The following is a 72,089-nucleotide window of genomic DNA, read 5'->3' as shown; positions in this document are numbered from 1 at the left end:
CTGAGTAATTTGATTGTGGATCTTTCTATCCAAACCCTCAATAAGTTCAACCGTGGCAAAAAAAAATTTCAATAGCGTCGAGCCTTTGCATCACGTGTTCCAAGGTTAAGGTAGTTCCATTAACCATGAGCGGGGGTGAGCGTACCAAATTCATGATAGATTTGTAGGAGTCAACAGTATGGCTCCCCAAAAAGTTCCCACCTAGAATGGTATCAAGGATATACCTATTCCAAGGAGAAATTCCAACATAGAAACTGCGAAGAAGGATGGTAGTGGATTGCTTATGAGTAGATCTACTTTGAGCATTGCAAATCCTGTACCAAGCGTCCTTCAAATTTTCTTCCTCATTCTGCCTAAAATTGAGAACTTTATTTTCAGGGATATCGTTTGGAGTGGTGGGTCTAGCCATTGATGGACTATATCACACACAAATGGGCAGGAAGATAGAGTGAAATAGGCAAAAGAAAACGGCAAAGGAGAAGGGCAAATGAAAACGGAAAATGTGAAGTGGGGAGAGGAAAACGAGAGGCAACTGGCAAAAAAGTAAATGCAGAAGATGAGTTTGTGAGACCTACTTGGATAGATCTGTCCTTCCCCGACAACAGCACCAGAAATACTTCTGGTACTGCAACAAAAGACTTTCCAACTGCGCCAGAAACATATGCGGACAGGAGACTGTTCTTGTCTTGATTCTCCTCAGCAACGGCACCAGGAATCCTTCTGCTATGGCTACGCCTTAAGGGACTTCCCAGGCAAATATGCAAAGGATTTCCCCGTGGCATTGGTGCCTTGCATTGGTGTTCCCTCGAAGCGGAAAGGGTGATGTTATGCTTAATGCTTGTCACTAGGGCCCGAGTGCCATCATTTCAGATCTGAACCTATTACGTTTTCATCAATATATGTGTGTTCTTGATCCTATCTTGCAAGTTGTAGTCATCTACTACGTGTTATGACCCAGCAACCCCAGAGTGACAATAGCCGGAACCACTCCCGGAGATGACCATAGTATGAGGAGTTCATGTATTCACTATGTGCTAATTCTTTGTTCCGGTTCCCTATTAAAAGGATATCTTAATATCCCCTAGTTTCCATTAGGACCCCGCTGCCACGGGAGGGATGGACAATAGATGTCATGGAAGTTCTTTTCCATAAGCACGTATGACTATATACGAAATACAAGCCTACATTACATTGACGAACTAGAGCTAGCTACAAATCTCCCCATGTTATAACTGTTACATGATGAATGTCATCCGACATAATTATCCATCACTGATCCAATGCCTACAAGCTTTTCCTACTGGTCCTTGCTAAGTTACTTTACCGCTACTGCTGTCACTGCTGCTACTATTACCGCTACTGCTGTCACTACTGTTACTGTTACCGCTGCTACCGTTACTATCACGCTACTTTGCTACTGAAATTTGCTGTAGATACTAAATCTTTCAGGTGTAGTTGAATTGACAAGTCCACTACTAATACTTGAGAATAATATTTGGCCTCCCCTTGTGTCGAATCAACAAATTTGGGTTGAATACTCTACACTCGAAAATTGTTGCGATCCCCTATACTTGTGGGTTATCACCGACCTCAAGGTCAAAGAGGATCTTGCCATGAATAATGAAATCAGCACCGCACTGGAGATGTTCAACCTTGCAAGAAAATGCGCCAAGGCTGAAGAAGGACGCCTGGCGGTCCTCGGGACCCAAGCTGCGGACCCAGAAGAGAAGAAAGCCCAAGCCAAGGAGGTGAAGCACAAGGCCCCGGTGGTGCTCGCCACCGAGCCCGAGGTGAAGCATGTCCGAGGGGGAGAGCGCCCGTCCGTAGGGGGGCCGGCATGCATCTTCCATGGCACCAGTGCCCATGATACCTATGAGTGTCAAGAAGTCCGTCTGGTTCGTGCCGAACACTTCAACAGGCGCCACAGATGGTTCGACAGAAGCCCCGCGCACGGAGGAGGATGCAATGGGGGCCGCTGGGATGACCGAGAGCCGCGTCAGGGGTGGCATGAAAAACCTCAGGAGGACCCCGGCGTGGCCAGCCTTAAGAGGACCACTGGCGTGATAACCCTCAGGAGGGGCAACGACACGGTCAGCCTCGTGAGGCTCGCCCTCGGGAGGTCCGACTGCCCCCGTTGCCTTTGCCACCTAGGAGGAACGATGAAGACAGGCATGACGACGGGGCTAGTGAGTTCCAGGATGCCAGGGCGGTTCCCTCCATCCTGGGCGGCGCCCAGACCCCAGCCTTCAACCGCGCCTTCAAGAAGTTTCCCTTAGAGGTGAATGCCGCCCTCCCGAGGCCAGAAGCAATGCGCCCCCTCAACTGGTCCCATACCACCATCGCCATCGACCCAAGTGACTAGCTCAGGTGCTCGTTCATGGCCAGCAATCTCCCAGTGATGTGCACCCCGACCATCAGCAACGTCCTCGTCACCAAGACCCTCATTGACAGTGGAGTAGGGCTCAACATCCTCTGAGTCGAGACCTTACAGAAACTCCAGTTACTGTACGAACAGCTAATGCCAACCAAGCCCTTCTCAGGAGTAACAGAGGGGTCCACCGTGCCCATGGCAAGTGCATCTGCCCGTCACCTTCGGCGAGCGCAAGAACTACCACACTGAGATCATCGTTTTCTATGTCGCGCCCATTCAGCTGTCATACAACGCAATTCTCAGGTACGTGGCACTCGCCAAGTTCATGGCAGTAATCCACCATGCTTACAATGTCTTCAAGATGTCAGGGAGCGGCAGCGTCATCACCATCCCCTACGACAAGAAGGATGTCGTCTGTACACTGGAGTACGCCTACCGCGCGGTGGTGGCAGAACGCGAGGACGACGAAGAAGACGAGCTGCCTCGCGAGGCCCACGAAAGATGAAGAAGGAGCTCCTCTCCACGGAGCGCCTCGGGGCTTCGGGTTCCGTGCCGGGGGACAGGGCCATTCCCCCATCTCATAGGAAAGCACGCTCGGCACCCCCCTTGGGTCAGGGTTGGGGGCTCCCACCGGGGAGGTCCCTGGTTTGACCAGTGAGGCGGGGACGGTGTTCGAGCACATCCGGAGGACGCGCTCCTGAGCATGTCCACCCAGGTCCCGCGAATCCGTCATCAGAGTAATCCAAGAACTTCGAGAGGCCCAGGCCATGTGAGGCGGTGACTGCCCTGCATCACCAATCGCAGTCGCCGTCGTCGGCACGCTTGACCGACCTTGCATCTGCATCAACGTGACCGCAACCAACATTGTCGCGGGATGCAGTCCCTTCTAGCCTACGCTCGCTAGCTACCGGTGGGAGTACCCAGACGCCCATGCCTTCATGCCCTTCGGGCTAGGGAACGCGGCTGCCACCTACCAGAGGCTCCAGCGGGTCATGCTTGTACCCCGCTTGCTAGGGCGCCGCGAGGAAGAGGAGGAGATGCTCGGGCGAAGAGAAGGCCCCGAGCCTCAGGAAGCGGCGGACCCGTGAGGGTCGCGACTGTGGAGACAGGAGATCAAGCCACGACGGAGCCTTCGGTACTTCAGCGGCACGCCGCCAGGTGACTTTTTTGTTGGCTACTGTGAGGTAACTTTTTGGTTCACCCCATTTGAGGGCACCCCCGGGGCCATGCGGCCTCCCCGAGCTCAGGACACTCCTCCTGCTGCTACTTTTGTTTATGCATCGTTTGGTTGTTCAATTTCACCCGTTCAGAATCCTAACGTTCTGCCTTGCTTATATTGTCGGGTGGTCGGCTCCCCTCTTGGGGGCTCGGTCGAAGCTTGTCCATGCAGATAGGCAGCCTCGCTCCCAAAGAAGAAGAAGTCGGCAGGGTTTCCCAATGTCCCAAACAAAATCAACTCAATCCACCAATGACTCGGAGGTAGGGACACTCGCGAGGCCATAGCGTCCTCGCGACCTCCCATATACACCCCCACCGTGACACTCTCACGTAATAACGATCCGAGGCTGTATACGCCCAGGCCCCCCCGAGCACGCGGGCGGGGTCCATCCCACGCCTAGTGGAAGCCCTATGCTCCATGCTGGGAAGAAGCTCAGTCCACCAATGACTCGGGGGGTAGGGACACTCGTGAGGCCAAAGCGTCCTCGCGACCTCCCATATACACCTCCACCGTGACACTATCACGTAATAACGAGCCAAGGCTGTATACGCCCAGGGCCCCCCGAGGACGCGGAGGGGTCCACCCCATGCCTAATGGAAGACCTATGCTCCGCGCTGGGTAGAGATAGGGGCAATCAACATACTCCGCCAATGACTATGCCCTCAGCTGGCACCAATGCAGTCCGCCAATGACTGTGCCCACAGCTGGCACCAACACAGCCTGTCAGCGGCTCCACCCTCGGCCGGCAAGGAGATCAGCTCAGTCCACCCGTGACTTTGCCCACGCCCAGTACATGGGGCAAATAGCTAAAGGTACGGAGCCGCTCGCACATCAAGGGGGACACCTAAGCATCGCGACTCAGAAGCCTAGACTGCACCTTCCCCTTTGGGTCATCCTTGGTCGGTTCAAACGCCGGAAGGTACACGCGGGGCGGGCCCTGCCGATGTAGAGCCCAGTGCGCTCGACAAATCACTTCGAATCCCTTAGGAAGAACACTTGAGTCACTCTTACGTCCAAGGGGACTCCTAAGCATCGCGGCTCCTGTTGCCCCTTTCCCTTTTGAGCCACCCTTTCCGGTCGGTTCAACTACGGGATGGTATGCATGGGGCGGGCCCTGTCGACGCAGAGTGCTGAAGGAGTTTGAGAGTCTCAAATTGGAGTCACTCATACGTCAAAGGGGACCCCTGAGCATCGCGACTCAGGGGCCTAACTGCGCTCATAGCCCCATCCCTCTTTGGGCCGGCTTTGGTTTCCGATCGGTTCAATCGCGGTGAGGTACGTACATGGCAGGCCCTGCCGACACGGAGTGCTGAATATGTCCGATGTTTTGAAATCATCGCTGCGTTCTCCTCATGAGGGACCCTGCCGACGTAGAATAACACAGCAAACATGACAGGAACAAGGCGAGGAAAACATTCAAGAATTCAGTTATTACAGACCGTGACCAAGTTCATAAAAACGCAAATAAGTTTAACGCCTCCGCGAGGCACGATGTGCATTAAAGGAAAATAACAGGGCCAAGAAATCAGGAGGAGCCGCTGTCGGTGGCCCCCTCCGCAGGGGGCTGGTCTTCAACGTCAGAGGCTTTGTCTTCCCCATCATCAGCTCTAGCGGCACCTGAAGACGGAGGAGCTGCAACACGGGCGAACCTCCTCACCAACGCCTCCACAGGGCCCTTCACCGCCCCCGCTACGTGGTTGCGGGCCTCGGTAGGGACCGGCACGATCACGGAGCTTAGATCGAATCCGGGGTCACGAAGATGAAGGTGGATGAAGACGCGAGTCGCAGCCACGAAGAAGAGGTGGCGGCACTCGATGTCCAAGATCTTATCCACCTGCAGGACGACAATCTCTAGTGCCCCTACGAGCCCCTTCGCGAGCGCGACAAAGCCGTCCTACGGGGTGGCCAGAGGTTCATTGAACTCGTCCCGGTAGACGGAGCAGAGCAACGTGCGAAGGCTGAGCTCAACGTCAGGGAAGTAGGCCAGCTCCACCTCTTCACAGCATTTGATAGCCGCCTTGGCCTCCTTCAGTGCTTTCTCATGCAAGGCACGGGCTGCCTCGGCCTCCCTCTCGGCCTTCCCCATCTCTTCGGTGACATTTCTTAAGGCGGTGAAGGCCGCGTCCAAGATACCTTGGGTGAACATCGAGGTCTTCTGGACCACCTCCAGAAGAGCCTCCAGCGCAGGCGAGGGAGGTGCCGCCAGAGGGGCAGCGCCGTGAAGAACAGGGGGCCCCGAAGACTGCTCAGCGATCACGAGCAATGGCGCTTCAGGAGCCTGAGGGCCCTCGCGGGCCTGCCCCCAGGCAACAGCGTCCCCACGGTTGCCTCAAGATGCTTCGGGAGCTCGGGGGGCTTGACGACCAAGGCCAGGGAGACCGCCCCACGAGCCTCCCCTTCCCCACCTCCATATGGCGGTGCGCTGACGAGAGTAGGTGGGGCGTCGGGAGTTGCCTTTGGCTTGACGACCGTCTTCTTCCTCTTCTCCCCCAGCGAGACAACATCCCTGGACGACAAGTAAAGAGGGGGATCAACCAAGCGTGGACAATAGATGCGCAAGGCGTGCCCAGGCAAGTAGCTTACTCTTCAAAATCACGCCATCTCTTCTTCCTCTCCGCCCTGACGACATCAGAGGTGACAAGCCCCCCCACAGAGGGAGGCGAGCTCGGTGCCTTAGACCCCCTGCCGACAGAGGTGGGCTGCGCCGAGGATGGCTCAGCCCCGAGCTTCCGGGAAGCAAGCACGCACGCGGACCGCGTGGCACGGGGGGTCGATGCGGGCCCCCTGGAGGTCCTCGATAGGTGCGAGGAGGTCCCGGTCGGGGTATCACTGGTGGCATCATCATCCTCGAGCTTGCGTAGAAGGACAGTTTGCGACGGGAGAGGAACTCTCGCCACGCGGTCGTTCACTGTCTTCTCCGAGTCCCCTTCACGGGATGACACCTCCACCGGACCGGAGCCCTCAGCCGGGAGGATCCCCCGCTCCTTGAAGACAGGCATCGCAACGACCAGGTCGGCCCAGCCATCACGACAGAATAACGGATCCAGGGCCTCGGGAAGGTTGCCAGGGTAGCTGCCAGCAAGATCGCCACGACCTTACTAAGGTCCTCTGTGGGGATATTCCGGGACCGTAGCCGGAGCTCTACGTCGCCATCCCGGTACTCCCACACGGGCCTGGATTGTTCCTGGAGAGGCGCCATGCACTGCGCCAGGAACTCCTTCACTATCGTTCCCCCGGTCAGCCACATGCCGCTGATGTCGCGGGAAAAGCGCTTCAGCACGGGCACAGCCAAAGGGTGGGAGAGCTTCGCCGAGCTCCATGTGGAGATCTTCTCCAGCAACTCCTTCGGATTCTCCAGCCGAGGGTTGGCATCGTTGAGGCACATAAGGACCCAACGGTGCCTGAAGTTCTCCACCTTCTTCCCGGCCTTCAATAGCATGTTGCCGGTCTGGGCCGCCACAAAGCAGACACACGCCGACAAATGAGCGCTGTCGTGCACGCGAAAGCTGAAGAAGTGGCGGAGGAGGGCAACTGAAGGTTGCACGCCAACGAAAGCCTCACAGTAGAAAGCAAAGACCGACAGCAGCAAGATGGAGTTTGGCTGGAGATGAAGAGCTTGGATCCAATAGTGGTCCAAGAGAACGGTGAAGAACCGGGATAAATGCGGCACCAACCCAGCATAAATACTTTGAAGGAAGAAGGTTATACCGCCCGGGACACGGGCCGCTCCTCTACGGCGCTAGGCTAGATCACGGTTCACACACGCTCTTTGGACTCGGCCACGGTCCATGGAAGCACGGGGACGATATTTGTGTCCTTGTAGAGGGCAGAGTACAGGAGCAGAGAAGCCGCGGGCGAACCATGCCCCTGTGGTTTCTGCTAGCCGGCGGGCGCCATTGTGGAACTGGCAAGCAACTACGCGGCGCTGGATCTGGGAGGCACCGGTTGGAGTGAGAGACCAAAGAGGAAGGGCGAGTACGGAAGAAGGAAAGCAATAAGGCACCGAAGCTACAAGCTGGGCACCTAATAAGGGGGGCAGAGATAGAGGACACGAAGGACCCGACACCAGCCGCGTGACGCGCGCCGGCCAGGCCCATAGGCATTTGATGGCCCATGATACCTGATGCTGCCCTCCTAGGCTCCGCCCCGAAGCCAACCACAACAGTCCGCGTGCCTGGGGGCTACTGTCGGTGTTCTAGGAATGGGGGTAACCAGACCTGCCTACTTGTTGCCCACGGCGGGCCCAACTCATCGGAACAAACCAACGGGCTCGACACCATTCAGGGTAAGGCCCTCGTGAGGGGCCAAGCCTCACGAGGAGGAGCAGCGTCAAGACCCGGAGGGGCCTCCTCAGGACCCCTCCGGAGCGGCGGATATTCCAAGGCAAGGTCGGGCCTCAAGAGGCAAGGGTGACGCCATGAAAGGACAGACGAGCAGCAGATGGCAGGGCGGGGCAGTTTCCCCTTTGGTGCAAAGGAGGGGGAGCGTACAAGGGTTCCAAAGGCATGTTCCAAAGGTTTCCCTTCTGGTGCAACGAAGCCGCCGCTGCCCGCCAGTAGTGCAAACGTCATCCTCGGGCCTGTCCCTGCAGCGCGGAGAGTTACTTTGCAGGCGAAGACCACCTTTTGGCAGGGGAGCATGTTCCCCGGTTTCCCATCAAAATTGGCTGTTGTGGGATCCCTTCCCGTCGAAGCTACGAGGGAAGAGGACACGGGCCTCCTCTATAAATAGTGAGGGTAGAACACTTGGTAGCGAGAGTTCATTCGAACCGTAGGGTGATACACCTAGCCACTTGGCCTCCGCAGGCTCAAGAGCACTGTACCAATTTATCCAACACCTGCACGTGAGGCAATCCACCAAAAGCAGGAGTAGGGTTTTACACTTTGCAGCGGCCCAAACCTGGGTAAACTGTTGTGTTCTGCGCTACCCTCTCCATCGACTGAGTCCTTCGTTGTTTCCATCGAGTAGTGGGCTATAAGCAGGGAGAGATCTTCATACATGCCCCAATGTTCGAATCCTTAGGGTATTGCGGCGCCCGAAATTCGACAGGCGCATACCACAGGAAGTCAACGAGCAGGGGACAGTGGAGTGGACCGCGTGTCGCGGCACTACATCCCGAGGCGGCAACGCACGTGTCGGGGCGACGGGGGGAAGACCTCGGGGCGGCGAACAGGTCGGGGCGACAGCAGGAAGACCTTGGGTGGTAGCAAGAACCGCGCGTTGCAGCACTACATCCTGAAGGGGCGTTGTAGCGGTGGCTTGTGTGTCATGGGGAGCATGTCTCACGCCACTACAACCCAAAGGGGAGACATAGTGACAACATACTATTTGGTGCAGTCGTGGAGAGAACTAGGGGGCGGCGACAGTGCGGCCTAAAGGAAAACAATTTTTCAAAGTTTTGGATGAATTGTTTGAAATTGACTATTTTCGATTAGGATTAGAAAACATTTGAAGATTTAGATCAAATTTGAAACAAAATCCCTTGGGTAACACCTCTAAGACGAAAAAAGTTAATTATACTATACATTTTGCTTATGCCCTTCAAAAACGTGTCGGTTATAGGCATGCACTCTTATAGTGCCTCGTAACAGAGATTAAAAAAGCATATTGTTGGCTGGTAAGTATAACCCAATAGGCCGGAGTTGCGGTAATATAAAAATCGAAAAATTTGAAGCATATAGCTATATACTTTCGCAGCCAAAAGGTTCACTGACATGAGACGGTTCTGTAAGTTCATTTGGCTCATTGAACTTCAGCCACAAGTTACGCCACAAAATGGAAGAGACCTATTGATCTGACGGTGAAACATATTTTTCAAGCTACTACTATTATAGAGGAATCCTCGTCCCATACATACGTATTATGATCATTCCCCTATAGCCCAGCCCGTGCCATTATATTCAAAAACATATATTACTAGTAGAGATTTTGTTGGTCTCTTATTGCCCATCGAATTGTGCATGTATAATCCAAGTCATGCGGTTTTGCAACACATGCATGCAAGATACAATCGAACAATAAATACTTGTATTCACATGATTCTTCAAAAGGAAAATACTGATGGTCCTCCATGATGCATGGCCATGTCATAAGTAGGTCAATATAATTTTGTCAGGAATGACCCGGTGTATGCATTCCTCGTAACATTTACTTGTACCATGGAAAATAAATCTTTCTAGCCAATCACTTGTCACCAATATGTGGTTGTGGAAAAACAAGGAGGAATGGCTACCGTGTACCCAGATCCACATGTATGACTTACAACATGACATGCATATGCCCCTACCTTTTCATCAGGTTTGTAAGAAAAAAATGGGAAAAAAGAAAAATCCCAATTTTAGAAAACTGTGGAGAGTTCCTAAGTAGTACATTAAAAAAGAAGGACTGAGCTATGTTGCTAGAGCTAGTGGTTTTGGGAAGCCTCACTAGATGGATAAAGTCACTGAAAAAAATACAATATTTGATTTTGCAAAAGTAAAAAAAAACTTTTTAAAGGATCTTGAAAACTATCTTAGTAATTACTTACTTATTAAGTAGACGAGATTGAGATTAGGTGACCTGTATACATGGTGTCCGGGGCGTGGACGACGCCAAAGTAGATTCCTAGGATGGGGCTGATGTATTGTTGGCACCATCGTAACTTGGACTTGGATTTATTACATATCTTCACTCGCGATGTCGGCATGGCCATGGGCCTGACCGAGCTCAAGGAAACGGTGGCCAAGGCAACCGTAGGTTCCGAGTGTAGGTGTCAGGCCTTATTCTTCCGTGCAAACACCTTCTCACCTAGACCAGAAGGTGAAGTCCAGTGTTTTACCTTATGTACTCCAAGGATGGTCAAGCAACGTTAACACCCGACGACGGCCGTACGTTTACATGATAGATGGTGCGAAGGACAGACGAGGAGCCCTAAGGAGTCCTACACCTTAATTAGGAGCCCTGTCTTGTACAAGAGAGATGAGAGGCTAGGGGTGGATGACATAAAAATGTTGGTAATACATGATTTTCTTGAAGAGGAACAAACAAATAATCAACAAAGTTGTATCGATAATTTCACAATGATAAGACTAAGCGCGATTGCCCGTAGGGAATTATAGATGCCCAGTTTTTTTAATTTTTTGCCCACCGTTATTTTGGCTGGTTGGTTTTTCCAGCATATATTTCCTAGGAAAAAGTTCTAATTTATGTGGTTTCTAGGAATGCGCAAAAAACTTACATGATTTTTTAAGAAAACATGTGAATATCAAGGTTAGTGTTTTACATATAAATGACCATTTTCTAAAAAATGCGCAAGCACTTACACGGATGCTTCTCTAGAATATGCATGCCTAATTGTTCTTGAATGTGGACGGATTGTTTTCACACATCCTAAAGATCCCAATCCTTCTTGCATGCAGATAAAATAGGAGAATAGGCACTGTGCGCATTAAAAAGGAATATTTCCATACCAAGGAACTTTATTATGACATAACCAAATCAAATGAAAATCAAGTCGACAAGAGAAACTGAGTTGTTGGAACAAGCTTGTCGTCATAATACAAAAGATAGTACTTTAACAAAGAAACAAGAAAAGGGGATGCAACCACGACCATTTAAAAAAACAAAACATATATAGACACCAAAACAGCAACGACACCTATAGACAGAAGGGTGCACACTCACGGGGTCTCGGCTTTCTTGTTGAGGGCATTGGCACGTTCTAAGTACGTTTGAGCTTCATTCTTGAGGAGGACAGCCTTTTCGGGCGAGGTAGCAGCGGCCTCCTTCAGTTTATCGGTAGCCCACTTAACATATCCTACGTCTCCGGATTGATAGTTGCAAAAATGAATGCACTTTGGGCTGCAAAACCTCTAGTTCTCCCTTGCAGCGCTTGATACATTTGTCCCAACAGAACTCTTCGGCAATTGCCAATGGTGGAGATACCGCCGCTACCATCACGACCAGGAGGAGAACGACACCAATTGCGTTCCTAGTATTCACCGCCATTCTAGACCTTGAGATAACTTCCGCAGGGTATGACGGGTTTAGAAGGAGGTTGTTGATGAGGATATGATTGTTTATGAATGTTGTGCTAGCCATTGTCTGGTTAAATAGCATTCCTAGGAGAAGAAAGTGTCGCCATGACAGATACATGGACAACAGCACGTTGTAAGTGACATGCATGTCACTCTGTGTGCGCGGTACCCATTACCCCTTATTTTCACCCAAACACATATGGGTGCCAACTGATTGGCTAGAAAGTTTTATTTTCGATGGTACACGTAATTGTTACGAGGAATGCATAAACTGGGTCACTCCCGATAAAATTCTACTAATCTACTTTTGACATAGCAATGCGTCATTGAGGGCCGCCAATATTTTTCTGTTGAAAACTATTCGAATATAAGTAGTGACTGTTCGATGGTTACAAAACAACATGACCTAGGTTATGCATGCATAATCCCATCAGACTATAAAAGGATCACAAATTACCTGTTAGTAATCTATGTGTTTGAATAACATGACATGGGCTGGGTTGTAGGGGAATGATCGTAATATGTATGTACGAGAGGATGATTCCTCTCTAATATGAGTAGCTCAGAAAAAATCGTATCTCTCTCAGTTCAATTGGTCTCTTCTCTCGTGACGTAACTTGTGGCTGATGTATAGTAAGCCAAATGAATTCGCAACATCTTCTGATGTGAGTGAACTTTCTCGGCGCAAAAGAATATTATATTATATAAATGTAATCTTCAAGTGTTCCAGGTTTTTTAGTGACGCAACTCCTTCCTATGCGATTATTTTGACCAATGAACATATTGTTTCTAGGATGTCTATTATGCTGCTAGCGGTATAAGAGTGCATGCCTATACCCGACAATTTCTCTGGAGGGCATAAGCAAAATTTATCAAATGATTTACTTGTTTCCTCTTGTATCTCTAGACCTAGACGCGTAACCGTCTGAAATTATCACAGTATTCAAGTGTAATAAGTCTTCAGTTCACTCAGAACATAACGACTTCGGTGATGCTCAAACACACTAGCTCTACTGGTTTGTGTTTATCCTCGCAGGATCGTTTTCTCTCAGTGCCTTTGAGGTGGGTTGCTCCAAAAAGACAACAGACGTATCAAACTCTGAGCAGCCAGCAACTTATGGTGAAGGGGATGGGCTATTTATAGCCAACACACAACCCGACCTAATATGACTGAAATTGTTTAGAGTAGGAAACGAGAGACAAGACAAAATATGTAAAATGAATCATTGTTCTCATTGATGATTGATTACACATATAAATAGCCTCCGAAGGGGTGCGTCCGAAGGGACACAAGACAATCGTCCCGGTTAGGAAAAGTAGGGATTAATACACTACTGGAATCAGAGATTTTGCCATCTGCTGCTTCTTTGCCGTCTGTTGGCTAATGGCAAAGACCCTCTTTGCCATCACCTACCAAAAACCAGACGGCAAACAGCAGGCTAAAGGCAAAGATACTCTTTGCCATCGGTCTGCTCTTTGCCATGTGCCAGCTGAAGGTAAAGAGCATTCAGGCAAACGGCAAAGAGCACAAGGCGTCCCACCCCGCAACCACTCTCTCCCCCTAACGGCATCTTCCTTTGCCGTCTGCCTTTTACCTCTTTGCCGTCGGGGGTAGAAAGCAAAGAGGTAACATGCCCTAACGACCGTCGCGCCTACCCCCGCACCCCTCTCTCCCCTAACGGTCGTCGCCCCAACCCCCACGCTCACTCCTCTCTCTCCCCGACACCCACCACCGCCACCCCCGCGGCCACTGCCTTCGTTGCCCCTCCGCCCCCGGTGCCCCACCGCCCCCAACGTGCCCACCGCCCCCGTCGCACCATCGCACCACAACCCCCGTCGCGCGCGTCTCCCACCGCCCCAACACCCCATCGTCCCCGCCACCAACCGCCCGACGCCCTGCCGCCCACAACGCCCAGCCCCCCCCCCCCCCCCCGCTGGCAGGCCACCCCTATTTTTATTTTGTTTTTCCTATTTTTATTTATGTTAAATTAGTTAGGTTAGTTCTTTAGTTTATTAGGTTAGTTAGGTTAGCTGTTAATTACCTACTGTTAGTTAGGTTAGTTAGGTTAGTTGTTAATTACCTACTATTAGTTAAATTAGTTAGGTTAGTTAGTTAGCTTGGTTAGTTAGGTTAGTTAGTTAGTTAGCTTAATAGAAAGAAGAGCAAGAAGAAGAAGAGGAGGAGGAGAAGAGGGGAAAAGGAGGAGGAAGAGGAGGAGAAGAAGAAGAAGAAGAAGAGAAGAAAAAAATAAGAAGGAGAAGAAGAAAAGAAGAAGAAGAAAAGAAGAAGAGAAGAATAGAAGAAGAGGAAATGAAGCAGAGAAGAAAAAAATAAGAAGGAGAAGAAGAGGAAAAAGAAGAAAAGAAGAATAAGTATAAGAAGAGGATAAAGAAAAATAGAAATAGAAATAAGAGGAGAAGGAGCCCTCCTTCTTCTTCTCCTTCTTCTCTCCTCCTGCCGGCAGAAGAAGAAGAAGAGAAGAAGAAGAAGAAGAAGAAGAAGAAGAAGAAGAAAAGGAAGAAATGGAATAAGAAGAAAAGGAAGAAGAGGAAAAAAGAAGAGGAAGAAGAAGAAAATGACACGCTAACACCCTGGCACGATGCCCCGACACCCCGACACGACATCCTGTCACCCCATAACGAAACTCCGCGCAATTGTTAATACGCCGTATATTGTTCGATTTTATTAAAGAACAGAAAATATTTGTGTTGACCGGGTGGATTTACATGTGATAGTTGTCTCATCGCTGTGAGGTGTGCTGTGCGAAGACCTCCCCGTGCATTCTACGAGCTCTGCCCCTGCATTCGTGGGTCAGTACAAATGTCATCTCCCCCTCACCCCTTCGTTTTCTGTGGGTCGGTTTTCGGATGAAACTTGCTAGATGTAGGTAATTAAATTAATTTATCAGTATGCATAACCAGTATGTGTCTCCCGTTCGAAAGGGATACAGTTATAAATATGCATGCATTTGCTTATATTTATAACCGTGATTCTTTCGAATTGTCCAACGTTATCCATGGAGAGCCCAAGGAATGTGTAGATTGGGTTCGTTTTCCCATATGCTTTGTTCTAGATCTGATGCATAATTTCATCAGTCCTTCCGTGTTGTTCTCCGGATACACATCCTCTCTATTTATTGCGGAGACGTGTATGGGGAGAACAGCGGGGAGGTGTTGCCGAAATTTTATATTGGATCCGGAGGAGAGCATGGGAAAACGAACCCAATCTACACATACTCGGGTGGGATTAGGACCTATCTTTACCTATTAGTGTGTAGGTTGCATGGACATAATAAAAACGGCAAACTTGATTAACTGATGAATATATATGCTAAATTATATATAAATATATTTCTTATGTGTTTAGTAGCTAGGCAACATGAGTGATCGTGCGTGGATGTACGCCGGTCACCCTAGTCAGAAAGAGATGACGAAAGAATGGTTTCTAAAAGCCAAGGAATTTGTGAAAGTCGCATTTGCAAATGGCCAGGAAAGAAAATATTGCCCCTGTCCTGGATTCGACAATTATAAAAAGACAATAGAGGATGTAATGACTAAACACCTAGAGAGGAGGGGTTTTAAGCCTAAGTATACGGTGTGGACATTTCATGCTGAGTCTATACAACGCACCAGAGCTGAGGTGGTCCGTCGTCGCACATACGAGCATGGTACCAGGATCGAAGACATGGTGCAAGACTTTGATGATGCTAGGGATTCGGACGATGAGATGGAGGAATCTGCAAAGGCCTTCTATGAGATGTTGGAGTCTTCAAAACGTCCTCTCCATGAGCACACCGAGCTTCGTCAGCTGGATCCAATTGCGCAAGTAATGGCTCTGAAGGCTTAGTTCAACTTGGAAAGAGAATGCTACAACGATATGATGACACTATTTGGACGCTTCCTACCAAAAGGACATGTCATGCCTGCAAATCTGTACCAGTCAGCCAAATTACTTCGTGTACTTAAGATGTCCTATGAGAAGATAGATGCATGTGAGAAAGGATGTGTCTTATTTAGGAAGGAGTATGCACACTTGGACTATTGTCCCAATTTCGAGTCTTGTAGGTATCTTGTGGTAGACAACGGTATGGGTGAGAAGAGGCACACCAAAATTGCAGTTAGTGTTCTTTGGTATATGCCAATCGTAACAAGGCTTCAACGTCTTTTCATGGACGAAGAGACAACCAGAGAGATGACATGAAACAAATTGGGGAAAAGAACCGAACTAGATGCAGATGGGAATAAGATGGCGGTACACACATCAGATGGGGAAGCGTAGAAACATTTCGATGGATTGCATTAGGATAAAGCGTAGATCCAAGGAATCCTCGAGTCTGCGCCACCACAGATGGTTTTAATCCCTTCGGAATGACGACAACCCAATACAGTTGGTGGCCTGTATTTGTCATTCCACTCAATCTCCCCCCGGGCAGATTATGCAAAGAAAGAACATATTTGTGACGTTGATAATTCCAGGGCCCAATTATCTGGGGAAGAATATGAATGTGTACCTGCAACCGCTTAAGGCCGAATTGGAAGAAGCTTGGGACAATGGGGTCAAGACATACGATGCCGCTAGAAAACAAAACGTCAAAATGCATGTGTGGTACATGTACTCTATGCATGACTTGCCGGCGTGTGCGCTATTCTCTGGATAATGTGTGCATGGAAGGTTCCCGTGCCACCAAAGCAAGGCAGCTCTTCAGTTTCATTGGTTGTAGGAGGGTCGGAAGTATTCTTGCTTTGACTTGCATTGACAGTTCCTAGATCCTGACCATGAGTTCAGAAAAGACAAGAAGAACTTTACCAAAGGTAATGTTGTCAAAAACATGGCACCACCTGCGTTGACAGGCCAACATATCCTGAATCAGTTAAACGCCCTCTAACCTGATCCAGAGCGTCCAGGGTATTTCAAGGGTTATAATTCAAAACACGCCTGGACTCACAAGTCATGCTTCTAGGATCTTCCTTACTTCAAAGACCTCCTTCTTCCACACAATATCAACATGATGCACACTGAAAAGAATATCGGAGAGGCTAGTTTTGGTACATTGTCCGACATAGATGGTAAGACAAACTATAATACCAAGGCTAGAGTCGATCAAGAGACACTATGTCACAGACCGTTACAAAACATGCGAGAAGGCAAAGGAAAGCAGAAGTGGTCGACGCCAAAGGCCTGGTTCAATCTTGGAAGGCTAGCCATGAGGGAAATTATCTAGTGGGTCAAAATGCACTTGATGTTCCCCGATGGGTATGCAGAGAATCTAAATAGGGGAGTGAGTCTAGAAAAATTAAAAATATTTGGTCTCAAGAGTCGTGATTGGCACATATGGCTAGAGCAGGTAATGCCGGTGATGTTACGTGGCTTTATTCCCGAGGACGAATAACTAGTACTGGCGGAGCTGAGCTATTTCTTCCATGTTCTTTGTGCAAAAGAATTGTTGCCTGGCATGGTAGATGACATGGAGGAGTTTGAACCGGAGTTGTTGTGCAAGTTCGAGAAGATCTTTCTGTCGGGCTTCTTTAATCCAATGCAGCATTTGATTTTAGATCTACCGACCGAGGCAAGATTGGGTGGGCCCGTGCAAAATCGTTGGTGCTATGCAACTAAGAGGATGCAGAAGACGCTTCGATCTAAATGTAAAAATAAGTGTAGAATTGATGCATCGATGGCTGAGGCATTCATTACTGAGGAGGTGGCAAACTTTGTGACAGCACACTACAAAGCCAAAAATCATCATTTGCATAATCCTAAGCCTCGGCATAATGATGCAGACCCTAAAAAAGGTGGGTCCAACCTCATCCTATTCAAAGGGAAGTTTGCACCAGCTAGTGCTTCGAAACCAATAATGTTGGATGTCGAAGAATGGGGGGCCATTTCGTTGTATATCTTCAACAACCTAACCGAAGTGCGGCTGTACATCGAGTAAGTTCTCGGCACATTTTCCCGTAACTTCTAATTCCTTTGAACTGCTCTTATTCTCGGATATTTCATACAGCCGATACATTGCCAAATTCTCGGATGGAGCGGTGATCCAAAATGATTCCGTCGAAGAGTATGAGCTTCTGGCAAAGACAGGAGGCGGCTATCCCGGTTTCATCTCTTGGTTCAAACAAACGGTAATTATCAATAATGGACCATTTCATTTCTTGGTCTAACTTGCGGCTAATGCAACAATCATTTCGTATTAAACATCTAGGCTAATATAGAGTCTATGGATGCCAAATTGAGACAAGCCACTAATGGTTTTGACTATAAGGTTCGTTCATTTGAGAAATACAACATCAATGGGTATCTCTTTCGTACATTTGGCAAAGAGCTATCTATGCCCGACCAGAAATCTACAAATTGTGGTGTCTTGGCTATCGGCGAAGGTGTTATCGAGTATTATGGAAGAGTTGAAGCAATTTATGAACTTCAATTCTATGGTGAAAACCCACCGAACGTGGTAGTCTTCAAATGTTATTGGTTCCAGCCGAAGGAGACTAGAAGGAATCATGAACATATAGGATTAGTCGAAATCAATCCAAACTGCCATTTAGATGTTCCCGATGTCCATATTACGGCTCAACGGGCAACCCAGGTTTTCTATCTGCCGTGGGCATGCCAAACTGATAAGAATCTGGAAGGTTGGTATGTTGTTTATGAAGTGCCGCCACGTCTTAGACCACCTCTCCCAAATGAACAGGATTATGGACCTCACGTTAACCCACACACATATGATGGAGAATTCTTCCAAGAAACACGTCTTTCCAAGAAATGTTTCAAAAACCGCCGTGCTTCACCCCTGAACATGGAAGTAGACAGCGACAATGAATCTGACTTCACCATTGAGCCGGAACCAGCAGAGCTGGAACTAGAAGAGGTTACTGATGCGGATGACCTATCAATGCTTGACCGATTACGGAAAGGCCTTCCACAACATCATGCCATTGAACCCGATGAGCACGTCATTCATGAAGATGTCCAACTTACATTATATATGTACATATTATTATTCATGTCATTTATTCAAAAAATTTATGTTGTACTAATTTATTTTAATCTTTATCATGGCAGGTCAGCAGTTCTTGAAAGATGGTGGGCGCGGGTCTTGATCGCTCGACGGGTTCTTCTTCGGCGGCCATCACGAGGGGTGGTACTTCCATTCCACCCCTATCTCTCCGTAGAACCTTGGCAGACAGTCTGACGACACCACCCGTGGGTGATTCTTCGTCGGCGGCAATGCCCACTAGGAGAGGTGCTGGTCGGGTAGGGAATAAGGGGAAGGGTACAGGGAGAGGTGGTGGCCGCGGAAGAGGTTGCCGGACTGTTGCGACGTCCTCGCCGCCACCACCATCTCATTCATTCGAGCATAGTACTACTATGGTGGACCCGTTTACGAAGGAGGCTACGGGGACTCTGGTCCAGGAGCCTCGGGTGGACGGTCATTCGGCCCATGAGACTCTGATCTAGGATCAGCCTCGGGTCGAGGTGCCTTTGTCCCATGAGACTCCGGTCCCTGAGGCTACGTCCCAGGAGACTCCTGCCACACATGCTTCGGCCGACGTGGAGAGGTCCAGATGGGTTGCCTAGTCGGATCGGACCGAGGTGCCGGATCGGACCGAGGGTCCTGGTGGCTGTTCTGTTGATGGTGGGGATGAGTCTACAGATAGTGAGGGCGACGTGGAGGTGGACGGGGCCAAAGTGTACAAGCGTGGTAGTACATGTCTCCTGGTCGCGCCGGCTACCCGTGAGCAGAGGCGGGGGATTAAGCCTGGAGGGGATAGGTAAGTACATTTACTCTTTTTTTATCTTCTGCCTTCAAGTTTGTTCAAATATCTAATGTGTTGACCTTATCATACTGCAAGGGATGGAAACACCCTTGTGGAGTCCGCAAGCCGAACTGCGTCCTTGGTGTGCTTTGCCGGACAAATTTTCCGGGGTTTGTCACGTTGCCTGGTGAGGGTCACGTTCCTACACTAGGATTTACCTAGGAGCACTACCAGGCTACGCAGGCCTCGCCGGAGGAGATTTTAGATGGTGTCTTGTGCCACACGAGGGCCGAGGTGGTGATCAACAACTTTAGGGTAAATTATCCTTTTACACAATCTAAAATTAACAATATAGCTAATTATTGTACTAATCGGTTGTCTCGTTTGATTGCAGACCTTCTATAGGTGTGAGGAGGGATATGAGGAGGAGGAGGCCAAGGTTATCGAGGCCGAGTGTAGGTGGTTATTACATAACTTACGCCACGAGGCTCGGCCGGAGGCCATTCGAGACTACTATGCCATGTGTGGTATTAAGAAGCAGAAGAAGGAGTGCCGCAGAAAGTATCTGAAGAAGGAGTAGTACATGAAGGTAATTACCTATTCTTAAGGACTTGTACTTAGTTTTCTTGATTTGATTCATAGGTGTAGCGCTCAAAATTCTTTCTAATAACTTATAGGTGACCCCGAGATGGTGTGCGGATAAGATGGATTGTTGGGAGCCGTTGGTGGATGAGTGGTGCATAGGCAACTGGCGAGCCGTCCATGACAATGCGAAGGATCGGCGTAGCCAAATGGTTGGTGTGCCACACCATCAAGGCAGCGCCAACTTACTTCAGTTCGGACGAAACTGGGTATTTGGTTTGCTTCATGAATCATGCCATTCATTCTTCATGCTAGCTTGAGCCCCTTACTAATACTTTGTTCCTCTCTTTTAGGTGCATCACAATAAGATGGAGATGCCAGAGTTGTACGACCTTTATGGCATGGCCCATACCGCCTCGTACAAGAAGGTGAAGGCATTCCCTTTGGCTGACCTGGATGATCAAAATAACTTCACCAACATCTTAACCCACCACAAGCTCATGAAATACAGGGACACGGGGAAGGCTTGGAAAGGGGAGGACTTTAACCCGAGCCAGTAACCTTTGGATCCAGAGCTGGTGATGATATCAGGTGGCCGGAGGACCCATTGCTCGATAGCCATTGGAGATGGTATAATACGTTGTCCACTCACTCTCCCAGAGATCAAGGCGCGCCAGTCGAGCTCCTGTCTTGAGATAAGGCCTCATCCATGGCCATTCGATCTTGCCATCGAGGTTAGTTGTACGGACTCAGAAAACTTTCATCCATTTCATTGTGTGTGTGGCCATCGATCATTACTATGGTAACGAGGAATGGTGTTGCAGCTTGCTCTTAAGAAAGAGAGAGCGGCAAACGAGGCTGCTCCTAAGAAAGAGAGAGCGGCAACCGAGGCTGCTCTTGAGACAGAGAGAGCGGCAAGCCAGGCTACTCTTCAGGCTGCTCTTGAGGAGAGGGACCGGACCGTGGCTCGGTTGATTGAGGACGAGAGGGCCCGGAATGAGGCGGCTCACCTGGCCATGTACGAGCTTATTGTGGTAAGTTTCTTTTTCACATTATGCAAATCATGTGTGTAACGTCTGTTTCATTACTAGCTAATACGACTGACTCTTCAAAACCAAATGTGCAGTCCATGTAAGAGAAGAGCGGTCAAGCCCCTCCGCTGATGCCCGTCTTCTGTGCGATTGGCATGGTGAGTTTCGTTTTAATGGTCATTATAAACTAGTATTAACAATTGTGCGTCATCATGCTAACTAAGATATTGAAGAAAAAAAATTGCAGAATAACTCCCGAGCGGCATCGCACGACCCTTCTCCAGGGCAACCGTCTCCAAACGAAGCCGACTCGAGCAACCCTGGTGTTTCTCCTCCTTGATGACCACTGTGGTAATTTTTCTCTAGTTCATTTTTGACATAATTAGCTAGTTTAGCTTAGTTAGGTAAAAACATCGTAAGAACCTTGGTTAGCTCACAACTTAGCTAATTTAGGTCAACCCATAATTAGCCCATTTAGCTCCAAAAAGACATAATTAGATAATTTAGCTCCAAGAAGAGGAGAATAGGAGAAGAAATGGGAAAAATGGAAATAAGGAAGAAGGAGAAGAATAGAAGGAGAAGGAGGAGGAGGAGGAGGACAAGAAGGAGAAGGAGAAGGAGGAGGAGAAGAGGAGGAGAAGAAGGAGAAGCAGGAGAAGACCTTCTACTTCTTCTCCTCCTTCTCCTCCTTCTCCTCCTTCTCCTCCTCCTCCTCCTACTACTCATTCTTCTTTTCCTTCTTCTTCTCCTCCTCCTCGCCTTTCTTCTCCTCTTTCATATTTTACTTACCTTATTTTCCCCATCAATGACATAATTAGCCCATTTAGCTCCAAAATGACATAATAAGCTCAAAATGGCATAAGAACCTCGGTTAGGTCATGAATATTATATACTTAGCTAATTTAGCTCCAAAATGACATAATTAGCCCATTTAGCTCCAAAAAGACATAATTAGAAAATTTAGCTCCAAGAATAGGAGAAGAGGAGAAGAAATAGGAAAATTGAAAAGAAGGAAGAGGAAGAAGAAGAGAAGAAGAAGAACAGAAGGAGTAGGAGGAGGAGGAGATGAAGGAGAAGGAGAGGAGGAGGAGAAGGAGGAGAAGACCTTTTCCTTCTTCTCCTCCTTCTCCTCCTTCTCCTCCTCCTCCTCCTTCTCCTCCTTCTCCTCCTTCTTCTTGATTTCTTCTTCTTCTTTTTGTCCTCGTCTTTCTTCTCCTCTTTCATATTCTCCTTACCTTATTTTCCCCAACAATGACATAATTAGCCCATTTAGCTCAAAAATGACATAATAAGCTCAAAATGGCATATATAAGAACCTTGGTTAGCTCATGAATATTATATACTTAGCCTATTCAGCTCCAAAACGACATAATTAGGCCATTTAGCTCCAAAAAGACATAATTAAATAATTTAGCTCCAACAAGAGGAGAAGAGGATAAGAAATAAGAAAAATGAAAAGAAGGAAGTAGAAGAAGAAGAGGAAGAAGAAGAGAAGGAGAAGGAGGAGAAGACATTCGCCTTCTTCTCCTCCTTTTCCTCCTTCTCCTCCTCCTCCTCCTCCTTCTTCTCCTTCTTCTTGATTTCTTCTTCTCCTCCTCCTCCTCCTCTTTCTTCTCCTCTTTCATATTCTCCTTACCCCATTTTCCCCAACAATCACATAATGAGCCCATTTAGTTCCAAAATGACATAATAAGCTCAAAATGGCATAAGAACCTTGGTTAGCTCATGAATATTATATACTTAGCCTGTTTAGCTCCAAAATGACATAATTAGCCCATTTAGCTCCAAAAAGACATAATTAGATAATTTAGCTCCAAGAAGAGGAGAAGAGGAGAAGAAATAGGAAAAATGAAAAGAAGGAGGAAGAAGAAGAAGAAGAAGAAGAAGAGAAGAAGGAGAAGGAGAAGAAGACCTTCCCCTTCTTCTCCTCCTTCTCCTCCTTCTCGTCCTCCTCATCCTTCTCCTTCTTCTTCTCCTTCTACTTGATTTCTTCTTCTTATCCTCCTCCTCCCGTTTCTTCCCTCTTTCATATTCTCCTTACCTTATTTTCCCCAACAATGACATAATTAGCCCATTTAGCTCGAAAATGACATAATAAGCTCAAAATGGCATAAGAACCTTGGTTAGGTCATGAATATTATATACTTAGCTAATTTAGCTCCAAAATGACATAATTAACCCATTTAGCTCCAAAAAGACATAATTAGAAAATTTAGCTCCAGGAATAGGAGAAGAGGAGAAGAAATAGGAAAAATGAAAAGAAGGAAGAAGAAGAAGAAGAAGAGAAGAAGAAGAAGAAGAGAAGGAGTAGGAGGAGCAGGAGATGAAGGAGAAGGAGAGGAGGAGGAGAAGAAGGAGAAGGAGGAGAAGACCTTTTCCTTCTTCTCCTCCTGCTCCTCCTTCTCCTCCTCCTCCTCCTTCTCCTCCTTCTCCTCCTTCTTCTTGATTTCTTCTTCTTCTTCTTGTCCTCGTCTTTCTTCTCCTTTTCCATATTCTCCTTACCATATTTTCCCCAACAATTACATAATTAGCCCATTTAGCTCAAAAATGACATAATAAGGAGAAGGAGGAGGAGAAGGAGGAGAAGAAGGAGAAGGTCTTCTTCTTCTTCTCCTTCTACTTGATTTGTTCTTCTTCTCCTCCTCCTCCTCTTTCTTCCATATTTCATATTCTCCTTACCTTATTTTCCCCAACAATTAAATAATTAGCCCATTTAGCTCCAAAATGACATAATAAGCTCAAAATGGCATAAGAACCATGGTTAGCACATGAATATTATATACTTAGCTTGTTTGCCTCTAAAATGACATAATTAGCTCAAAAACATCATATGTTGTTGTTGTTCTTCTTCAGACTTTCTTATTCACATTTTTGCAGATTGGATGTACTACATGCATGGAAGCTGGCATTCATGGGGTGCTTTAGTTCTAGTTTTCATTTGAGTTGATGAACAATGTCGAACTATATGTATATGTACCTATGGATGAACAGTGTAAAACTTTGTATGTTGGTTCTTTCGATATATGGTATGTACATTGATGAACTTTATATGTACAAAAATATGTGTTGTGAACTATATATATATGTGTTGTGAAAAATATATCATATATGTGTTGTGAATTAAAAGAAAACAAATAAAATAGGGACTATATGGGCTCTTTGCCGTCTCCCAGGTGATGGCAAAGGCCTTTGCCATCAGGGAGTAGACGGCAAAGAGGCCACGTGGAAGCCACCTGTGCAACCTGGGGCATCAGCAGCTAGCCCATTTAGTCATTTTGCCGTCCGCCACCAGAGCCAGCAGACGGAAAATATGCAGGAGGCAGACGGCAAAGATGCAGGAGGCAGCCGGCACGAGGCACACGATAGACGGCAAAGGGCTTTCTAGGCACACAACAAAGAGGACAGGAGGGAGACGACAAAGGATGCGAAAGAAGGCGAACGACAAAGTGCTCCGTTAGTCAGCTAACAGAGTAGTTGCCTTCGGCTGCCGTCTGAAGGTAATTTGTCGTGAGCTTGGGCATATGGTTGTCGGCAAAGGACATTGCCGTCCGGTTCCTGGAGGCACACGACAAAGAATGTACTATGCCGTCGAAACCTGTTGCAGAAACATTGCCGATAGCAGACAGACGGCAAAGGACATTGCCGTCCGTGGAACACCTCTTTGCCGTATGTTATAGCAGACGGCAAAGAGTCTGATTCTTGTGGTGACAGGATTAATTAAATCCTAACACGCCCCCTAATCCATGCTTGTTAGTGTAAGCCTTGTCATCTTGGAAACACCTCCAAAACCCTATGGGAAAATGAGGATATATTTGTTTGATATGTTGCTAAAACTTTTGTAAAGCCAGTGGAAAATAAGGAGAAAATGATGCAACATATAATGGTTATTGTCTCTTTTAACTCAATACAAGGAGACTCACTGAGTTTAGAGTACAATAAATACGTCGTATATACTTTCTTAAAATCCTCGGGGAAAACAGAAAGTATGACATATGATCTTATGTTGATATTACCTCATTAAAAACCTTTATTAGAACGTCTATAGTAAACTCACGAAGGAAAAAAGAGTATAATATGACGCATTGAACATGAATAATTCAGGAAGATACTTCCCCTGATTCTTCCAAATTTCGAAGCCGTCACGTACCAATTCCAATAACATATTTCTAGAATGTAAAAGTTGATAGAGACTTCGTGAGAAATCAGTCACATGATTTGTTTTGCAAGATATGCATATAGCGGTGTTGCTTATTGCATAACCTATTTGCATCCGGGAAACACAAGAAACATTATCATCGAGATAATGGTTGGTGGATGTAGCCATGAGGTCTGTTGGAAGACTGTTCATGGGAGGGCTACCACACATAGTAGGAACACTAAACTTGTCTATGATCTGACATAGAGGGGATCTGACATAGTGTGGAGAGTGGGGGCGCATGGAAGATGATAATAAGTGAATAAACTTAATAGTAGAGCGGCATGTCAAAAGGCGCTACTTCTAAGCGACTAGTAGTAGCGCGGGTTTCCTCGCCCCACTACTACTATGGGCAGCCACGGTGGGTGCGGATTGGGAATCACGCGCTACTAATATACTCCTTCTTGTTGTGCATGTTGTTATAACGCTCTACTACTAAATAGCAGTAGCTTTGTCCACTTTCCCCGCGCTACTGCAAAGGTTCTATGCATAAGCTTTTTCCTAGTCGTGGTAGATGGACGAAGGAGATGCTGACGATTCTTCACTTCAGGTTTTCTTGACCTAGGAACACACCGGGGACGAAGGCACGCGTTAGAGTTGCCAACAGCGGGCATGCATAGACGGGAACCTGCACAAAATGCTATGCTATGTCAAGGAGGCTAGCACAAAAGGACTCGACAATGTTTGCGATGCAAATCGACCGGGGGGGGGGGGCGATCTCACACAATGAAGTGGTTGGGGTAGAGATGATGGCGATGGGCTGGTGCTGGACGAAGATGAATGGGGGGGATGGGTGCCGCTGCTTGGGTGAACGAGCTGTAGCGGTGCCGAAGAAAAGGGGCGATCGCGGCCGGATGGTGGCGACGGCTGCTGCTTTGGAGTGTGGCAGCGATACTCATAGTACGGGAGGAAGAACCCGACAACGTGTCAAAGATCAACATGGACGGTGGTGTTCCCGCGCCGAGGGAGGCGGTGCGACGCTGTCGGCGTTCTAGGAATGGGGGTACCCAGACCTGCTTCCCTGTGGCCCAGGGCGGGCCCACCTCATCCGAACAAACCAACGGGCCCGACACCGTTCAGGGTAAGGCCCTCGTGAGGGGCCAAGCCTCACGAGGAGGAGGAGCGTCAAGACCCATAGGGGCCTCCTCAGGAGCCCTCCAGATCGGCGGATATTCCGAGACAAGGCCAGGCCTCAGGACTCAAGGGTGATGCCAGGAAAGGGCAGGCGAGCAGCACATGACAGGCGGGGAAGTTTCCCATTTGGTGCAAAGGAGGCGGGAGCGTACAAGGGTTCCAAAGGCTTCTTCCAAAGGTTTCCCTTCTGTTGCAACGAAGCCACCGCCGCCCTCCAGTAGGGCAAACATCATCCTCAAGCCCATCCCTGTAGCGCGGACAGTTAATTTGCAGGCGATGACCACCTTTGGGCAAGGGAGCATATTCTCCTGTTCCCCTTCAAAATTGGCCGCTGTGGGTTCCCTTCCCGCCAAAGCTACGAGGGAAGAGGGCGCGGGCCTCCGCTATACGTAGAGAGGGTAGAACACTTGGTAGGGGAGAGTTCATTCGAACTGTAGGGCAATACACCTAGCCACTTGGCCTCTGGAGGCTGGAGAGCAGTGTACCAGTTCATCCACCACCTCCACGAGAGGCAATCCACCAAAAGCGGGAGTAGGGTTTTACGCTTCGCAGCGGACCGAACCTGGGTAAATTGTTGTGTTCTGTGCTACCCTCGCCATCAAGTGTTTCCTTCGTTCTTTACATAGAGTAGTTGGCTACGCAAGGCTAAGCAGGGAGAGATCTTTGTACACGCCCCAATGTTCGAATCCTTAGGGTAGTGTGGAGCCCGAAATCTGACATTTGGCGCGCTAGGTAGTGGCGTGTCGAAGTTTACTCCAAGCTGCGTCTTCACCAAGCTTCACCGCTCCTATAGCTGACACTTGCCGGGTGTTGGAAATATGCCCTAGAGGCAATAATAATTAGTTATTATTATATTTGTTTGTTCATGATAATCGTTTATTATCCATGCTATAATTGTATTGATTGGAAACACAATACTTGTGTGGATACATAGACAAAAAATTGCCCCTAGTAAGCCTCTGGTTGACTAGCTCGTTGATCAAAGATGGTCAAGGTTTCCTGGCCATAGGCAAGTGTTGTTACTTGATAACGGGATCACATCATTAGGAGAATCATGTGATGGACTAGACCCAAACTAATGGACGTAGCATGTTGATCGTGTCATTTTGTTGCTACTGTTTTCTGCGTGTCAAGTATTTGTTCCTATGACCATGAGATCATATAACTCACTAACACCGAAGGAATGCTTTGTGTGTATCAAACGTCGCAACATAACTGGGTGACTATAAAGAAGCTCTACAGGTATCTCCGAAGGTGTTCGTTGAGTTAGTATGGATCAAGACTGGGATTTGTCACTCCGTATGACGGAGAGGTATCTCGGGGCCCACTCGGTAATACAACATCACACACAAGCCTTGCAAGCAATGTGAATTAGTGTAAGTTGCGGGATCTTGTATTACGGAACGAGTAAAAAGACTTGCCGGTAAACGAGATTGAAATAGGTATGCGGATACTGACGATCGAATCTTAGGCAAGTAACATACCGAAAGACAAAGGGAATGACATACGGGAGTATATGAATCCTTGGCATTGAGGTTCAAACGATAAGATCTTCGTAGAATATGTAGGATCGAATATGGGCATCTAGGTCCCGCTATTTGATATTGACCGAGGAGTATCTCGGGTCATGTCTACATAGTTCTCGAACTCGCAGGGTCTGCACACTTAAGGTTCGACGTTGTTTTATGCGTATTTGAGTTATATGGTTGGTTACCGAATGTTGTTTGGAGTCCCGTATGAGATCACGGACGTCATGTGGGTTTCTGGAATGGTCCATAAACGAAGATTGATATATAGGATGACCTCATTTGGTTACCGGAAGGTCTTCGTACATTACCGGAAAAGTTTCGGGCTCATCGGTACTGTACTGGGAGTGCCAGGAGGGGTGCCGGGGACCATCAGGAGGGGTGTCACGCCCCAAGGGCTCTCATGGGCTATGGGAAGAGATAAACCAGCCCCAAGTGGGCTGGAATAACTTCCCACTAAGGCCCATAATGTTTGATAAGGAAAAACCACAAGGTGGAAAGAGTTTCCAAGTGGGAAGGTGGAATCCTACTCCAAGTAGGATTGGAATAGGACTCCTCCACCTCCAATTTCGGCCAAATCTTTAGGTTTTGAGGCTGCCTCCTCCCCTCCCCCCCTCCTATATACAGTGGGGATTTAGGGCTGATTTGAGACAACTTTTGCCACGGCAGCCCGACCACATACCTCCACGGTTTTACCTCTAGATCGCGTTTCTACGGAGCTCGGACGGAGCCCTGCTGAGAATAGATCACCACCAACCTCCAGAGCGCCGTCACGCTGCCGGAGAACTCATCTACCTCTCCGTCTCTCTTGCTAGATCAAGAAGGCCGAGATCATCTTCGAGCTGTACGTGTGCTGAACGCGGAGGTGCCGTCCGTTCGGCACTAGATCGGAGCGGATCGTAGGACGGATCGCGGAACGGTTCGTGGGACGGTTCGCGGGGCGGATCGAGGGACGTGAGGACGTTCCACTACATCAAACGCGTTTCTTAATGCTTCTGCTGTGCGATCTACAAGGGTACGTAGATCGGAAATCCCCTCTCGTAGATGGACATCATCATGATAGGTCTTCGTGCGCGTAGGAAATTTTTTGTTTCCCATGCGACGTTCCCCAACAGTGGCATCATGAGCTAGGTTCCTGCGTAGATGTAATCTCGAGTAGAACACAAAAGTTTTTGTGGGCGGTGATGTGCGTTTTGCTGCCCTCCTTAGTCTTTTCTTGATTCCGCGGTATTGTTGGATCGAAGCGGCTCGGACCGACATTACTCGTACGCTTACGAGAGACTGGTTTCATCGCTACGAGTAACTCCGTTGCTCAAAGATGACCGGCGAGTGTCGGTTTCTCCCACTATAGTTGAATCGGATTTGACCGAGGAGGTCCTTGGATGAGGTTAAATAGCAATTCATATATCTCCGTTGTGGTGTTTGCGGAAGTAAGATGCGAACATGCAACAACAATTAGAGGACGTCTAACTTGTTTTTGCAGGGTATGCTTGTGATGTAATATGGCCAACGATGTGATGTGATATATTGGATGTATGAGATGATCATGTTGTAATAGTTAATATCGACTTGCACATCGATGGTATGGAAACCGACAGGAGCCATAGGGTTGTCTTTAAACTAACATTTGTGCTTGCAGATGCGTTTACTATATTACTAGGACGTAGCTTTAGTAGTAATAGCATGAGTAGCACGACAACCCCGATGGCGACACATTGATGGAGATCATCATGTTGGAGATCATGGTGTCACGCCGGTGACAAGAAGATCGTGCCGGTGCTTTTGTGATGGAGATCAAGAAGCACATGATGATGGCCATATCATGTCACTTATGAATTGCATGTGATGTTAATCCTTTATGCACCTTATCTTGCTTAGAATAACGGTAACATTATGAGGTGATCTCTCACTAAAATTTCAAGATGAAATTGTGTTCTCCCCGACTATGCACTGTTGCGACAGTTCTTTGTTTCGAGACACCACGTGATGATCGGGTGTGATAGACTCAACGTTCACATACAACGGGTGCAAAACAGTTGCACACACGGAACACTCGGGTTAAGCTTGTCGAGCCTAGCATGTGCAGACATGGCCTCGGAACACATGAGACCGAAAGGTAGAGCATGAATCGTATGGTTGATATGATTAGCATAGAGATGCTTACCACTAAAACTATTCTCGACTCACGTGATGATCGGACTTGAGATAGTGGATTTGGATCATGTACCACTCAAATGACTAGACAGATGTACTTTTTGAGTGGGAGTTCTTAAGTAATATGATTAATTGAACTAATTGTCATGAACATAGTCTAATGGTCTTTGCGAATTACGATGTAGCTTGCGCTATAGCTCTACTGTTGTTGTATGTTCCTAGAGAAAATTTAGTTGAAAGTTGATAGTAGCAAACTTTGCAGACTGAGTCTGTAAAGCCGAGGATTGTCCTCGTTGCTGCGCAGAAGGCTTATGTCCTTAATGCACCACTCGGTGTGCTGCACCTCGAGCGTCGTCTGTAGATGTTGTGAACATCCGACATACACGTTTCTCATGACTACATGATAGTTCAGTACAAAATACTTAATGGCTTAGAAGCAAGGCGCCGAAGACGTTTTGAAACGTCACGGAACATAAGATATGTTCTAAAGAGATGAAATTGTGATTTCATGCTTGTGCCCTTGTTAAAAGGTATGAGACCTCCGACAAGATTCATTGTCGACGAAGTAAAGGAGAAAAGCTCAATCGTTGAGCGTGTGCTCAAATTGTCTGAGTACGACAATCGCTTCAATCAAGTGGGAGTTAATCTTCCATATTAGATAGTGATGGTTCTCTAGAGTCACTCCCACCTGCGATAGCTTCGTGATGAACTATAACATATCAAGGATAGATACAATGATCCTTGAGCGATTCGCGATGTTTGACAGTGTGAAAGTAGAAATCAAGAAGGAGCATCAATAGTTGATGGTTAGTAAAACCACTAAGTTTCGAGAAAGGCAAGGGCCAGAAGGGTTACTTCGTGAAACAACAAAACAGTTGCTGCACTAATGAAGAAACCCAAGATTAAACCCAAGCCCGAGACTAAGTGCTTCTGTTATGAGGGGAACGGTCACTGAGGCGGAACAACTCTAGATACCTGGTAGATAAGAAGGCTGGCAAAGTCGAAAGAAGTATATTTCATATACATGATGATTGATGTGTACTTTACTAGTACTCCTAGTAGCACGAGGGTATTGGATACCGGTTCGGTTGCTAAGTGATTAGTAACACGAAATGAAAGTTATGGTATAAACGGAGACTAGCTAAAGGCGAGGTGACGATAAGTGTTGGAATTGTTTCCAAGGTTGATGTGATCAAACGTTGCACGCTCCCTCTATCATCGGGATTTTTGGTAAAACCTAAATAATTGTTATTTGGTGTTTGCGTTGAGCATGAACATCATTGGATCGTTTTTATTTCAATACGATTATTCATTTAAAGAGAATAATAGTTGTTCTATTTGCTTGCATAATTACCCTCAATGGTTTATTGAATCTCGATCGTAGTGTTACAGATGTTCATCATATTAGTGCCGAAAATAGAAAGTAATAATGATAGTACCACTTATTTGTGGCACTGCCACTTGAGTCATGTTGGTATAAAATTCATGTGGAAGCTCCATGCTGATGGATCTTTGTACTCACTCATTTTGAAACGTTTGAGACATGCAAACCATACCTGTTGGTATAAATGTATGAAGAAACTCCATGAGAGATGGATCGTTTGGGCTCGCTTGATTTTGAATCACTTGAGACATGCAAAACATGCCACATGAAACAAGAGAGTAACTTGTTGGGAATAATACATTTTTGATGTGTGTAGTCCAATGAGTGCTAAGGCACGCAGTGGATATCGTTATGTTCTTACTTCATGGACGATTTGAGTAGATACAAGAGTATTTACTTGATGAATCACAAAGTCTGAAATATTGAAAAGTTCAATTCTGTTTCAGAGTGAAGTTCTATGTAACAAGAGGATAAATTGTCTATGATATGATCATAGAACTGAATATCTGAGTTACGAGTTTTGGTATGCAGTTAAGACAATGTGGAAATTGTTTCGCAGTTCATGCCACCTGGAACACCATAGTGTGATGATGTGTCTGAACGTCTTAGCCACGCCCTACTTGATATGGTGCATACTATGATGTCTCTTATCAAATTACCACTATCGTTTATGGGTTATGCATTAGAGACAACCGCATTCACTTTAAATAGGGCACCGCGTATTTCCGTTGAGATGACACAGTATAGACTAAGGTTTAGAGAAATCTAAGCTGTCGTTTCTTGAAAGTTTGGAGCTGCGATTCTTATGTGAAAAAGTTTCAGTCTGATAAGCTCGAACCCAAAGCGGATAAATGCATCTTCATAAGATATCCAAAACAGTTGGATACATCTCCTATCTCAGATCCGGAAGCAAAGTGTTTGTTTCTAGAAACGGGTTCTTTCTTGAGGAAAGGTTTCTCTCGAAAGAATTGAGTGGGAGGGTGATAGAACTTGATGAGGTTATTGAACCATCACTTCGACTAGTGTGTAGCAGGGCACAGGAAGTTGTTCCTATGGCGCCTACACCAACTGAAGTGGAAGCTGATGATGGTGATCATTGAGCTTCGGATCAAGTTACTACAAACCTTGTAGGTCGACAAGGTCGTGTAATACTACAGAGTGGTATGTAACCCTGTCTTGGAGGTCATGTTGTTGAACAATAATGAACCTACGAGCTATGGAGAAGCAATGGTGGGCCCGAATTCCAACAAATGGCTAGAGGCCATGAAATCCGAGAGAGAATCCATATGTGAGAACAAAGTATAGACTTTGGACGAACGTGATGGTCGTTGGACTATTAAGTAAAGATGGATATTTATAAAGGAAGAAAGACGATGATGGTGAATCGTCACTATTAAGAAAAGCTCGACTTGTCGCAAAGATGTTTCCCACAAGATCAAATAGTTGACTATGATGAGACTTTCTCACTCGTAGCGATGCTAAAAGTCTGTTGGAATTATGTTAGTAGTTGCTGCATTGTTTGTGAAATATTGCACATAGGAAGGCAAAAACATTGTTTCCTCGACGGTTTCCTTGAGCAAACATTGTATGTGATACAACTAGAAGGTTTTGTCGATCCTAAAGATACTAACAAGTATGCAAGCTCCAGCGATCCTTCAATGGACTGATGCAAGCATCTCGAAGTTGGAACATACACTTTGATGAGATGATCAAAGATTTTGGGTTTGTACAAGGTTTATGAGAAACTTGTATTTCCAAAGAAGTGAGTGGGAGCACTATAGAATTTCTGATAAGTATATGTGGTTGACATATTGTTGATCAGAAATAATGTAGAATTTTTGTGAAGCATAAAAGGTTGTTTGAAAAGAGTTTTTCAAAGGAATGCCTGGATTGAGCTACTTGAATGTTGAGCATCAAGATCTATGGAGATAGATCAAAACGCTTAATAGAAGTTTCAACAAGATGCATGCCTTGACATGTTTTTGAAGGAATTCGAAATAGATCAGCACAGAAGGAGTTCTTGACTATGTTGTAAGGTGTGAATTTGAGTAAGACTCAAAACCCGACCACGGCAGAATAAAGAGAATAGACGAAGGTCGTCTTCTATGCCTTAGCCGTAGACTCTAAAGTATGCCCTCTCGTAGATGGACATCACCATGATAGGTCTTCGTGCGCGTAGGAAATTTTTTGTTTCCCATTCGACGTTCCCCAACACCGGGTTCATGCAGTGCTTCGCGCTACCCGCATCGCCCAGACCGTGTCCGTCGGTGCTACCGGCGCGCGCCAGTCGCCGTCACCTGTGGTGAACTCTACTGACACGTCTCCATCGTATCTACTTTTCCAAACTCTTTTGCCCTTGTGTTGGACTCTAATTTGCATGATTTGAATGGAACTAACCCGAACTAAGGCTTTTTCAGCAGAATTGCCATGGTGTCGTTTTTGCGCAGAAATAAAAGTTCTTGGAATGACCTGGAAATTTATGAGGATTTTTTGTGGAATATATAATAATACTAGCACAAGAATCAACCGGAGATGTGGAGCGAGGAGCCCACAAGACCAGGAGGCGCGACCCCCCTGTTTGTGCCTAGCATGCTTGTGGGGCCCTCGGGGCTCCGCCGCCTCCAACTCCAGCTCTATTTAGTCCCTTTCGCCCAGAAAAAATCAAGAAAAGTCTTCATCGCGTTTTACTATACGGAGGCGCCGCCACCACCTGTTCTTCCTCTAGAGGACAGATCTGGAGTCCGTTCTGGGCTCCGAAGAGGGGAGATCGTCACCGTCGTCATCACCAACCTTCTTCATCGCCAAGTCCATGATGCTCTTCATCTTTCGTGAGTCATCTCATCGTAGGCTTGCTAGAAGGTGATGGGTTGGATGAGATCTATCATGTAATCGAGTTAGTTTTGATGGGGATTCATCCCTAGTATCCACTATGTTCTGAGATTGATGTTGCTACTACTTTGCCATGCTTAATGCTTGTCACTAGGGCCCGAGTGCCATGATTTCAGATCTGAACCTATTATGTTCTCATCAATATATGTGTGTTCTTGATCCTATCTTGCAAGTTGTAGTCACCTACTATGTGTTATGACCCGGCAACCCCGGAGTGACAATAGCCGGACCCACTCCTGGAGATGACAATACTATGTTCATGTATTCACTAAGTGCAAATGCTTTGTTCCGGTTCTCTATTAAAAGTCAAACCTTAATATCCTGTAGTTTCCATTAGGACCCCGCTGCCATGGGAGGGATGGACAATAGATGTAATGCAAATTATTTTCCGTAAGCACGTATGACTATATATGGAATGCATGCCTACATTACATTGATGAACGGGAGCTAGTTACATATGTCCCCATGTTATAACTGTTGCATGATGAATGACATCCCGCATAATTATCCATCACCGATCCAATGCCTACGAGTCTTTTTCTACTGGTCCTTGCTACTGTTACCGCTACTGTTGTCACTGCTGCTACTGTTACCTCTACTAGTGTCACTACTGCTACTGCTGCAGTTCTAAGTCTTTCAGGTGTGGTTGAATTGACAACTCAACTGCTAATACCAGAGAATATTCTTTTTCTTCCCCTTGTGTCGAATCAATAAATTTGGGCTGAATACTCTACCCACGAAAACTGTTGCGATCCCCTTAACTTGTGGGTTATCAGCTGCCACCGGCCCCGAAGTTCAAGAGCAACAAGGTTCCTCCTAGCCGGTGACCCAGCTGGTCGACGGCCGCACCACCACTCCGTCACTGCCAGGCCTTCGGGATTGGCATTGCGTGCCCTGCCAGAGATGCCCCACGGCTGGCGCGTGCTTGCCATGGCCATCGAGCTGCTCCGTTACCGGCCTGCACCTGACCGCCACGACGACTGGATCAAGCGCATCGAAGAGCTCATCGCTGCCGCCGGTGACTCTATGGTGCTCTCCTCCTCGCCCCGACCCCAGCCGTCCCTGGCGAACAACGGGGAACAAGACGCCCCACCCCCACCCCCGCGACGTGTCATGGACCCCGAGCCCAGGCAAGATGCGCGACCCCACGCCCGGCCTCGTGAACCCAGGGCGGGACCCAGAGATGAAGCAAACTACCAGATGATCCCTCGTCCCCGCGCCAATGTATGCATGCCCCCGGCGCTGGAAATTCCGTGTCGTGATCGCGCCCCACTCGAAGCAGACCCCGTGGAGCAACAAGACCCGGCGGCACCCACGCGTACCGTACCCGTTGGACCCGTGGGGTACCTCGATATCGCCCCCGAGCTCTACCCCGCTACATGGACCAGCAAGTTCAAGCCCGACCTGCCCCCGCGTTACGACGACAACCAAGACCCGGCTGAGTTCCTGGAACTCTACACGCTGAGCATCAGGGCGAGGGGAGGAGGCGACAAAATCATGGCGTGTTAGTTCCCCATGGCACTCAAGGGTCGCGCACTCGCTTGGCTCCTCAACCTCCCGAAGGCGTCCATCACCTCCTGGGACGGCCTGCGGGAGCGCTTCATCTCCAAGTTCCATGGCACCCGCGACCGTGCCCCCAACGTGAATGACCTGCGACGCGTCAAGCAACAGGAGGGAGAGACCCTGCACAAGTTCATACAGTGCTTCACGGTCATGCACCTCAACATCCCTAAGGCATCAGACGAGTCACCAACCGCAAGATGAAGGAGGAGCTCTCCATGAACGATGAAATGAGCACCACACTGGAGATGTTCAACTTGGCAAGCAAATGCGCGAAGGCTGAAGAAGGATGCCTGTCCCTCCTCGGGCCCCAAGCAGCGGACCCAGAAGAGAAGAATGTCAAAGCCAAGGAGGTGAAGCACAAGGCCCCGGTGGTGCTCGCCACCGAGCCTGAGGCGAAGCATGTCCGAGGGGGAGAGAGCCCGTCCAGAGGGGAGCCGGCATGCATCTTGCATGGCACCAGCGGCCATGATACCTCCGAGTGTCAAGAACCGCGTCTGGACCGTGCCGAACACTTCAACAGGCGCCCCGTACGGTTCGACCGAAGCCCCACGCGCGGACGAGGACGCAATGGGGGCCGCTGGGATGACCGAGAGCCGCGTCAGGGGTGGCATGAACAGCCTTAGGAGGACCCCTGGCATAGCCAGCCTCAGGAGGACCGCTGGCATGATAACCCTCACGAGAGGCAACAACGCGGTCAGCCTCGTGAGGCTCGCCCTCGGGAGTCCGGACTGCCCTTGTTGCCTTAGCCACCCAGGAGGAGGGATGAAGACAGGCAGGACAACGGGGCTGGTGAGTTCCAGGAGGCCAGGGCGGTTGCCTCCATCATGGGCAGCGCCCAGACCCCAACCTCCAACCACGCCTTCAAGCAGTTTTGCCCCGGAGGTGAATGTCGCCCTCCTGAGGCCAAAAGCAATGCGCACCTCAACTGGTACCAGACCACCATCACCTTTGACCCAAGCGACCAACTCAGGTGCTTGTTCATGGCCGACAAACTCCCAATGATGTGCACAGATGTCCCATAAGCGTATGGGATCGCAGCAGTTTTTGAGGGTAGAGTATTCAACCCAAATTTATTGATTCGCTCACAAGGGGAAGCTAAAGAATATTCTCAAATATTAGCAGCTGAATTTTTCAGATTCAACCACACCTGAAAGATTAGTGTCTGCAAGCAAAGTATCAGTAGCAAGGTAGTATGATAGCAACGGTGCCAGAAACGGTCTGTTGACACGACAGACTATTCCTAACTCTTGTATCAATGGCACCAGCACGTTGACGGGGGATTATTCTAGAGAACAATGCTTCCCCGGCTACGACTCCAACAAATTCTTGCAACAAGTAATAGCGGAGTAGTAAGGAACAACTATAGCAGCAGTAGCAGAGTAACAAGTAACAGCAGTAGTGAAAGCAGCAGCAAAGTGGCCCAATCCCTTTGGCAGAAAGGCACAAGCCTAGGCAAAGTAACTTAGCGAGAACTAGTAGTAAAAGACTCGTAGGCAGCGGATCGGTGATGGATGAGTATGACGGATGTGATTCATCATGTAACAGCTATAACACGGAGAGATAAGTAACTAGCTCTCGTTCGTCAATCTAATGTAGGCATGTATTCTGTATGTAGTCATACGTGCTTAGGGAAAAGAACTTGCATGACATCTATTGTCCATCCCTCCCGTGGCAGCGGGGTCCTAATGGAAACTACGGGATATTAAGGTTCTCCTTTTAATAAAGAACTGAACCAACGCATTAACACGCGGTGAATACATGAACTCCTCATACTATGGTCATCTCCGGGAGTGGTTCTGGCTATTGTCACTCCGGGGTTGCCGGGTCATAACACGTAGTAGGTGACTACAACTTGCAAGATAGGATCTAAAACACAGATATATTGGCAACAACATAATAGGTTCAAATCTAATATCATGGCACTCGGGCCCTAGTGACAAGCATTAAGCATAGCCAAGTAGTGGCAACCTCAATCTAGAACATAGTGGATACTAGGGATCAATCCCCGTCAAGAACTAAATCGATTACATGATAGATCCCATCCAACTCATCACCGTCCAACAAGCCTACGATGAGATTACTCACGAACGATGAAGAGCATCATGGAATTGTCGATGGATAAAGGTTGATGATGACGATGGCGACGATTTCCCCTCTCCGGAGCTCGAAATAGACTCCAGATCTGCCCTCCAGATGAAGAACAGGATGTGGCGGCGCCTCCGTATCGCAAAACACGATGAAACCTTCTCTCTGATTTTTTTGAAGGCGAAACGGAAGATATAGAGCTGAGATTGGGGGCGGTGGTGCCACGTGGGCCCCACAAGCCTGCATGGCGCGGCCATGGGGGGTGGCCACGGCCTGTGGGCTTGTGGCCCACTGGCACGCCCCCTCCGGTGGATCTTTGCGCAAGTATTTTTCTTTTATTCCACAAAAAATCTCCGTAAATTTTCAGGACATTCCAAGAAGTTTTATTTCTGGACAAAAACAACACCATGGCAATTTTGCTGAAAACAGCGTCAGTCCGAGTTAGTTCCATTCAAATCATGCAAATTAGAGTCCAAAACAAGGGCAAAAGAGTTTGGAAAAGTAGATACGACGGAGACGTAACATGGACCCTGACCATCAGCAACGTCCTCGTCACCAAGACCCTCATTGATAGTGGAGCAGGGCTAAACTTCCGCTCAGTTGAGACCTTAGAGAAACTCTAGTTGCCGTACGAACATCTCATGCCAACCAAGCCCTTCTCAGGAGTAACAGAGGGGTCCACCGTGCCCACTGGGCAAGTGCATCTGCCCGTCACCTTCAGTGAGTGCAAGAACTACCACACTGAGATCATCGTCTTCGACGTCGCGCACATTCACATGCGATACAACGCAATCCTCGGGTTCCCATGGTCGCCAAGTTCATGGATGTAATCCACCATGGTTACAATGTCCTCAAGATGCCAGGGAGCGGCGGCGTCATTACCATCCCCTGTGACGAGAAGGATGTCAAGTGTACACTTGAGCACGCCTACCGCGCGGCAGCGGAAGAACGCTCGGACGACGAAGAAGACGAGCTGCGTCATGAGGACCCATGCAAGATGAAGAAAGAGCTCCTCCCCACGGAGCGCCTCGGGGCTTTGGGTTCCGTGTAGGAGGATGGGGCCATGCCCCCCATCACATAGGAATGTGCGCTCGGCTCCCCCCGTGGGTCTGGGTTGGGGGTGGCGTGCTTGCACATCCCGCGAATCCATCATCAGAGGATTCCAAGAACTTCAAGAGGCCCAGGCCATGCGACGCGGTGACTGCACTGCACCACCAATCGAAGTCACCGTCGTCGGCAGGGTTTATCGGCCCCGCATATGCATCAACGCGCCTGCAACCAACATAGCCATGACATACGTCACCTTCTGGCCTACGCTGGTGATGACCCACAAGTATAGGGGATCAATCGTCGTCCTTTCGATAAGTAAGAGTGTCGAACCCAACGAGGAGCAGAAGGATCTGACAAGTGGTTTTCAGCAAGGAAATATCTGTAGGCACTGAAATTATCGGTAACAAGTGATTGTGTGGTGAGATGATTCGTGGCAAGCAACAAGTAAAAAAAGTAGTAACGGTGCAACAAAGTGGCCCAATCACTTTCGTAGCAAGGGACAAGCCTGGACAAAGTCTTATAGGAGGAAAAACGCTCCCGAGGACACACGGGAATTTTTGTCATGCTAGTTTTCATCATGTTCATATGATTCACGTTCGTTACTTTGATAGTTTGATATGTGGGTGGACCGACGCTTGGGTACTGCCCTTACTTGGACAAGCATCCCACTTATGATTAACCCCTCTCGCAAGCATCCGCAAGTACGAAAGAAGAATTAAGACAGAAGCAACGCATAAACTAGGGTTTAAGCTTCTGTCACTCTAGCAACCCATCATCTACTTACTACTTCAAAGTGCCTTCCTCTATGCCCAAATAATGGTGAAGTGTTATGTAGTCGACGTTCACATAACACCACTAGCGGAAAAACAACATACAACACATCAAATTACCGAACAAATAACAAATTCACATGACTGCTATTAGCATGACTTATCCCATGTACTCAGGAACAAAAGTAACTACTCACAAAGCATAATCATATTCATGACCAGAGAGGTAATGAGTAGCATCAAGGAGCTGAACATAAAATCTTCCACCAAATAATCCAACTAGCATCAACTACAAAGAGTAATCAACACTACTAGCAACCTTACAAGTACCAATCGGAGTCGCGAGACGGAGATTAGTTACAAGTGATGAACTAGGGATTGGAGATGAAATGGTGCTGATGAATATGTTGATGGTGACGAGTCCCCTCCGATGAGAGGAGTGTTGGTGATGACGATGGCGACGATTTCCCCCTCCGGGAGGGACGTTTCCCCGGTAGGATCGTCCTGCCGGAGCTCTAGATTTGTTCTGCTCAAGTTCCACCTCGTGGTGGCGGTGAATCCACGAAAAAGCTCCTACTCGATTTTCTTTTCGGACGAAACCCTTCATATAGGTGAAGAGGGAGGCCAGTGGGCCAGCAGACTGCCCACAAGCCCCCTAGGCGCGGCCAGGGGGGTGGCCGCGCCTAGCAGGCTTGTGGTCACCTGCTGGTGCCCCTCCGGTGCTTCTTCGGCCGAGTATTTTTTATAAATCTAGAAAAAAATCATCGTTGATTTTTACGGCGTTTGGAGTTGCGCAGAATAGGTATCTCAAACATGCTCCACTTTCAGGCCAGAATTCCAGCTGCCGACATTCTCCCTCTTCTTGTAAACCTTGCAAAATAAGAGAGAAAAGGCATAAGAATTGTACCGTGAAGTGAAATAACAGCCCAAGAAGCGATAAATATCAACATGAAAACATGATGCAAAATGGACGTATCAACTCCACATGTTTAGGGGGAGAGGTGTCGACAAAACAAAATACGAACATGCATGCATCATGATCATGATCAGAACAGCAATACCAACATATAATCTCTCATGCTAAAGTGACAATTCCTTTACAAAGTAAAGTATGGATCAAGAACCTTACCGAGAAGTAACAACCGATAGCCTTTAGTCATTGACGCAATTGCAATTTATCACAACATCAGGAGGAGTCAAATAAGAGCTTGTAAAGCAAATCCACATACTCAATCATCCTTTTGTTCTCTACAATTGCTACAACTCACGTGGTATTCATGAGATCAAAGTTTCAGCTAGACACAGAGAAAGATAGGGGCTTATAGTTTTGCCTCCCAACAGCTTACCTCAAGGGTAATGTCAACAATAATAATTCATGAATACTTACTTCCAAGTTGACATATGAATATAGATCTTTCCCAAGCATATGGCGTTAGCCAAGATAAAGGAGAGACAAGGAATTGGTGAAGATCACCATGACTCTTTCAAGGGCAAAAAGTGGTACAAGATAGGCCCTTCGCAGACGGAAGCAGAGGTTGTCATGCGCTTTTGAGGTTTGGATGTGTGTCCTCTTAGTGCGGAGGAACGCCACTTTATATTGCCTCCTGTGATAAAGAACTTTATTATGCAGTCTGTCGCTTTTATGTCTTCCTCATCACAGGTTCGTACAAATCTTATTTTCCACACACTAATAGATCATACATATTAGAGAGAAATTTTTATTGTTTGCACCGATGAAAACTTACTTGAGGGATCTTATTCAATCCATAGGTAGGTATGTTGGACTCTCATGGCAAAACTAGGTTCAAGGTTTGTGGATGCACAAGTAGTATCTCTACTTAGTGCGGGAGGTTTGGCTAATATGAGGTGGAAGAAATCGTCACATGCTAAGGGATCTCTAATCATATAACATTGTTCGGAACCAAGCAAACACAATTCATTACGTTGTCTTCCTTGTCCAACAACTACTTCTAGGCATGCAATAGTTTAGTGAGTATTCACAATCATAGGTCATGTCAGAGATAATATATTTATATGTGAACCTCTCCTTCTTTATCACTTGCTATTAATTGCAACGATGACCAAGGTCTACGTTTGTATACCCTCAACAAGTTTCAATCATCCTTATTTTTATATGTGAAGCCATCACTTCCCATAAGATCATTACATGATCTTTCATGCTTTTGTTCTTTTCTCAATCTATTGATCATGGCAAGAGGCAAAGCCCTTCAACTAAGACACTCTTTATTATATGGCTCACCATCTCGAATACATCGGGGGTGACACAAAGCAAAACTCAAGACTAAACACTAAGACTTTTAATCTACTAGAGAAAGAGAAAACTGAAAAGGAAAACTAAAACAAAGGTAAAGGCAAAAGATGTGATGGTGATATGATACCGAGGAAACTCGCCCAAGCTTGGCACAAGCCAAGGGGACTGCACATACCAATGCTCAGTTGTCTTCCTTTGATGGTGATGCTGGTGGAGTTGTTGCAACATGGGCTTGATCCTCCGTCTTCCAAGGCATAGGTTCTCCATCATGGAAAGATGAACGAGTCTCCAGAATCCAAAAATCTGCAGCCAACCGTATTGATTTAAATCTATACTCATACTCACAGTTTTGGTTATGCAGGTCATAGATCTGGGCCTGGAGTTGATCAATCATGTCATGGAGCCTGGAGAGGTGCTTCCCCATGTCACTGGCATCAATCATGTGCTTCTTGGTGAACTCCATGATCATCATGTGGTTGGCGTTGAGTCCATGCTCCACCATCCCTCGGCACTTGAAGACTTGTTGCTCCATTGCTTCGAGCCTCGTCTCCACGCTTCAGGTCTTCTTGGGGCCCTCAACATCACAGGTGTGCAACATCCCCTCACGCATCTCGATAGATTAAGGGTGTTGCAGCACTCCCGTGAGGTAGGGATTGATGACCTTCTCGAAGGTCTTGTCCTTCGGAGCTTTTCGGGAAATCATAGCGATCTAGATCTGCAACAGAAACAGTCTTGAAACGAAAAACACAGGAAATCTGCATGATATAGGGGTCAGACCTCACGGGAGAATATATATTGATTTTTTTCAGACCAAAAGGAGTACTCCGCACGAAAACAGAGTCTGGGAGGCGCACGAGGTGGCCACAAGCCCCCCAGGCGCGGCCAGGGGGTGGGCCCGCACCAGACAGGCTTGTCGCCTCCTCGCGCACTTTCCGGACTACTTCCAATTTTTTTATTTTTTCAAATATTCCAAAACGGAGAAAATTTCCTACTGGAAAAGTTTTGGACTCTGTTTTCTTACCGAATCACATACCTCTTCGTTTTCGGAGTCTGAAACAGGCTGATAAATGTCCCTTAGGTATTCTTACAGAGTTATGGTATTGATGATATTGCTTTCAAAATTTATGGGAGTACCTGAGATATAATGCTTGATTCTCTGCCCATTTACAACTCCCGGACAATTACCTTCCGTGTTGTTGCTCTTGATAGCACCAGAACAATATACTTCCTCAACAACATAGGGACCTTCCCATTTAGGGAGAAGCTTGCCTGCAAAGAATCTTAAATGAGAGTTATATAGCAAGACATAATCACCTACATTGAACTCACTCTTTTGTATCCTCTTATCATGCCATATCTTTACCTTCTCTTTGAACAACTTGGCATTCTCATATGCATGAGTTCTCCATTCATCAAGCGAGCTAATATCAAATAATCTCTTCTCACCGGCAAGTTTGAAATCAAAGTTGAGCTCTTTGATTGCCCAATAGGCTTTATGCTCTAGCTCAAGAGGTAGATGACATGCTTTACCGTACACCATTTTGTACGGATACATGCCCATGGGATTCTTAAAGGCAGTTCTATAAGCCCACAGTGCATCATCGAGCTTCTTAGACCAATTATTTCTAGACCTGGTGACAGTCTTTTGCAGAATTAGTTTAATCTCTCTATTGCTTAGCTCTACTTGACCACTGGACTGAGGGTGATAGGGACACGCAATTCTATGGTTGACATCGTACTTACCAAGTGTTTTACGAAAAGCACCATGAATGAAATGTGAACCACCGTCGGTCATCAGATATCTAGGGACTCCAAATCTAGGGAAAATAACTTCTTTACGCATCCTGATAGAAGTGTTAGGATCCGCACTACTAGTGGGGATAGCTTCTACCCACTTAGTGATGTAATCAACATCACCTAGGATATGAGTATACCCGTTAGATTTTGGAAAAGGTCCCATATAATCAAAGCCCCAAAGATCAAATGGTTCAATGACAAGTGAATAGTTCATAGGCATTTCCTGACATTTGCTAATATTACCTATTCTTTGACATTCATCCCAAGACAAGACAAACTTACGGGCATCCTTGAAGAGAGTGGGCCAATAGAAACCTGATTGCAATACCTTAAGTGCAGTTCTATCTCCCGCATGGTGTCCTCCGTAGGCCTCGGAGTGACACTTCTGTAGGATCTGTCCATGTTCAAGTTTAGGTACACAACGTCTAATAACACCATCTACTCCTTCCTTATAAAGGTGAGGATCATCCCAAAAGTAGTGTCTTAAGTCAAAGAAGTAGTTCTTATTTTGCTGGTATGTGAAACTAGGTGGTATATATTTGGCAACGATATAATTTGCATAATCAGCATACCACGGTGCACTACGTGAAGCATTGATGACATTAAATTGCTCACCGGGAAAGCTATCATCAATAGGTTGTGGGTCATCAAGAACGTTCTCCAACCTAGACAAGTTATCTCCTATGGGGTTATCAGCACCCTTCCTGTCAACAATGTGCAAATCTAATTCTTGTAGCAAGAGAACCCATCTGATAAGTCTAGGTTTAGCGTCTTTCTTCTCAATAAGGTACTTAATAGCAGCATGATCAGTGTGAATAGTGACTTTGGAGTCAATTATGTAAGACCTGAACTTTTCACATGCAAACACGACTGCGAAGAATTCCTTTTCCGTAGTAGCATAGTTTCTTTGGGCACTGTCTAGAGTTTTACTAGCATAATGAATAACATCCAACTTCTTATCAACTCTTTGCCCTAGAACAGCACCAACAACATAATCACTAGCATCACACATGATTTCAAAAGTCAAGTTCCAATCAGGTGGTTGAACAATAGGTGCCGTTAACAAAGCCCTCTTAAGTATTTCGAAAGCTTCCTCACAATCATCGTCAAAGACAAAAGGAATATCCTTTTGCAAGAGATTGGTAAGAGGCCTAGAAATCTTAGATAAGTCTTTAATGAACCATCTATAGAAACCAGCATGACGAAGGAAACTTCTTATACCTTTGATATCTGTGGGGTATGGCATTTTCTCGATTGCATCAACCTTAGCCTTATCAACTTCAATACCTCTTTCAGAAATTTTATGTCCTAAGACGATGCCTTCATTAACCATAAAGTGGCACTTCTCCCAATTCAAGACAAGATTGGTGTCTTTACATCTCTACAAGACTTCATCAAGGTTGCTGAGGCAATCATCAAAGGAAGACCCGTAAACGGAGAAGTTATCCATGAAAACCTCAACAATCTTTTCACAAAAGTCAGAGAATATAGCCATCATACATCTTTGCACAGTGGCGGCTGCATTACATAAGCCAAAAGGCATACGTCTATAAGAAAAGGTACTGAAAGGGCAGGTGAAAGTGGTTTTCTCCTAATCAGATTGTGCAACTGGTATTTGGGAGAAACCAGAATAACCGTCTAGAAAGCAGAACTGTGTGTGCTTAGACAGTCTTTCTAGCATTTGCTCGATAAAAGGCAAAGGGTAATGACCTTTCCTAGTGGCTTTATTCAATTTCCTAAAATTGATCACCATCCTATAGCCAGTAATAATCCATTGCGGGATCAATTCATCCTTATCATTAGGGACAACGGTAATACCTCCCTTCTTAGGAACGCAATGCACCGGACTCACCCAACCGCTATGAGCAACAAGATAGATAATACCCGCTTCAAGAAGCTTTACGATTTCTTTTCTTACTACTTCTTTCATCTTAGGATTTAATCTCCTTTGACGATCAGCAACTGGTTTGAAATCAGGATTGGTTTTAATCTTGGGCTGGCATAGAGTGGGACTAATGCCCTTAATATCATCAAGAGTATATCCAATAGAAGCACGGTGCTTCCTCAGAGTTTTTAGTAACTTCTTTTCTTAATTCTTTGAGAGGCTAGCACTAACTATTATAGGATATATCTTTTTCTCATCAAGATAAGCATACCTAAGAGTATCAGGCAACTGTTTAAGCTCGAACACAGGATCACCCTTTGGTGGGGGTGGATTCCCAAGTAGTTCAACACGCAAGTTATTCTTAAGTATAGGATATTGTTCTAAGACAACTCTATCTATCTCATCCCTTTCATCCATACACATATCATTTTCATGCTCAAGCAAGTATTGCTCTAAGGGATCAGTAGGAGGTACGGCAATAGAAGCTAAGGCAATAGTTTCATCCTTACTAGGCAATTCCTTTTCATGAGGTTGTCTACCAAACTTGGAGAAATTGAACTCGTGTGACACACCTTCAAAGCCAAAAGTGACAGTTTGCTTCTCACAATTAATATGAGCGTTGACGGTATTGAGAAAAGGTCTACCAAATATGATGTGACAAAAGCTATCTTGTGCGGTAGCAAGAACGAGGAAATAAGTAGGATACTTCATTTTACCACACAAGACTTCAACATCCCTATCAATTCCCATACGGCAGATAATATCTCTATTAGCAAGCTGAATAGTGACATCAATAGGCTCTATCTCAACTGGTGCAATCTCGTCTTTGATTTCATCATATAAGGATTGAGGTATTGCACTAACACTAGCACCCACGTCACATAAACCATGATAACAATGATCTCCTATCTTAACAGAAACAAAGGGCGTGCCAACGATAGGCCTATGTTTGTCTCTAGCATGAGGTTTAGCAATTCTAGAAGTGAATATTATGTCCCTCAACATCGTCGGACAGAAGATCTTTGATAATAGCAATGCTAGGTTCAACTCTAATTTTCTCACAGGGTGTAGGTGTTCTAATGTAGCCTCTACGTATCACAGTTGAAGCTTTAGAATGATCCTTTATCCTAACAGGGAAAGTAAGCACTCGGAACAACAGGATCATTATAGGCAATGACTATCTCTTCAGCTGGAGTGGGTTTAACTACATTGACTTCTAAAGGAGAATGATATTTAAACCACTTCTCTTTGGGGAGATCAATATGAGTAGCAAATGATTCACACAATGAAGCTACTATCTCAGAGTCAAGTCCATACTTAGCGCTAAAGTCACAAAAAGTATTTGTATCAACAAAGGATTTAACGCAATCAAATGTGAAATTCATACCTGACTCCTTACCTTCTTCAAACTCCCAATATTCAGAGTTGCGTTTAATTCTCTCCAATAAATTCCATTCGAAGTCAATATCTCTCTTCATAAAAGAACCGGTACAAGACGTATCAAGCATGGTGCGATCATCATGAGAAAGCCGAGCATAAAAGTTTTGAATGATAATCTGTCTCGAGAGCTCATGATTGGGGCATGAATATAACATTGATTTAAGCCTCCCCCGAGCATGAGCGATGCTTTCTCTGTCACGAGGCCAAAAATTCTAAATATAATTCCGATCACGATGTACTAAATGCATAGGATAAAACTTTTGATGAAATTCCAATTTCAACCGATTGTAGTCCCATGATCCAGTATCATCACATAGCCTATACCATGTCAATGCCTTATCCATCAAAGATAAAGGAAAGACATTCTTCTTGACCTCATCCTCGGGAAAACCTGCAGGCTTAAATAAACCACAAACTTCATCTACATAGATCAGATGCAAGTCTGGATGTGGTGTTCCATCTTTTGTAAAAGGATTAGCCAGCAGTTTCTCAAGCATACCCGAAGGTAATTCAAAGAAAATATTTTCAGTAACTGCAGCAGGTTGAGGAGCAACTATTTGTGCTTTCGTTCGAGGTGAAGATACCCTGAACAAGCCCCTCAAAGGATTAGTATCCATAGTGACAAGTGACATTAAATTTCAGCACACTATATGAATGTTTCCTTACCAAGTTCCACTTACCAAAGGCGCTTCACTCCCCGGCAACGGCGCGAGAAAAGAGTCTTGATGACCCACAAGTATAGGGGATCAGTCGTAGTCCTTTCGATAAGTAAGAGTGTCGAACCCAACAAGGAGCAGAAGGATCTGACAAGTGGTTTTCAGCAAGGAAATATCTGCAAGCACTGAAATTACCGGTAACAAGTGATTTTGTGGTGAGATGATTCGTAGCAAGCAACAAGTAACAAAAGTAGAAATGGTGCAGCAAAGTTCCCCAATCCCTTTTGTAGCAAGGGACAAGCCTGGAAAAAGTCTTATAGGAGGAAAAACACTCCCGAGGACACATGGGAATATCTGTCATGCTAGTTTTCATCATGTTCATATGATTCACATTCGTTACTTTGATAGTTTGATATGTGGGTGGATCGGCGCTTGGGTTTTGCCCTTACTTTGACAAGCATCCCACTTATGATTAAACCATCTTGCAAGCATCCACAACTACGAAAGAAGAACTAAGACAAAGTCTAACCATAGCATTAAACTAGTGGATCCAAATCAGCCCCTTACAAAGCAACGCATAAACTAGGGTTTAAGCTTCTGTCACTCTAGCAACTCATCATCTACTTACTACTTCCCAATGCCTTCCCCTAGGCCCAAATAATGGTGAAGTGTTATGTAGTTGACGTTCACATAACACCACTAGAGGAAAAACAACATACAACACATCAAATTACCGAACGAATACCAAATTCACATGACTACTAATAGCATGACTTATCCCATCTCCTCAGGAACAAAAGTAACTACTAACAAAGCATAATCATATTCATGACCAGAGAGGTAATGAGTAGAATCAAGGATATTAACATAAACTCTTCCACCAAATAATCCAACTAGCATCAACTACAAAGAATAATCAACACTACTAGCAACCTTACAAGTACCAATCGGAGTCGCGAGACGGAGATTGGTTACAAGTGATGAACTAGGGTTTGGAGATGAGATGGTGCTGATGAAGATGTTGATGGTGATGAGTCCCCTCTGATGAGAGGAGTGTTGGTGATGACAATGGCGACGATTTCCCCCTCCGGGAGGGAAGTTTCCCCGTAGGATCGTCCTGCCGGAGCTCTAGGTTGGTTCTGATCAAGTTCCTCCTCGTGGCGGCACCGAATCCACAAAAAAACTCCTCCTCGGTTTTTTTGCGGACGAAACCCTTCATATAGCAGAAGAGGGGGGCCAGTGGGCCATCAGGCTGCCCACAAGCCCCCTAGGCGCGCCCAGGGGGGTGGCCGCGCCTAGCAGGCTTGTGGCCACGTGCTCGCGCCCCTCTGGCTCTTCTTCGGCCCAGTATTTTTTATAAATCCAGAAAAAAATCATAGTCGATTTTTACGACATTTGGAGCGCAGAATAGGTATCTCAAACTTGCTCCACTTTCAGGCCAGAATTCCAGCTGCCGATATTCTCCCTCTTCATGTAAACCTTGCAAAGTAAGAGAGAAAAGGAATAAGAATTGTACCGTGAAGTGAAATAACAGCCCAAGAAGCGATAAATATCGACATGAAAACATGATGCAAAATGGACATATCAGCTGGCTGGCTACCGAAGGAAGTACCCGGACGCCAATGCCTTCATGCCCTTCGGGCTGGGGAATGCAACTGCCACCAACCAGAGGCTACAAAGGGTCATGCTCGTACCCCGCCTGCTGGGGCGCCGCGAGGCAAAGGAGGAGATTCTCGGGCCAAGCAAATGCCCCGATCCACGGGAGGCGCTGGATCCGTGAGGGTCGCGACCATGGAGACAAGAGATCAAGCGACGACGACGCCTTCGATACTTCAGCGGCACAACCGCCAGGTGACTTTTTGTTGGCTCCTTCCAGGTAAATTTTTGGTTCACCCCGTGTGAGGGCACCCTCAGGGCCATGCGGCCTCCCCGAGCTCAGGACACTCCTCCGGATACTACTCTCGATTATGCATCATTTGGTTGTTCAATTTCACCCGTTCAGAATCCTAACGTTCTTCCTTGCTTATATTGTCTAGCAGTCAGCCCCCGCTTGGGGGCTCCGGTCGAAGCTTGTCTATGCAGATACGCAGCCTCGCTCCTAAAGAAGAAGAAGTCACCAAGGTTTGCCAATGACCACAACAAAATCAACTCAGTCCACCACTAACTCGGGGGTAGGGACACTCACGAGGCCGTAGCGTCCTCGCGACCTCCCATATACACCCCCGCCATGACACTCTCACGTAATAATGAGGCTGAGGCTATATACGCCCACGTCCCTCCAAGGACGCGGAGGGGTCCATCCCACGCCTAGTGGAAGCCCTATGCTCCGCACTGGGAAGAAGCTCAGTCCACCAATGACTCGGGGGTAAGGGACACTCTCACGTAATAACCAGCCGCCAAAGCTATATACACCCGACCTCCCATATACACCCCCACTGTGACACTCTCACGTAATAACGAGCCGAGGCTATATACACCCAGGCCCCCCCGAGGACATGGAGGGGTCCACCCCACGCCTAGTGGAAGACCTATGCCCCGCACTAGATACAGATAGGGGCAATCAACATAGTCCGCCAATGACTACACCCTTAGCTAGCACCAATGCGGCCCGCCAATGACTGTGCCCATAGTTGGCACCAACACAACCCGTCAGCGGCTACACCCTCGGCCGGCAAGGAGATCAACACAGTCCACCCGCGACTTCGCTCATGCCCAGTACATGGGGCAAACACCTAAAGGTTCGGAGCCGCTCGCTCGACAAGGCGGACCCCTGAGCATCACGACTCTGGGGCCTAACTTGGCCCATAGGCCCTTCCCCCTTTGGGCCGTCCTTGGTCGGTTCAATCGCAAGAAGGTACGCGCGGCGTGGGCCCTGCCGATGACTCGTACGTCAAGGGGGACTCCTGACCATCGTGATTCAGGAGCTTGGACTACGCCCGTAGCCCCTTTCCCTTTTGAGCCGCCCTTTCCGGTCGGTTCAACCGCAGGGAGGTACGCGCGGGGCGGGCCCTGCCGACGCAGAGTGCTGAAGGAGTTCGAGAGTCTCAAATTATCGGCTTCTTAGGAGGAACATTGGAGTCAGTCATACGTCAAGGGGGACCCCTGAGCATCGCAACTCAGGGGCCTAACTACGCTCGTAGCCCCTTCCTCCTTTGGGCCGTCCTGGGTTTTCGACCGGTTCAATCACAGGGAGCTACGCGCGGGGCGGGCCGTGCCGACGCAGAGTGTTGAATATGTCCCAAGTTTTGAAATCTTCACCGCGTTCTCCTCATGAGGGCAACTCGCGTGTCAAGGGGGGCTCCTGAGCATCACAACTCAGGAGCCTAACTACGCTCGTAGCCCCTTCACACTTTGGGTCGTCCTTGGTTTTCGGTCAGTTCAATCGCAGGAAGGTACGCGCGGGGCGGGCCCTTCCTACGTAGAGTAACATAGTAAACATGACAGTAACAAGGTGTGGGGACCCCGACTTATGGGTCGAGATTGCCGTGCTCAGTGATCCTAGAGATCAATGCTCACCGAACACAGATACCGAATAAAAGAGTCTTTCATCCAAGTACCGATTTTTACAACACATGACCGAATGGTCAAGTTCACCAGACAGGGCCTAAGGCCGTATCTTTCTGATACAACTAGTAGCATAAATCATAGGGGATAAGCGGGTGCCCTTGCCATCAAGCCTACACCGACGGTCATTCTGACTCGGAACCGTCCTAGTTCGCAGGGGCGTCCCCGGAGATGTACTCATCTCCAAACTTTGGTCCCTCCATGTCTGGTCAATAACATAATCAGTGGCAAACCAATGAGTACTTTGAATGTACTCGCAAACAACCCATGATATGAACAATGAAAGTGAAGGATAACAATATCATGCAACTTTGGTGGATTTCATCAGGGTGGAATGATCATGAATATGCATCAAGTTAAAGAATTACTTTTGAAGAACAGGTTACAGATATCAATATATCTGCCGATGGCTGAGCCATCCGGGCTCACCCTATATGCCAAGTCACCAAACTTGGTCATATCATTACTTTCATAACAACACCTTTTTAACACAACACACACACACTTGGTTTATGCGGAAACAGCTGGACGTAGTTTAAGAAGGATTACCCAACTATCCTTGACTGTGGACACGGCTATTCGAATAGTTTTACACTGTGCAGAGGTAGTACGCTGGACCCACGAGATCCGGAAAACTTCCGATCAATGTCTTTCCCCTGACGATACTAGACAAAGAGGTCCACTCGATTGGTACCCAGCCCACATGTTGTACGTCTTAGTCGTCCTACCTGGCATGACCCCATCACGAGAGTGACCACACATCACTCCCGCCACTAGTAATGTGGCTCTTTGCTAGCAACGACCAGAGTAATTAACATAGCCCCGTCCCATAAGGGGTAACGTGGTCGTACTGGTAAGGTTGGTACGGTCGACACATCATAAATCTAATCCCATTTCCGAAACCATATTCACTCAAAGTACCCGGTGCACCACTTCACCAAAATTGGCCACCTAACTCATCATCACCCTCGGGCATTAGTGGCACCCGACGGGGTTTTCATAAACTCTTTGATTTATGTCATCAACATGCTCATGATAATACTACTTCTAACTTTACTTGTCAACATGATATTAGCATGACCCTCAAGTGGTAGGATCAAGCTCAATGCATGTGCTCCGGGGGAGCCATCGGTAAAATCATATCAACTGATTACCGACACTTATGATCATATGCAACGGAAATACTTGCTATCTTAACATGCAAAGTAACATATGCTCAGTCATGGTCCAAGGGCTGCTTGCCTCAAATTCTCATACAGAAACAGATCACAAAGTCATTTTAGAAAATGTTATTTATTACTGATAAATCTAAGTTGTCATTTCGAAAAATATTTTCCTCAAATTCTCTTGAAGGAACATTTTTAAAATTAACCAAACAGAAGCAAAACTATTCCAATTTAGTCTTTTTATTATTGTAAAACAGAATAGTTGTAGAAAACATCATCCAATCATATTATTAAATACTACATATTTTTAGATGAATAACAGTTGAAAAATTATATTTTTACACTCGCTAAATATTTTTATAAAAATCTTTGAAATCAGATTTTTTAAAATAAAGTAAAATGGGCTAAGCCCCTAGCTGGCTCGGCCTGGAACTGGGCTGGCCCAAGGCCAGCCGACAGCCTGCCCATGTGCTCGCGCCGTCATGTTTGAACCTGACGTGCGGGGCCCTTTGGTCAGTGGTTGTGGACAGCGCAGGGGAGGAGACTGGGCTACCGACAGGTGAGGCACACCTATCGGGGTCGTCTCCTACGTCCGGCCAGAGAAGAGGAGGAGCACGCCGAGGAGGCTGCCGACGGTCTTAGGCCCCAACAAGGACTGTAATGGGTTCGCCATGATGTCGCCTACCTACTGGTGGTCGGAACAACATCGGAGAGGTAGGGGTTTGCCGGGGACGAGGAGGCCGTGGCGGAGGAGTTTCAGGAGGTGGTTGAGGATGTGGCTAGAGACACGGAAATGCTCGAGCAAGTTGGGGGAAAGCTTCCTCGGGTTGAGGGGATCAGTTTGGTGGGTCGAGGGGCGTGGAGCGGTCGTGTAGCCGGAGATCGACCGGAGCTCCAAGGCGGAGGGGCCTCGATCGATCTCGCGCACCAGGGTTGTGCTGGTTTGCTGGGGTGGCTAGGGAGGTGCTAGTGGTCGTGGTGAAGCTATCTGAGGGGTGCAGGAGTGAGGGGGAGGGGTATTTATAGGCCCACGACGGTGAGCCAATTCGGGAGCGCCGGTGACTCACCATGGCATGCATGGGGGTGTAGAGAGGGGCATGGGTTGAAACCACGATCTCATGACATGGTTTTGGACTGCGAGAACCATCTGCTGCAGAGGAAGAGAGGGAGGAGTCGAGCATCCGTGGCCGCGCAACCTTGGCCGGTTCTAGTGCGCGCGGGCACGCGTGCACGAGCTCTAACATGGTGGAGGAGGGCCCTAAGGGTTGCTCGACGCAGAGGGGTTGTCGTGGAAGAGTTTGGGCACCTCGGGGGAGCATTGAACTGGCCGAGAGCGTCGCCCCCACCTTGGTGGCTTCCTATAAGGCGCCTAGAGCGCAGTTTTGGCATGCCATAGCATGTTGGTGTGCTCTGAGGCACTATGGACGTGTCTAGCATGCCCTGGCACTGGCTGGGAGTGTGGCTAGCCGTTTGGGTCTCGTGGGAGCTTCGACTGGTCAATGGAGACAAGAAATACTGGTGCTGTCAACCTTGAGCTGAAGCCTAAATTGGAGTTTTTGGCCTTTCCACTTTGAACCAGTGAGGGGCTAGTTGACTAGGGTTATATATGGATACTGGCCACCTAATCTATGAGTTTGGAGCAAAGGGGTTGGGTTTAGCTGTGGCTAAGGTGGCTTTTCCCTATTTGTCAGAAGGTGCTCGACAGTGGTTTGAGGGGGTTGCACCCCACCACTAGTGGCGCAACTTAACTGGTTTGGGTTTGGCGCTAAAACATGGGGTTTCACCAATTTTGAGCTCCATTGGACAAGTGTAGCTTTTCAAACTTGAGAACACTTCAATTTGACCAGATCTGTCCCTTCCAAAGAGAGTGTGGGCAAACTAAGTCCCACAAATCCCATTTTTGGTGCGGAACCCTCATTTGAGGTATTAGGCACTTATACAAAGTTTCAACATCATTGGATAAACTTGTCTATGTCGAGTTGCTCTAATTTCAATCTGGACAGAAGGGGTTTTGGGGTTATTTGTGGTCCTTAATCACCTTGGACCAAGGTGAAACTTTATGTGGACACCAAATATGGCTTAAAGATACTACTGGAATTTTCTACGATTTTATTAAGAATATTTCCTTTGGAAATATTTCAAAATGTGAAAATAGATAGAAATGGCTTCCAAGGTTTTATTCTAATAATTATAATACAAAATAGGGTTTAAAATCTTATGTATGGAAATATATGTCCTTCTGATCATCTCCAAATTTAATCAGATTTTTCTAAGGCATAAAAGTATTTTTCCAAGTAGGAATACCAATTCTGGCCTCAGAAATGTACATGCAATTTAATTAGGAAAATAATTCTATTAATAATTATTTTGTGGTTTTAAGGCAGTAAAATGAAGTTAAAATCAGATCACCAACTTTCGGTAGAAACACTTCTTGCCATCAAGGGCATGTAGTGCAATTCAAAGTAGGGTTCTACCTTAATCAGAAACATGTAAAGCTTTTTGGAAATAAATCAATATTGTGAAATGGGGTTTTTCATCACATGATCAAACACACAAGCATACAATGACAATCATGGCCCTCACATCATTAGCTTTGAAAAAGTTTTAACAAGCTCAGATTTTTGCAATACACAGAAGTGGTAGTAAAAACAGGGTGTGACAGACATATCCCCCTTACAAGAATCTCGTCCCCGAGATTCCTAAGCTAGGTGCTAAAAATGTCCGGAAACTCACATCGCAGATAGTCTTCAAGCTCCCATGTTACTTCGGCTTCGGTGTCGTTGCTCCACTGAACCTTGAAATACTTGATGGTGCGGCTTCTGGTGCAACGCTCAACTTCATCCAGAATGCGGACCGGCTTCTAGCGGTAGGTGAGGTCAGGCTGAAGGTCAATGGCCTGGTGGTCAATGTCCTTGTAAAGATCGGGACGGTTTGGCGCTTGAAGACACTTCCAAAGTTGTGACATGTGGAAGATGTTGTGCACACCCGAATGTTCCGGAGGTAGCTCCAACTGATAAGCAACTTCTCCACGCCTTGCGTGATCTTAAAAGGTACAATGAACCTTGGAGCGAGTTTCCCTTTAACGTGGAAACACTTGTTCCCTTGAAAGGTGTGACACGGAGGTACACCAGGTCTCCGGGAATGAAATCCACATCCCTGCGGCGAGAATCCGCATATCTATTTTGCCGTGACTTGGCTGCTTTTAGATTCTCTCGGACCAGTTGCACCTTCTCTTCTGCCTTATGCAAAACTTCCGGCCCGAAAATCAGTCCTTCTCCGGTTTCGGACCAATTGAGCGGGTTGCGGCACTTCCGATTGTACAACACTTTGAACGGGGCCATTTGGAGACTGGACTGGTAGCTATTGTTGTATGAAAACTCAGCGAACGGCAGACAGGCTTCCCATTTGGCTCCATGAGGCAAGACTCATGCGCGGAGCATACCTTCGAGTATCTGATTCACTCTTTTCGTTTGTCTGCCCGTTTTTGGGTGGAAAGCGGTGCTCAAACAGAGCTTGGTTCTGAGGGCTTCTTGGAACTTTTTCCAAAATCTTGAGGTGAACTGCGTGCCTTGGTCAGATACAATATCCTTGGGAACTCCATGAAGGCTTACAATACGCTCAATATAGAGACTAGCCAACTTATTCCCATCATATGTGGTGTTGACAGGAATGAAATGGGTCACTTTGGTCCAATGTTTGATAATAACCTATATAGAGTCATGGCCTCTGCTAGACCTTGGTAAGCCGGTAACAAAGACCATGCCTATCTTGTCCCACTTCCATTCTGACACTTTGAGAGGTTGTAGCAGTCCTGCAGGTCGCTGATGCTCAGCCTTGACTTGTTGGCACACGTCGCACTTGGAAACATAGGACGCTATTTCCCTCTTCATGCCATGCCACCAGAATCTTTCTCAGAGATCTTGATACATCTTGGTACCACCAGGGTGAATAGAGTAGGGTGTATCATGTTCTCCTTGTAGGATCAAATCCTTGAGTTCAGCCTTGTTGGGTACACATAAACGTTGCCCAAACCACACTACTCCTTGTTCGTCCACCGATAATCCTGGGGCCTTGCCTTCTTGAATCTTCTTCCTGATGCCTTCAATGCTCTTATGACCCTTCTGGGCCTCCTTGATGTCATCCACCAGCGTTGGTTTGACTTCGAGGTTATCTAGGAATCCTGACACTACTAGTTCCAACCCGAAGTTCTCCAATTCTTCATATAAGGTGGGTTGCCTTTCCTTGAGCATGACGTTCAAGGTGTTGGTCTTCCGGCTTAAGGCATCGGCCACTACATTGGCCTTACCGGGGTGATATTGAATGTTGAGGTCGTTGTCTTTGATTAACTCCAACCATCTTCGTTGCCTCATATTCAATGCCCTTTGAGTGAAGATATACTTCAGACTTTTGTGGTCAGATTATATTTCACATTGCTTCCCCAGAAGGTAATGTCGCCATGTTTTCAGGGCATGCACTACGGCTGCCAACTCGAGATCATGGGGGGCATAGTTCTCCTCATGTGGGCGCAATTGTCGTGACAGATACACCACGACTCTTCCATCTTGCATTAGAACCCCACCGAGTGCAGTCCTCGAGGCATCAAAATATATCACAAACTCCTTGCTGATATGTGGAGTGGTCAATACCGGTGCGGTGGTTAATCTCTTCTTCAATTCTTGGAAGCTGGCTTCACACTCCAGCGTCCATTCGAACTTCTTGACTTTCTTCAAGAGCTGAGTCATCGGTCGAGCGATGCGGGAGAATCCTTCTACGAACTTGATGTAATATCCCACGAGTCCGAAGAAGCTCCTGACTTCCTTCACATCAATTGGCGATTCATAGTTGGTTACTGTAGTAATCTTGGAGGGATCAACTGCCAATCCACTTGTTGTCATGGTATGACCCAAGAATCCAACTTCGTTCAACCAAAATTGGCATTTGCAGAACTTGGCATAAAATTGGTGCTCTCGAAGCTTCACCAATACTAACCTCAAGTGTTTCTCATGCTCTTCTTTGGACTTGGAAAAGATTAATATGTCATCAATGAATACAACGACAAACTTGTCCAGGTATTCCATGAAGACCTTATTCATGAGGTAAATGAAGTAAGCTGTGGCATTAGTCAACCTAAAAGACATGATAGTGCATTCATACAGATCGTATCGGGTCATGAACGCAGTCTTGGGTATGTCCTCGGGTCGGATCTTCAGTTGGTAATATCCAGATCGGAGGTCGATCTTGGAGAATACCTTAGCTGCATTTAGCTGATCGAATAAGTCTTCAATCTTGGGGAGTGGGAACTTGTTCTTAACTGTGAGCTCATTCAGAGAACGGTAATCGACGCAGAGTCGGATAATCCCATCCTTCTTGGACACGAAAAGAAAAGGTGATCCCCAAGGTCACGCACTTGGACGAATAAATCATTTCCTGAGTTCCTTATCCAGCTGCTTCTTTAACTCTGCTAGCTCTTATGATCCCATCATGTAAGGCTTCTTATAGATAGGCCTTGATCCAGGAACGAGTTCAATGATGAAGTTGATGTCTCGGTCAGGAGGCATCCCTGGTAGCTCATCAGGAAAGATGTCCATGTATTCACACACTATTGGCACTCGATCGAGTTCTTCCTCTGACAGGCTGTTAACCTGTGGTACTTGAGTGGGTACTGGCTCAGAGACATACTTGACTTTGAAACCTTGGTCACTTGTCATGGTAATGGCCCTGTTAGCACAGTCCAAGATACTTTGATGCTTGACCAACATATCCATGCCGAGAATTACTTCTAGGCCTTGCGACTTAAGCACAATGAGATCCGCTGAGAAGCTCGTCCCATTGATAACTATCCCGAGCTTCCTACACCCTAGGTGGGTCCTCAAAACTGCTCCCGGGGTTTGAATTGCCATATGCCCACGAAGCAACCAAGGTTCTAAACCACATTTTTCCGCAAACTTTTGCGTAACAAAAGAATGCAAAGCACCACAATCAAACAATACTGTTGCTGGGGTAGAGTTGACGAGGAACGTACCCAGAATGCAGTCCGGGTCTTCTTGTGCCTCTTCCATGGAAATATGATTAATCCGCCCCTTCATGTGATACTGCTGATTGCGGGGAGCATGATTCCTGCATGGTGCTCCTTGGCCTGGACTTGGCGCATTGGGGCGCTGAGCATCGGGTTTCTTGTTGGGGCACTGCCTGGAATAGTGCCATGTTTGTCCACATGTGAAACAGGTAAGTTGCACTCGAAGATTGGTCTTGTTTCCATCGTTGTTTGGCGGATTGCTTGCTGGCTTGGTGTTGACTTGCTGCTGAGGCTAGTAGTTCTGGCGAAATGTTGGATACTTGTACTGCTGCTGCGGATAGTTGGGTCTTGCTAGAGCTGGCTGCCATGGTCGTGGCTTCGTGTTACTTGGTCCTCCACTACCCATTAGCTTGCGCTTACGGGTGTCGTCCATGGCACAATGCTTGTCTTCCAACATAAGGGCCTTAATAACCAGATCGCTGAAGGTCCGACATTCACAAACAACCAGCAGATACTGGAGTGACTGTTGTAGTTCCATAAAGCGTTCCAATTTGGCGGCCTCGGTGTTGATGTCCTCAGGCTTGTATCTTGACAGGAGGTTGAACTTCTGCAAATATTCCTTGATGGAACCACTGCCTTGCCTTAAGGCTCGGAATTCCCGCTTCTTAATGGTCATCATTCCGGGAGGAAGGTGAGCAACATGGAATCCTTTTTTGAACACAGCCCAAGTGATGACTTGCCCTGCACGCATGATCTGAAATCCATCCCACCAAGCTCTGGTTGTGCCTCCGAGACAGTGAGAAGCATAGAGAACTTTCTCACGATCATCAGTGCAATTGACCAGCGTGAGGAGGTCTTCGATAGTACAGATCGAGTCATCGGCATCCAATGGTTCAGTCGTCTCCGTGAATATGGGTGGCGTAGTTGGCATGAACTCAGAGAGAGTTGGGCGATCATTGCCATTCCCGTTCTGCGGTGGGTTGTTCACCAAGGCTTGAGCCATCTGCTGAATAGCGGCATTGTTGGCTTGACGCTCCTCTCAAAGAGCTTGAAGGGACTGATCCATGGTCAAGCTTTCAGGAGGAGGCGGCGGCGGTGGAACATCGTCTTGCTTATCGTGGTGATCTCCATCTTGAGCTTCCCCTTGGTTCCCTACTGCTGACCTGAAGAGGCAGAGCCGGGGTTGCCGAAGGTGCTATTGCGAGTTGCATTCACCATCCTGTCAGGGGAGTAGATAGGTCAATTTCCGAACGGGCTGAAATCATAAGGGATGATGCTCTACTAAAGAGGGGGTCTGGTGTTGTGCTAGTGTAAAAAATTTAAGCCAATGGTTTTGAAAAGAGCTACTGCATTATATTAAAAACAAGCGATGTAGTCGCTCACAAGCTGCCTAAGCCAGAATGCGACTTGCATCCAACAGGCTTACACAACACTCGTGGTTCATACAAACCGATACAAGAACTCCGATGATCGGGGGTACATCCTAATTGCCTATGCTGCTAAAGCTAAGCAACCGACTGCGCGGTCTCATAAGCGGGTTTTGCGAGATCTTCGTCTTCATCTTCATCTTCATCTTTATCTTCATGAGTGATTCCCTTCTTTGAAGGAGTAGGAGAAGGAAGCTGACCATCACGGCATCTCTTGGTTGGCGAGGTAGCAAAGAGTAAGGTATACTCTTCCGCAGTGAAGTGACGACTCTGTAGAGTTGTGGCCTGAAGCGGTGGTATTCCTCATTGGAAAGAAAAACCTGGTGGTCCTACGGGTGCTCCTTCCTTCTTCACCTTGCAGTTCTTCGTCTTCTCCGTGCGAAGCAGATCCTTGACTTGCTGCAGCTCTTGGCGGATCCTAGTTGACTCCTTGATCAAAAGGTGTGTCAATGTATCGGAGGGGAGACTGAAGTAGGTCTGAAACCTTAGTGGCGTCCCGACCTTGGAAGATGGGTTGAGTGTCCAACTCCCGTCTACCCCATCCTTAACAAAAGGTAGGTGACGAGTAGATGGCTCCTCAGCCATCTCGGGAAGGATGTCGCGGAGTCGCACGAGTGCCTCTCGTGCTGCGGTCTCCACTTCCAACATCAGATCTTCCATCTATGGACCTTCAAAGAACCAACTAGTCAGGGGAGTCATTAGCCTTCACTATCACGTCCACGTGATATTCCTTAGTGTCGGCGTTGACCCAGTGCTCGTGGTAGAGGAAGATCGGAGTGCGGCGTACTTGACACTTCTCGAGGCTATCACTCAAAAGCAGAGGAAAGCCCGTCTCGAGAAGCATCTAAGGTACGGCGGCGATATACAAGATGTAGAGGAGAGAGTTAGAAAGTTTTTAGTGGGTGCAGAATCTCAGGTTAAGGTCTATGCGCACTAGTCGTCTCGGCTTTCGTCCATGCTACCTATGGCTTCCTATAGTCAGGATGGCTCTTATACCAGCTCTGTGGGGACCCCGACTTACGGGTCGATATCGCCGTGCTCACTGATCCCAAAGATCAATGCTCATCGAACAGAGATACCTAAGGCCAAATGGTCAAGTTCACATGACGAAATGGTCAAGTTCACAAGGCAGGGCCTAAGGCCAAATCATTCTGATACAACTAGTATCGGAAATCATAGGGGCTAAGCGAGTGCCCATGCGATCAAGCCTACACCGACACACATTCCGACTCGGAAACATCCTAGTTCGCAGGGGCGTCTCCGAAGACGTACTCTGCTCCAAACTCTGGTCCCTCCATGTCTGGTCAATAACATAACCAGTGTCAAGCTAATGACTACTTTGAATGTACTCGCAAACAGCCCATGATATGAAAAATGAAAGTGAAGGATAACAATATCATGCATCTTTGGTGGATTTCATTGGGGTGGAATGATCATGAATATGCATCATGTTAAAGAATTACTTTTGAAGAACAGGTTACAAATATCAATATATCTGTCGAGGGATGAGCCATCCGTGCTCACCCTATATGCCAAGTCACCAAACTTGGTCATATCATTACTTTCATAACAACACCTTTTTAACACAACAAACAAACTTGGTTTATGCGGAAACAGCTGGACGTAGTATAAGCAGGATAACCCAACTGTCCTTGACCGTCGACACGGCTATTCGAATAGTTTTACACTCTGCAGAGGTAGTACGCTGGACCCACGAGATCCAAGAAACTTCCGCGTCATCCACGACTCGCGGTATATAACATACCTGACGTAAGTACCCGATCAATGCCTTTCCCCTGATGATATTGGACAAAGAGGTCCACTCGATTGGTACCCAGCCCACATGTTGTCTGTCCGACGAGCATCGACTCTAGACAGTACCAACCATGTGGGGACCAACGGTTTGACTAGAACTCATAAAAACGGCATAGTCGTCCTACCTAGCACGACCCCATCACGAGAGTGACCACACATCACTCCTGCCACTAGTAATGTGGCTCTTTGCTAGCAACGACTAGAGTAACTAACATAGCCCCGTCCCATAAGGGGTAACATGGTCGTACTGGTAAGGTTGGGATGGTCGACACATCATAAATCTAATCCCATTTTCCAAACCATACTCACTCAAAGTACCCGGTGCACCACTTCACCAAAAGTGCACACCTAACTCATCATCACCCTCGGACATTAGTGGCACCCGATGGGGTTTTCATAAACTCTTTGGTTTATGTCATCAACATGCTCATGATAATACTACTTCTAACTTTACTTGTCAATATGATATTAGCATGACCCTCAAGGGGTAGGATCAAGCTCAATGCGTGTGCTCCGAGGGAGCCATCGGTAAAAACATATCAAATGATTACCGACACTTATGATCATATGCAACGGAAATACTTGCTATCTTAACATGCAAAGTCACATATGCTCAATCATGGTCAAAAGGCTGCTTGCCTTGGTCAGCTAGGTATCCGGGGTCTTCAGGTCTTCCGCTCCGATTCCCTCGTCACACGGATTTTCTATCGTCGATAAAACAATAAATAAGAAATATCTCACACAGAAACGTATCACAAAGTCATTTTAGAAAATGTTCTTTATTACTGATAAATCTAAGTTGTCATTTAGAAAAATATTTGCCTCGATTTCTCTTGAAGGAACATTTTTAAAATTAACCAAATAGAATCAAAACTATTCCAATTTAGTCCTTTTTATTATTGTAAAACAGAATAGTTGTAGAAAAATTCATCCAATCATATTATTAAATACTACATATTTTTAGAATAATAACAGTGGAAAAATTATATTTTACACTGGCTAAATATTTTTATAAAAACCTTTGAAATCATATTTTTAAAAATAAGGACAAATGGGCCAAGCCCCTGGCCTGGCTCGGCCTGGAGCTGGGCTGGCCCAAGGCCAGCCGACAGTGTGCCCAGGCGTGCGCGCAGTGAGGTTTGAACCTAACGTGCAGGGACCTGCGGGCAGTGGCTGTGGACAGCGCTGGGGAGTAGGCTGGGCCACCGACAGGTGGGGCACACCTGTCGGGATCGTCTCCTACCTCTGGCAGAGAGGAGGGGGAGCATGTCGGCGAGGCTGCCGATGCTCTCAGGCCCCAACAAGGACTGGAATGGGTTCGCCATGACGTGCCTACCTGCTGGTGGTCGGAACAACGTCGGAGAGGTAGGGGTTCACCGGCGGCGAGGAGGCCGTCCCGGAGGAGTTTCGGGAGGTAGTCGAGGAGGTGGCTAGAGACACGGAAATGGTCGGGCGAGTTGGGGGAAAGCTTCCTGGGGTTGAGGGGATCAGTTTGGTGGGTCGAGGGGCGCAGGAGCCGTCGTGTAGCTGGAGATCAATTGGAGCCCCAAGGCAGAGGGGCCTCGGTCGATTTCGAGCACCGGGGCTCTGTTGGTTTGCTCGGGTGTATAGGGAGGTGCTAGTGGTCGTGGTGAGGCTATCTGAGGGGTGTAGGAGCGAGGGGGAGGGCTATTTATAGGCCCGCGACGGTGAGCCGATTCGGGAGCGTCGGTGACTCACCGTGGTGCGCATGGGGGTGCGAAGAGGGGCTGGGGTTGAAACCACGGTCTCAGGACATGGTTTTGGACTGCCATAACCATCTGCTACAGAGGGAGAGAGGAAAGAGTCAAGCATCCGTGGCCACACAACCTTGGCCGGTTCTGGTTCCGCGGGCACGCGTCGCACGAGCTCTAATGCATGGGAGGAGGGGCCTTGATGGTTGCTCGATGAAGAGGGGTTGTCTGGGAAGAGGTTGGACACCTCGTGGGAGGTTGGAACTGGCCGAGAGCGTCGCTACCACCTCGGTGGCTACCTATAGCGCGCTCAGAGCACAGTTTTGGCATGCCACAACATGCTGGTGTGCTCTGAGGCACTTTGGGCGTGTATAGCATGTCCTGACACTGGATGGGAGTGTGGCTAGCCGTTTGGGTCTAGTGGGAGCTTTGGCTGGTGAAAGGAGACAAGAAATGCTAGTGCTGTCAGGCTTGAGCTGAAGCCTAAATTGGAGTTTTTGGCCTTTCCACATTGAACCTATGAGGGGCTAGTTGACTGGGGTTAGATATGGATACTGGCCACCTAATCTATGAGTTTGGAGCAAAGGGGTTGGGTTTAGGTGTGGCTAAGGTCACTTTTCCCTATTTGTCAAAAGGTGCTCGACAGTGGTTTGAGGGGGTTGCACCCCACCACTGGTGCTGCAACTTAACAGGTTTGGGTTTGGTGCTAAAACATGGGGTTTCACCAAGTTTGAGCTTCATTGGACAAGTTTAGCTTTGTAAACTTGAAAACAGTTCAATGTGACCAAGTATGTCCCTTCCAAAGAGATTGTGGGCAAACTAAATCCCACAAATCCCATTTTTGGTGTGGAACCCTCATTTGTGGTATTAGGCACTCCTGCAATGTTTCAGCATCATTGGATAAACTTTGCTATGTAGAGTTGCTCTAACTTCAATCTGGACAGAAGAGGTTTTGGGGTTATTTGGGGTCCTTAGTCACCTTGGACCAAGGTGAAACTTTATTTGGACACCAAATATGGCTTAGGGATACTACTGGAATTTTCTAGGAGTTTATTGAGAACATTTTATTTGGAAATATTTCAAAAGGTCAAAGCAGACAGAAATGGCTTCCAGATTTTTATTCAAATAATTATAATGTAAAATAGGGTTTAAAATCTTATGTATGGAAAATATATGTCCTTCTCATCATCTCCAAATTTAAGAAGATTTTTCTAAGGCAGAAAAGTATTTTTCCATGTAGGAGTACCAATTCTGGCCTCAGAAATGGACATGCAATTTAATTAGAAAACAAATTCCAAAAATAATTATTTGTGGTTTTAAGGCACTAAAATGAAGTTAAATCAGATCGCCAACTTTGGGTAGAAACACTTCTTGCCATAAAGGACGTGTAGTGCAACAAAAAGTAGGGTTTTACCTTAATCAGAAACATGTAAAGGTTTTTGGAAATATATCAGTATTGTGAAATGGGGGTTTTCATCACATGATCAAACTCACAAGCATACAGTGACAATCATGGCACTCACATCATTAGTTTTGAAAAAGTATTAACAAGCTCAGATTTTTGTATTACTGAGAAATGGAAGTAAAAACAGGGTGTGAGACAAGGCGTGGAAAACATTCAAGCATTCAATTATTACAAACCGTGAGCAAGTTCATAAAAACGCAAATAAGTTGAACGCCTGTGCGAGGCATGATGTGCATTGCAGGAAAGTAACAAGGACAAGAAATCAGGAGGAGCCGCCGCCGGTCGCCCCCTCCACGGGGGGCTGGTTGTCGACTTCAGAGGCATCGTCTTCCCCATCATCGGCTCCAGCGGCACGTGGAGACAAAGGAGCTGCGACGCGAGCGAACCTCCTGACCAACGCCTCCACAGGGCCCTTCACCGCCTCCGCACGATCATGAAGCTTAGATCGAATCTGGGGTAGCGAAGATGCAGGTGGCTGAAGACGCGAGTCGCAGCCACGAAGAAGAGGTCACGGCACTTGATGTCCAAGATCTTGTCCACCTTCACGACGGCAGTCTCCAGGGCCGTTACGAGCCCCTTCGCGAGCGTGGCAAAGCCATCCTCCGGGGTGGCTAGAGGTTCATCGAACTCGTCCCGGCAGAGGGAGCGGAGCGCCGTGCGAAGCCTGAGCTCAACGTCAGGGAAGCAGGCCAGCTCCGCGATTTTCCTCTCCTCAGCCGCGGCGAGAGCTTTCTCCTGGGCGTCAAGGAGAGCCTTCCTTGAGGCGGCCTCCTTCTCCATCTTTTTCAAGCGCGCCTCCTTCATGCTCAGGCTGCTCGCCTCCTGGGACAACTCTCCCTCCCGGTCGGCGAGCATGGTCTCGCGGGATTTAAGCTCCTCCACCTGTAGGCGACGCTGCTCAGCCAGCTTGGTTAGTCCTCCTTCAAGGAAGTTGAGGCGGGTTTCCACCTCTTAACAGTGTTCGACAGCCGCCTTAACCTCCTTCACTGCTTTCTCATGCAAGGCACTGGCGTCCTCGGCCTCCCTCTCGGCCTTCCCCATCTCGTCGGCGACATTGCTCAACGCGGTGAAGGCTGCGTTCAAGATACCTTGGGTGAACACCGAGGTCTTCCGGATCTCCTCCTAAAGAGCCTCCAGTGCAGGCGCGGGTGGTGCCCCCAAAGGGGCAGTGCCGTGAAGAACACGGGGACCCCAAAGTCTGCTCAGCGATCGCGAGCAATGACGCTTGAGGAGCCTGAGGGCCCTCTTCGGCCTGCCCCCCATGCAACGGCGTCCCCACGGTCGCTTCTGGATGCTTTGGGCGCTCGGGGGGCGACCAAGGCCAGGGGAGACGGCCCCACGAGCATCGCCTTCCCTACCTGCACATGGCGGTGCGCTAATGAGAGTAGGCGGGGCATCGGGAGTCGCCTTTGTCTTGATGACCGTATTGTTCCTCTTTGCCACCTGCGAGACAACATCCGTGCACGACAAATAAAGGGGGGATCTGCCAAGCGAGGACAATAGACGCGCAGGGCGTGCCTAGGCGAGTAGCTTACTCTTCAACATGGCACCATCTCTTCTTCCTCTTTGCGTTGGCAATAGCAGAGGTGACAGGGACCCCCACGGAGGGTGGCGAGCTCGGCGCCAAGGACCCCCCCCCCCCCCGCCCACCACCGACAGAGTTGGGGTGCGCCGAGAATGGCTCAGCCCTGAGCTTCCGGGAAGCAAGCATGCACGCGGACCGCATTGCAAGCAGGGTCGAAGCGGGCCCCCTGGAGTCACTGGCCAGCTGCGAGGAGGCCCCCATTCGTTGAAGACACGCATCACAGCGACCAGGTCATCCCGGTCGTCACGATGGTATAATGGACCCACGGCCTCGGGAAGGTCGCCAGGGTCACCGCCCAGCAAGATCGCCATGACCCTACTCAGGTCCTGTAAGGGGAGGTTCCGTGACCGGAGCAGGAGCTCGTCGTCGCCAGCCTGATACTCCCACAGGGGCCAGGAGTGTGCTCGGAGAGGCGCGAGGCGTTGCGCCAGTAACTCCTTCACTATCATTCCTCCGGCCAGCCTCTTGGCGCTCATGTTGCGGGAGAAGCGCCCCAGCACAGGCACAACCCGAGGGACGGAGAGCTTCGCCGAGCTCCACGCGGAGGTCTTCTCCGGCAACTCCTTCGGCTCCTCCAACCAAGGGTTGGCATCGTTAAGGCACATAAGGACCCAGCTGTTCCGGAAGTTATCCACCTTCTTCCAGACCTTCAAGAGCACGTTGCCACTCTAAGCCACCACAAAGGAGACACATGCCGACAAATGAGCACCGTCGTGCAGGCGCAAGCTGAAGAAGTGGTGGAGGAGGGCAACCGAAGGCTGCACACCAACGAAAGCCTCATAGTAGAAATCAAAGATAGACAGAAGCAAGATGGAGTTGTGCTGGAGATGAAGGGCTTGGATCCCATTGTGGTCCAAGACAACAGTTTAGAACCGGGAGAAAAGCGGCACCAGCCCAGCGTAAATACCGTGAAGGAAGAAGGGGTATATCGCTCGGGACGCCGGTCGCTCCTCTATGGCGCCAAGCCAGATCAGGGTTCGCCCATGCTCGCTGGACTCGGTCGTGGTCCATGGAAGCACGAGGACGAGATACATGTCCTTGGAGAAGACGCAGTCCAGGAGAAGAGAAGCAGGGGCCAGACCATGCCCGTTTGGTTTTTGCTTGCTGGCGGGCGCCATTGTTGAACTGGCAAGGAAGTATGCGGCGTTGTATCTCGGATGTGCCGGTTGGTGTTAGATACCAAAGAGGAAGGGTGAGTTCTGAAGAAGAAAAGCAATGAGGCACCGAAGCTACAATCAAGGCACCTAATAAGGGGGGCAGAGACATAGAACATGGAGGACCCGACACAAGCCGCGTGACATGTGTCGGCCTCGCCTAGAGGCATTTGAGGGCCCAGGGCGCCTCATGCTGCCCCCCTAGGCTCCGCCCCAAAGCCAACCTGAGCACTCCACGGTCCCAGGGGCTACTGTCGGCGTTTTGGAATGGGGGTACCCAGACGTGTCTGCCTGTTGCCAAAGGCGGGCCCACCTCATCGGAATAAACCAAAAGGCTCGGCACCATTCAGGGTAGGGCCCTCGTGAGGAGCCAAGCCTAACAAGGAGGAGCAGCGTCAAGATCCGCAGGGGCCTCCTCAGGACCCCTCCGGAGCGGCGGATATTCCGAGGCAAGGTCGGGCCTCAGGAGTCAATGGTGACGCTAGGAAAGGATAGGCAAGCAGCAGAAGTGGAAGGAGGCGGAAGCGTACAAGGGTTCCAAAGGCATCTTCCAAAGGTTTCCCTTCTGGTGCAACGAAGCCACTGCCGCACGCCAGTAGGGCAAACGTCATCCTCGGGCCAGTCCCTGCAGTGCGGACAGTTACTTTGCAGGCGATGACCATCGTTGGGAAGGGGAGCATGTTCCTGTGTTCCGCTTCAAAATTGGCCAATGTGGGATCCCTTCCTGTCGAAGCTACGAGAGCAGAGGACCCGGGCCTCCGCTATAAATTGAGAGGGTAGAACACTTGGTAGGGGAGAGTTCATTCGAACCGTATGGAAATACACCTAGCCACTTGGCCGCCGGAGGATCGAGAACACTGTACCAATTCATCCACCACCTCCACGAGAGGCAATCCACCAAAAGCAGGAGTAGGGTTTTACGCTTCGTAGCTGCCCGAAACTGGGTAATCTGTTGTGTTCTGTGCTACCGTCAGCTGTTGTGTTCTATGCTACCGTCGCCATCAAGTGAGTCCCTTGTTGTTTCCATCGAGTAGTGGGTTAGGCGAGGCTAAGCAGGGAGAGATCTTCATACACGCCCCAATGTTCGAATCCTTAGTGTATTGCGGAGCCCGAAATCTGACAGGCGCATACCACATGATGTCAACGAGCAGGGCACTGCGGAGTGGACCGTGCATCGCGGCACTACATCCCGAGGCAGCAACGCGTGGGTTGGGGTGACGGGGGGAAGACCTCGGGGCAGCGAGCAGGTCGGGGCGATGGCAGAAAGACCTCGTGTGGCAGCGAGAACCGCGTGTCCCAGCACTATATCCCGGAGGGGCGTTGTAGCGGTGGCTTGTGTGTCGTGGGGAGCGCGCCTCACGCCAATACGACCCAAAGGGGAGACATAGCGGCAACATGCGATTTGGTGAAGTCGTGGCGAGAACTAGGGCGTGGCGGCACTGCGGCCTAAAGAAAAACAATTTTTCAAAGTTTTAGATGAATTGTGTGAAATTGATGATTTTCAATTAGGATTAGGAAACATTTGAAGATTTAGATCAAATTTGAAACAAAATCCCTTGGGTAACACCTCTAAGAGAAAATAAGTTAAATATACGATACATTTTGCTTATGCCCTTAAAAAACGTGTCGGGTATAGGCATGCACTCTTATAGTGCCTCGTAACAGAGATTAAAGAAGCATATTGTTGGCTGGTGAAAATAACCCAATAGGCCGGAGTTGCGGTAATATACAAATCGAAACACTTGAAGCATATAGCTATATACTATCATATTCTTTCGCGGAGAGAAGGTTCACTAACATGAGACAGTTTTGTAAGTTCATTTGGCTAACTGAACTTCAGCCACAAGTTACGCCACAAAGCAAAAGAGACCTATTGATCTGACAGTGAAACAAAATTTTCAAGCAACTGGTATTAGAGAGGTATCCTCCCCCCGTACATACGTAATTTGATCATTCCCCTATAGCCCAGCCCGTTCCATGCTATTCAAAAACATATATTACTACTAGAGATTTTGTTGGTCTCTTTATTGTCCCATTGAATTTTGCATGTATAATCCAAGTCATGCCGTTTTGCAACACATGCATGCAAGATACAATCGAACAATCACTACTTGTATTCAGATGACTTTCAAAAGGAAAATACTGATGGTCCTCCATGATGTATGGCCGTTTCATAAATAGATCATTACTCCCTCCGTTCCTAAATATAAGACCTTTTAGAGATTTCACTATAGACTAGATGCGGAGCAAAATGAGTGAATCTATATTTTAAAATATGACTACATACATCCGTATGTAGTTCATAGTGGAACCTCTAAAAGGTCTTATATTTTGGGACGGAGGGAGTATAATTTTATCAGGAATGACCCGGTGTAAGCGTTCCTCGTAACATTTACTTGTACCACGGAAAATGAATCTTTCTAGCCAATCACTTGTCACCAATATGTGCTTGTGTAAAAACAAGGAGGAATGGCTACCGTGTACCCAGATCAATATGCATGACTTACAACATGACATGCATATGCCCCTACCCTTTCATCAGGTTTGTAAGAAAAACTGGGAAAAAAGAAAAATGCCAATTTTAGAAAACTGGCGGGAGTTCCTAAGGAGTGCATTAAAAAAGAAGGAGTGAGCTATATTGCTAGAGCTAGTGGTTTGGGGATGCCTTTCTAGATGGATAATGTCATTGAAAAATACAATATTTACTTTTGCGAAAGTAAAAAATTCAAGGATCTTGGAAACTATCTTAGTAATTACTTAATTATTAAGAAGAAGAGATTGAGATTAGGTGACCCGTATACATGGTGTCCGGGGCATCGACGATGCCAAAGTAGATGCCGAGGATGTGGCTGATGTCTTGTTGGCACCATCGTGACTTGGACTTGGATTTATGACTTATCTTCACTAGCGATGTCGGCACGGCCATGGACTCACCAAGCCCAAGGCAACGGTGGCCAAGGAAACCATAGGTTCTAAGTGTAGGTGTCAGGCCTTATTCTTCCATGCAAACACCTCCTCACCTAGACCAAAAGGCGAAGTGCAGTGTTTTACCTTATGTACTCCAAGGATGGTAAAGCAACGTTAACACCCGACGACGGTCGTACGTTTACATGATACATGGTGTGAAGGACAGACGAGGAGCCCTAAGGAGTCCTACACCTTAATTAGGAACCCTATCTTGTACTATAGAGATGAAAGGATAGGGATGGGTGACATAAAAATGTTCCTAATACATGATTTTCTTGAAGTGGAACAAACAAATAATCAACAAAGTTGTATCAATAATTTCACAATGACAAGACTAAGTGTGATTGCCTCGGTGGCCGTGGGAAATTATAGATGCCCAATTTTTTTAATTTTTTCCCGCCGTTATTTCAGCTGCTCGTTGATTTTTCTGGCATATATTTCCTAGGAAGAAGGTCTAATTTATGTGGTTTCTTGGTGTTTTCCATTTCTTCTTTAAGAATGCGCAAAACACTTACATGATTTTTTAAGAAAACATGTGAATGTCAAGGTTAGTCTTTTACATATATATAAACATTTTCGAAAAAATACACAAGCACTTACACGGATGATTCTCTAGAATATGCATGCCTTATTGGTCATGAATGTAGACGGATTGTTTTACACATCCTAAAGATCCCAATCCTTCTTGCATGGAGATAAAATAGTACAATATGCACTGTGGGCATTAAAAAGGAACATTTCCATACGAAGGAACTTCATTATTACATAGCCAAATCAAATGAAAATCATTATACATAAGTAAAGTCGACAAGAGAAACTGAGTCGCTGGAACAAGATTTTCGTCACAATACAAAGATATTAGTTTAACAAATAAAAAAAAGGGATGCAACCCACGACAATTTAAGTAAACAAAACATTTATAGACACCATAACAACAACAACACCTATAGACGGAAGGGTGCACACTCACGGGGTCCCGGCTTTCTCGTTGAGGGCATTGGCACGTTCTAAGTACGTTTGAGCTTCATTCTTGAGGAGGACGGCTTTTTCGGGCGGGGCAGCAGCAGCCTCCTTGAGTTTATCGGCAGCCCACTTAACATATCCTACGGCTCCGGATTGATAGTTGCAAAAATGAATGCACTTTGGGCTGCAAACCTCTAGTTCTCCCTTGCAGCGCTTGATACATTTGTCCCAACAGAACTCTTCGGCAGTTGCCACTGGTGTTGGTACCGCTGCTACCATCACGACCAGGAGGAGAACGACACCAATTGTGTTCCTAGTATTCACCGCCATTCTGGACCTTGAGATTACTTCCACAGGGTATGAGGGGTTTAGAACGAGGTTGTTGATGAGGAGATGATCATTTATGGATGCTGTGCTATCCATTGTCCGGTTAAATAGCATTCCTAGGAGAAGAAAGTGTGGCCATGAGAGATTAATGG

This window comes from Hordeum vulgare, chromosome 5H (assembly GCF_904849725.1).
Source record: "Hordeum vulgare subsp. vulgare chromosome 5H, MorexV3_pseudomolecules_assembly, whole genome shotgun sequence".
NCBI lineage: Eukaryota > Viridiplantae > Streptophyta > Magnoliopsida > Poales > Poaceae > Hordeum > Hordeum vulgare.
The sequence above is the reverse complement of the archived record's forward strand: the minus strand, read 5'-3'. Positions refer to the sequence as shown.